General features: G+C 39.3%; 1 protein-coding gene across 1 annotated transcript; it reads left to right on the forward strand.

Moving 5' to 3' along the window:
* Window positions 1-391: 391 nt before the first annotated feature.
* Window positions 392-59,843, forward strand: LOC114135212 (PDZ domain-containing RING finger protein 4). Its single transcript, XM_028002288.1, has 8 exons — window positions 392-858; window positions 35,800-36,053; window positions 38,810-38,912; window positions 45,141-45,239; window positions 49,087-49,149; window positions 51,863-51,964; window positions 52,746-52,874; window positions 53,983-59,843. Exons 1-8 carry the CDS (start codon window positions 790-792, stop codon window positions 55,453-55,455), a joined length of 2,292 nt encoding a protein of 763 aa, XP_027858089.1. The 5' UTR covers window positions 392-789; the 3' UTR covers window positions 55,456-59,843.
* The last annotated feature ends 12,246 nt before the right edge of the window (window positions 59,844-72,089 follow it).

The raw sequence follows: 72,089 nt of genomic DNA on the forward strand, positions 1-72,089 counted from the left end.
AAGGACAAAAAAAGAAAATCAGATATTGGATTTGGTATAAAAAATATGGGAATTTATTTTTAAGCCATGTCGCCCAGTCGAAAGTTAAATATTTAAACATAGAAAACGTAAACATTGGAAAATCTACATGTTGAACAAGATAACCTTTTTTTCAACATAATTTTTTTTTTTTTACAAACTTTAATAAGGAGTAGGAGCTTTTCTGCCAGTGCATGCTGCCTCAGTAGTATCTGTGCTTCTCACACAAAGGAGCTTATTGTGCCTCGGTATTAATGAAGCATCGCTCCTTCAAGCGCCTCCTTCTCTCTCAGACTCCTCCCCTGCGCCCACCTTCCTCATGAATATCCCAGCGGTCTCCTTCAATATTCATCACCTTGTATCAGCGTGGTAATGTGCGCCGAGACTGAGAGGGGAATAAGAAAGAGGGGCGAGGGGGGGAGTGTCTGCGTGAACGGGAGTCACAACTCTGGTGTGCGATCGTCTGAGTCTGAGGGTAAAACAAGGAGAACGAGCAGACGCGGCTGCTGCTACTTGTGTCGTCCGCTGAAGCCGCGGTGACGCTCGCCACGTCTGAGCCCCTCTCCTGTTGGACTCAGCCGGAGCTCTCTGCCGCTCTGAGCTGCCGCTGGCTCTTGAGTGTGCGAGTCTGTGAATGGGATGCCGCGAAGATGTGCTCGCTGAGGGGTGACTGATGAGAACCGGAGCTCCGGTGTGGATGGTGACCCCCCTGTGTCCGTGCCACCGCTACTCGGGGAGATTTGGGCGCCTGGCGTTTCCACGACGACTATAATGGGCTGCAATCTGTGCACTTTACAGAAGCGAGAGGAACACTACAAGCTGCTGTATGAGATTGCACAGGTGAGTGAGTGCTGGCACGGCAGACCCTGGCATTAATTCTGCATGTGGGTTTATGTAATTCCTGGTGCATGCTGAGAGGAGAGCACTTCTACTCTGCAGCCCTGGTGTTGGTGTTTCAGGTAAAAAAAAAAAAAAAAAGAAGTGCAGGTAAAGATTGGGAAGAGGGATTAATGTAGAAAATGAAAGTGATGTAGAATAATGGAGAGGTGGTTCTTATTCAACAGCAGAGTATGTTTTGAGTAATGAGTAGTTGCTTAGAGAGCAGCCAGTGTGCAGCCCATTCATCCTGCCAGATGAGCTGTGCTGAGAGCAACTTTTTTATTTTTATTTTTACGGAATAGCGTTGGTACCTGGGTGCTACTATTTTGGGTTTATGGGTTTGTAACCATTTATGTCTTAGAGATTGTTCGTGATAAATTAAAATAACATGTGTTTTCCAAAGATATTTCTCACTCCTGTTTAAGGATCCAAACAGACTTTTGTTTTGATTTCTTTGAAAACCAGTTAAATTGAATTCAATAAGACTTCAAACCAGAATTTGATGTTGTAGTACATTTTGTTCTTAAAGCTTCTTCAAAAACTCATCTTGGATGGTTATGTTTGTGGGCAGTGTCAACAAACACCAAAGGATCCTGACTTTGTCAAGAAGAAGCAGTGCAGTCTGCTCCCTCCCTGTTTGTTTGCTGTTGTTTCTCCAGTCCGTTGTCCATCTATTTATGCTCATCTACCACCTCTACTTCTTTTCCCATGATGGAAATTGTCTTTGATGTGTTCTCTCTTATCCTAAAACCCACAGTCACATAAAGACCACCTGGTCAAACAAAAAACCCTTCAATCTTGACAAACAAAATTGATCTCGTATGAAAACAAATCAATTTTTTCCCCCTTTTTACTTGTTCACTACCCAATACCAAGGATGCAGAGGGTGCCATCTCACTGATAGAAGCAGCGGCAAGTAGCTAAACAAGTACTCATGCCACCATCTCCAGTGTCTCCACAAGCCCTCTTTCTATGACAGGCTAATAACTGTGAGACTGTGGGTCTCTTGCAAGTGGAGTACCACTCGTCCCCTCCCCTCTGGTAGTGACTGCCTTCACGCCGCTGTGATCACAGCCTCATTAGCCGTTTTATGCAACCATCCTGTGCATTAATTAGACGTGAAATGTCTCTCTTTACCCTTGTGAAGTGACAGGGTGAGATGACGCGGGGGAGGCAAACCCGTTAGCTTTAACCGCTGCCCGTACCTTTTAGCTCATGTGCAACTTGAGACGCTATCAAACTCTGTTGATGCACATTGTCAAGTTGATTCTGTCCTGCATTAATGACTGGGGGAAAAAAAGAAAAGGAAATAAAACCTGTCAAGTACGTTGCAGTGAGTCGGTAGTGACTGCAGCTGCTGCCTTCCATCTAAAAACGCATAAAAATAGGGACTTTTTGATGCCTCTTAGGGTTTTTGTCCTTTTCTTTGCTTGACTAGTTAAGAGATAGTCTCGACATGTTTTGCTCATGGTTCAGAGGAGGAAATCCGTATTTGCATAGTGGGGCCGGTCTCTTGGGCACGGTCGACTCTTGACAAGAGCTCTCTGGCTCGTCTGTCCACCCACTATTTTACTGAGCTTGTTCAGGCACGAGCTGCAACATCAGCACCTACTTTTTGATCACCAGTGTGGGAGGCAAGGCAGGAAGGTTATAGAGTGTGGAGGATAAAGACAAGGATGGGAATAGCAGGTCATTAAACATGCAGAGTCTAAGGGAAATTAAGAAAGGCAGAAGGAACAAGTGAAATATCATCTACATGGGGAAGGTATGGAGATTAAAACAGAAGATGTAACACGTTGTATCTTGTGAAATAAACAGCCTTGCACTCGTACATCTGTGCGCATGCCAGTGGATGTTCTCTGAGACGAGAAAACAAGCAGTGCATTCTTGGCAACAACACAACAAGTTCAGAAAAACATTATAAACAATGGGTAAAAAAAGCCAGGGAAAGCTACAGAGATGGATTCAGCGCAGAGACTTCTCTTGTAGCGGCGCGTTCTCCGCAGCTGTGCAAGTGTGTCACCGCATCGGTTTCGTCTGGAAATGTCTGTTTTGACAATTGGAAGCTGTTCTTGCTGCTCACTCCACTGCCAATTTATGCTTCTTTCTTTCAAATCATCTGTCCAGAGTGCTTAGCTTTCTCCCTCACTGTATTTTCTGGTATTGTCCCTCATCTCAACAGATACAGTGACACTCATCCACATGTACACACTTGTACACTTTACTGGCATTATGCAAAGTTGGCGAATGCATGCATGCAAATGAGCTAAAGGCAGTTTGCTGCAGCGACACCCTGACTGACCAGCCTCATGGCAGCTTAGTATGAGTAGTACTTCTTCCGTCCACAAGTAGAAACTATTTTGACACTGTCTTCCTTGGCCTGATCCCAAAAGCCCCAAAGATCCAGCTCTCTCCCTCTGCATCTTTGTGTTTCCTCTGTTCTGCATGAAAATGTGGTCACTGTTTCTAGTCTGGCTTGCAGAGCTATCTCAAGGAGCTGACTTTTTTTTTAACTTATTGACTCTGCTTTCTTCCCTGGTCAAGAAGAAAGAGAAACCTTATGACAGCCCTTCTCTCACTGCCACCTACGACTGATTAACACTCATCCGTCTTTCTGATGGCGCACTCTTCCTTGTTCTGTCTTCGTTTGATTCCTCTGATTGCTCTTCTTGATTGATTGCATTCCATTCAACCTTTGCTCAAGCTGCTCCCAGCTGGATTCCACTCCAGGTAATCTTCTGAAAGTTTCCATCTCATCTATAGCCAGGGAGATGAAAAACTTTTTTCATTCACTTGTTTCAGAGCGCAGCAAGATCCTGTGGTACGAGACCTTGTAGTCACAATGTTTCTGGTCAATCTAAATACCCGTGTTATACTGCACTGTTTTGTTGCAATCTGTGTTTGTCATCATCTGATAAAGTTGGCAAAAAGCATAATTATGGCCTTAGAGTCTTATATGTCCCTTAAGCTTGACACTTGTTGAGTCTTTGCTTGTAACTCTCACTGTAAGAAAACTCTTCTTGACCATCTCCGTGGGGGGATGCCATCCATCCACCTACAAAGAAGGTCAAGAAGAGTTTTTAAAAATGGAAATAAAAAAAGGCAGCTCAACCAAAGTAGAAGTTTACCTCACCACTAAATCAGAATAACTTCACTGAACACACTGCATTTTGGTGGAAAAATGAATTCTGCACATCACCCCAACAACTTTTGACTTTAAGTTATTTAGGTCTGAGAGATTTATCAGAAAATGTAAAAAGACTATTTATGAAACCAAATATTGGAAAAAAAGATGTTTTGAGAGTTGTTTTTTTTTGTCATGAGCATGAAAGAAGTAGATGAGCATAAAAACCAGAATATAGTCAAACCTAGACTGGATTATTCCACATTTATTTAAAACAATCTTTGAAAGACCGTATGTTATTTGTTGAAATGTTACTGTATTCAAGAAAAAATGTGTATTTTGTGTACAATCTTGGCTCTTAAAATGGTACACACATTGTTGCATCGCGCTGCCCTTTCAGTTAACCATACACATGCCTTTTCTGCCGCTCAGGACCCAAAAACCAAACCATAGATGGCTTCCTCTCTGTTCTAATAGGACTCTATAACTTCAATGTCCACGGGCTTTCTCCTGCGAGTCGTCCACATTCTGTGTGCACCACTAAAACTCAGTGAAGTGTGGCTCTTTGGAGCCTAATTAGCAGGATGGCAGATGTTGAGGAGTGGCAGTTTAGCATAGATCAGAGTGAGAGTGAGATTTCTGTTATATGCAAATGCATTAATAGTCTGCATTGTCTTTCTTGCTACAGTTTCCAGTAGAACTAAAGGTCACAGGGGAGCCGCCATGACTGTCAAACCCGACATTTGAACCACCACTGTGTCACATTAGCAAGCAGCAGCACTTTATGTTTGTTGGGTAATGAATTTCCCCACCTCGTTCTTCAGAGGACAGACATGCCTTATTTCATTATCTTGTTTCATACTTTCCCCCATGAATCTTTTCGTTTTTTTTATTAGTGGAAGTTTGTGAAAGCAGCAGGGCCAGTTTGGTAAGTTTTATTAGGCACAAGAAGAATCACTTTCCACTGCATTTGAGAAATAAATGGAAAGCAGCTTCTCGGCTCAATGAGGCACAGCGGTCCCTGATAACTTGCTGATGCATATGAATGAGAATGAGGCACCAACACACATGCACACACACCCCGTCTCACTCCATGCACAAATCTCTCTCCTGGAAAGCAAAACTTATTCTTGGTGAATATTTTAATATAAAACCAGAAAACAGGGTTTAAGAATCTCCAACTGTGACAGTCCTCGGAGTCAACTGAATTGTAATTTAGTGTCGGAGTACATTGACGCCATATTGAGTCGTGTGACAGGTTTGGCAGGACCGGGCAGGTGGACATGAAATAAAGCAAATCTGGCTTCTTTTTTTCTTCCTTGAGGTGAAAAGCAATTCCCCAGAGCGTGGCCTTGGATTGGGGAGGAGACTGTGTTTTGTGCTCTAGCAGCAGATGTGAAATCTGTGGACCGGAGACGTTCTAAGAAGGACACAGCTGACTTGAGGCTGCTGCTGCCTCTGCAACACCACCGACCATGTGTGTAATGGATGTCCACTAAATGAAAGGTTGAAGAACTATCAGAACAACCAGACTCTTGAAGGAAAAAAGCTTGGCAAGCCTTAGCAAGAAGCTTGGTTCGCCGCATACAGAGGCTGCAGCATTTGAGCCGTCAGTCAAAGGAAAATGAATCATTTCTAGAAGAAAACAGAGTCTCAAAGTATAGGAAGCTACAGTGTGTAACTTTCGTATACAATATGTTTTTTTTTTTCAATATTTGTTAAAACCGTCACGATCTATGTCTTGGTACTGTCAATCAACCTTGGGTATGCGCTGCTCAACTTACAGTTACAATAAAACGGTTTATCCATTGTCTTCTGTGGCTATGTTAGTTTGAACATTCACACCATGCTCCAGTTTGGTAGGTAGGTGTAGCCTCGCAGAGAGCAAGAGGGAGGGTGTGAGCACCGTGTACATGAGAATGATTGACCCCAAGATGATCCTCGTGGCTCTGATCGGATGTTTCTGACCGAGTGTAAATCTGCAGATGGAAGTGGGACGACAGGGAGGAGGCAGAGCAGCTTGACTTTTTTTTCACAGATTATCTGTCTCGTGTTATTTTGTCACAACATGGTGACATTCAAGTAACCCTGGTGCAGTTCAGTTATAGTAGGAGTACAACTGGCCTCTCCAGTGAACCAAAGTAAGTTACTGAAACATAGAGAGGAAGTAATTTATGCGTATTATTTATGGTCATCTATGTTAATCTCAAACCTTTGAAATCTTGCTACTGGTTAGCTTCTTGGGAATGCTACACAACCAACCAGTGGTTGTCACTGTAAGTTGTTTGGTTCATTTTTAAAACTGCATTGGGAAAGTAAACTTAGCCAAATAAGAGTATTTTTTTCTTACTTCATTCATTTAAACTGGAGTATCCTGGTATGGAAGCACCTTAAAACTGGCTTTATTACAATTTTTATTATTTATATTTTATATGTATAAAAGAGCAATCGCTGTAAAATGGGATTTCCACATGTTAAATTGTCTTTGGCATGCTGTTAGCTGTTAGGAAGGCTAGCTTTACTGAGAGATTAATTTGTGTGAGGTTTCCAAATGCTGCCAACATTTCCAAATCCAGCCTGCTCAGTGAGAGTTTCAAAGCTCACAGAGACGAAACAGATCTGCTTTGGATTATTCCGTTCCACCTTCCTGTTACAACTTTAAGTTTTCTCTCTCTAAATGAACCAGGAGGAGCATTCACTGATTGGTAAAAAAAAAAAAAGTATTTTTGAGCTTTCCTTGACCGGCTATCGGTCAAGGCCAACCAATCTGAAAATCTGATCATTTACAATCCATTTCTTGCTACATCTCTAGTTGTTTCTATGACCCACTTTCTCTTCTCTTTGAGTACTCGTATGACATTCTCCTTTGATGGCTTCGACGGTAGATTAAGGCTGTTGAACTTTGCACTCATGCGTCCCCTCCATACAACATCTTCAGCAATATCTCCAGACAGTTGGTTGCAAATGTTCTCATCCATCTTCTTGTCCCGTTATTTCTTTCTTTTGAAACCATTAAAATTGATAGCAGCGAAGAGCGAGAAGGGGTTAGAGAGAGAAAGGGAGAAAAGGTGCTGTTTGATTGATCTCCTGTCCACCCCGCAAAGATTAGCCTCAGGTATAATTTCGGCACCACTTTTCCAATTTCAAAACAATGCAAAGGTCCAAGGAGATGGACAGATACAGGCACACTAATCATTTTTATGCCTTGGTAATGGAATACTTAGACTTTTAAGTCACCCATGTTCCCATCATATCCCTGTGCTTATTCTGCTCTTTCTGTGTCGTTGTTTGATTTTAGCACAAATGGTTGTCGGTCGTCGCTGCTACTGTCTGTGTCAGGTTTCCCAGAGGCTAAAATTTATGTCTGAATAAGCTGAGATGTTCTACTTGTGCTTTGGCAGCTCACAATGTAGCGTTATTTACCTCCTAGCAACAAAGCCTTTTTTTTTGTTTTTTTTTCTTAGCATGTAATGCTATTTCCCATGCGCTGTTGCATGCCTATTGCCTCACACTGACTTGGTAATTGGAGATTTTGTAGTCAAATTTTCCACGAATCATCTACTCAGTCACATGGTTGTTTTGCTTGATCAGATTTGTGTGCCTCATTTTATTTATTTATTTTTTCAATGCATTGTACATGCATGGGAGAAGAGAAGGAGGAGATTAAAAAGGTAATTAAAGTCCAGGTCACGTGATTTGGCCCCACAGATGCAGACAATGCCACATGTGCCACAAGCCGTCATAAAGTCAATGGCTTTTATCGCTGACTGGAATATCTCACTATGAAGGAGCAGAAGGGATTTAAGAGGGAGCTGATGTACTGACCTTTCCCTTTTTCGTGCGTTTTTTATCTCAATAAGAACCACGCTGCCCTTTTCAGCCTCATATCAAGCCTCCAGACCTCCTTGTTGTTTTCTTACTGCTCTCCAACCCAGCACAAACGGGGTTTTTGACGATCGGATTTACCCTTCTGTCTCTGCTTTCTTTCCTTTCTTTTTTTTTTACCTCCTTCTTTCAGTTTCCTCAAAGTTGTTCCCTACACAGAGCCACACAAGCAAACCAAAACACAATTTTCTTAAGGGAAGTAAAGCTGTTTATCAGGGAATACGTTACTCTGCCTCACTGTCAGGTGTCAGATTACTGCTTTTGGTTGCTTATTATTCAGTGCCGTGTCCGCAAAAGTGCAATCTACATGCTGCAAAAACAAGAAATGAGGTCCTGATGCACTCTAAAAAACAAAAACAATTTTGGTTATATTGCTCAAACAGGTCTGGGTCAAATACAGACTGATCCAGATTGAAGGAGTTTTGTTGTGGGTTTGACCAGCTTGTCTCAAACCCACATCATGACACAAGATCCATGGATGATTCCATTATTTTCCAGTTTTTGTGCCACATTCCTGTCCTGAGCTGATCAAAGTGGCACCAGGTGTTGTTCACCGTAGCTGTAGCCCATACGCTACCAGGTTTAATGCATTATGTCTTCAGAGATGGTATTCTGTTGCCTTTGACACCAACAATCCTGCCACACTCGATGTCACTTCCATCCAAATTCTGATTCTCACAAATCCACCCAGTTATTAATTACCTGAGCTGCCATTTTGTTAACAAGCAACCTAACAGGTGTAAATGGAGCCTGGCTCAGTTTTAGGTAGATGCAGATGACGTGAGAGTGTCCTCAGTGGGAAATACTCTTCTTTTTAGAGCGATGTTGCTCTTTAATTCTCACCAAGATCAAAGGCTGTCAACTTTAATCAGACTGTGAGAGCATCAGAAAATAAATTTGAATGAAATACATGCCTGAATATCTTAATATGAATCCCTAAAGGACCAAAAAAGTCATTTTAATGAATGACATCCAAAGGAAGAGGACTCTGGATGTAACTTTGGCTCGGAAGAAATCAAATAAATATATTCTTTCCACCTGTTTGTCTTTGTGTGAATATCTCTGAGGGAGAAAGCAAAAGGACAAAAGAGGCATAATTTCCCTCCCCATTATTATTATTATCATCATCCATGACTTGATAACTTGGAACCTGAAATTATGCATTTCAGAGTAGCTTCTTCACAGTGGGGTTAAATATGTGCAAACATGATTGGGTGTGTTTGCGTGCACAGTGTTGGTTTTACATATATGCCCCATTAAGCATGCATGTGTGTGTGTGTTGTATGCAAAGGCATGCATGCGTGTGTGTGTGTGCGCAATTGTTTCTGCTCAAGACTTTGGATTGCTAAATGATGGTCTCAACTTTTGTGTTTGTTTACCATCTGCAAAGTGTGAACAGACCTGACAGTTTCTACTTTTCACTACAAATAGAGGAGAAAACAAAGAGCTGTGGGTTACACACGGGGAGCTCCACATCTGCATCCAGGGTGCCACTTAGCTGATTATCTGTGTTTAAGCAGACAGAAGAGTCCTCATTAATTCTAGCAAATTCACATTTATGCAGTTGCCTGCCTCTTCCCAATTAGGGAGCATTGTGTGGTAGGATGGAAGCAAAGGTCCAATAACGAAGCGCAGTTAAAAAGGAGAAATAAGTCTAAGGTTCCCTTTTGCTAAAGTCACAATTTAGAAGTCTGTTATTATATCAGAACCATTTCACAGTGAAATATTTGCTTGTGTGTGCGCACAAGTCTCTGCGTGTGTTTGTTTCACGACACAAGCCCAACTTTATATCTTTCATTTACAATAATTGGACTTTAAGCCTTTACACAGATGCTCCTGTCGGCATCTGAAATCCTCCCGAGCTGTGCTGGTGACATAGCCCTAACTTGTGTTACTCACTGCTGTGCGTTCACTCCAGTGTGACTGAAGGCTGAATACACATGGGTCTGGAAACTGAGAGCAACAAGCGGCCTGTTGCTACGTAATCGAAAAGTAATGGCATTCTCAGCCGAGATTAAAATCCATCTCGCTTTCTGTTTGGCGTAAAAAGACTTTCCTCTTCAATCTTGAGTTGAACACATACATGTTTGAGTAAATCTCAAGATTGAAATGATGAGGCTGTGACTAACAGAGGTGTATATGCAAAATACCGAAAGGAAAACTTTAGTGTCTATTCATTAATGACTACAACTGAATTATTCTTCTAAAAGTCTAGTAGCCACTTCGATCGTTCAGCCCTGTGTCCAGCGAACAGATGTCAGGATGTAGCAGCTGCTGCAGGCTTGTTTTTATTGTGACAATGAGCTGAACTCTCTGAGGTGCAGGCAGCGGTGACTGAGAAAATAACCTGAAATCGGTCAGTCTGGGCTTATCACAGCTGGTCCTTTGTCAGTCTTACACCCTTTTGTTGTCATCCTGCTGACATTATTTTTTCACCCTGAAAGAAGGGTGAAAATCGTTGTAGAAGTGCAGAAAATGTTTTGATGGACAGACTTTATGTAGGCATCACTAAAACGAGATTTAATTTACTAGTCAATCTGTTATTTTCCAAATCTTGATGAAAACTAGCAGCAACCTTTACTTTCTCCCTAACTCATTCCACACTGATAGATGGATGTTGCCCACTTATTCCAAACTCTCTAACATTTTACTCAAGCTTATTCATAAATTTTGAATCGAGATGCTGCCTCTTTTTAAGGCTGCGGGAACAGCGACATGTTTCAACATTTCAGCTGTCTAATTGTCGATTTGAGACAAAGTTGATTAAATTTCAGGTGATTCTCTTTATTCCACCAGCCTGACAGTAAAACACTCAACATGATGGTACCAAAAAGAAACGCTGTACAGATGCCATTATTTTAATAATCCTTAAAGACTTACACTGATCCTCCAAACAAATGGTTGGAGTTGTCAAGTAGCTCAGTTCTCGTTATGACCATGAAGCTTTAGTGCAGTAGGGTTGTCCATGTGGCAGGCTTTAAAACTCAGTCTTGACCGAGGTGTACCCTACCCTACCCTAACCCTGAATACCTATGGTACAAACTTTTATTTACTGCACTGTTTTTACTTTGGTAGCCTGCATCCTTGACTTCCCCTCTCCCTACGCATACATTTTTATTTTTATACCTCTGCCAGAATACTGAAAGTCAGAAGATGTGGGATGTCTGTGGAAGGCTGGTGTGTATGTCTCCAAACACTTCTGTCGTCGTGTGAGGGGATGGTGTCTGCTGGCACACGTTAGATAATCATTCAGCGCACGCATGTTGGAGCGGATGGGGGGGGTGAAGGGCATCAGGGGTGTCATAGTGACAAAAAGCTCACTTCCCCGCCCGGGGAAGGAGGAGGCAGCCATGCTGGGTGTCACTCCACAGGTCAGCAGGCATTCCCTCGCAGCTCCCATGATGAGTCCAGCCTGACAGCCATTTGATGGGAAGGGCACCCAACTCTCACACCTCCCTGCTCCGCTCCGAGGCTCACATGGCCAGGCTCTGGGGAGGAAAGTGATAAGAAGCTCTTCGAATGCATTTGAAGAACCTGAAACATGAGGATTCAGTTCCAGACAGTATTAACACCTCAGCAGTCAACAATAAAAACCCAACGGTCCACTTCTCTACAATTTCATACATGTAAAGAAAATCTAAAATCTATTTTTCTCTTTTTTTTTATCTTAGGCTTACATGTCCAGACTTAAATTATGTTTGGGGGTCGACAGTGTAAAGCCATCCTGAAGCTTTATTATTGCGTCCACTGACACACTGCCGCAGATAAAAAGCTTATAGTTTTAATGAGCTGCATTTGGAAAGCCTCACAGATGCTTTGTTAAAAAAAAAAAACAAAAAAAAAAAACCTCAAACGAGGCTCTGTTATTTTCCAGCATCAATGTATGGTGAGCTTTAGCTGACACTGTGGTGTAAATGTAGTTTAACTGAGCTGAAATAGATTTCTGAAATTGATTTAAAAATCCAGTCATATTGTAAATGTAAGTAACTATAGGAAAAGATTTTTGAGAGGTTGAAATAAGTAATCGATGGAAAAAGAGCCCTTATTATTGCTAAAAGAAATCCTTATACCATATCGGTCACATCCATAAATATAATAATTTCATAGAGAATAAACTTTTTTTTTCTACCAGCACAACACATTGCTGTGAAACAGCTTCTCACAGAAGATCACAGTCAGAAGAAGATGCAATCTTTGGAATCTTGGAACGGTGACCGTGTTTTCTCCCTCGCAGGGCTGCAGTCAACCCGGCACCTCCTACACAATCCAGATCTTCTCACATGCCGCCTTGCTTCCTCAGAGTCTCAACACCATGAGGCAGACTGGCAGAGGGGGAAAGCTGCCGAGCGCAGTGCCCTATATTTTGTTTCGTTCTTGTGCAGAAACATAATGTTGCACTTGGGGATTGAGTCATTCGATGCTGGAGGTGTTTTCACCTCACCTTTGGAATCCTAAGGTTTCATGGGGGCAACACATGCTCACAGTTTTTAGATGTATTCTAAGAATGGTGCCTTATGTTAGCAATGCTTGCAATGGGCAGGCATTGCAAGGCCTGCCCATTGCATGCCCATTACGAATGTTGTGTACCAACAACATTCGTTACCTGCCAAAATGGTTTCCTTTCAGGTCGTGGTGGCCTTGTGTTTAATACTATTACAAATTACAAGAAATGGTGAGAAAGAAACAAAAGACAGATTTATTAACATTTCAAATGTGAGAAAATATCCTGATGCACAAAGGGAAGACAGTAGTAAAAGGGATGAAGCATTTCAGAGAGTTAAGGAAAAGAAATATTACCTAATGCTTAGAAACTGAGGGGAGACTTCTAATCTGATGCTTTAGCTAACAGGAAGAGACTTGATCTGTTGTTTGAGCATGGTAGTGGTGTGTTGCAGTTATGGTTTCTGATAACTCGATGCAGATTTGTATGGATGATCAGAAAGGAGCAAATCATAAAACCCCTTAAAATAGTTTTCCTTCCAGTGAGTGACGTTTAGTTTGATTTCTCAGTTAGCTTAATTGCTAATCAGGTGATGTTCTGGAGTGTCCAGGTGAAGAAAAGCAGAACTGAAAGACAAATCTCGGATTAATGAACGCATGTTCCGGCATCTGAGCTCTCAGATGAGACCAGCATGATGGGAGATTTTCCCAGACAGGGAGCCTCGTCTTCAAGCGCAGAGAAAGAAAGGCGGATTATGTAGGAATCCGTTTATTTGCACTGAAAGGCACAGCTGACAAATGAAGTATTAAGTTATACTAGGTTTTGACACATTTTCATTAAATACCCTGTCCTTTCCTTAAGTATTATTTCTATATTTTCTGCCTGCAGTTAGGAGCTTTAAAGCTTGAATAGTAGCTGCTTCCTTAGGTTCAACAAATAATGAGATGGCAGAATTAAAAATTGCTTTTTATAGTTTGTTAAAGTAATTTCACTACTTTTGTGGCATGTGGAGTGACCAACTTTCTTTCTTTATTCTCTCTTTCTTTTTTTTGTTCTGAGCATTTGAGATTTCAACAAAATAGAAACATGAGAAAAAAACATAAAAATAATGATGTAAATAATCTGTAACGCAAAACAAAAGGTGTTCAAAGAGAAAACAGGAAGAAGCAGTGGCTTATCCAGTCACATTCCTAAGTTTACATACAAATTATTATTCACAATAGTAACTTATTAAATACATAAATACACGTGCATGTACACATGTATACACACACATGCATCTATATACTTACACATCCCTCAATGAAGCTGCAGATACAAATTTACTCTCATATAAACAATATATCAGTTTAAATAAAATAACAGTTCAGATAACTTTACCATCATTTGATCTCATTTTATATCCATTTATGTTCAATAGGTAAAATGAAGATGAAAGTGTGCAGTTTTAACTTGTATGAAAAACACTTCCTTAATGTGTGCTCAAACCTTTCGCTAGCGATTGAGACTTTTGCTGTACCTGCAGGATTTTGTCTAGATACCATGGTTACAAAAACACAACACAAAAAAAGAATGTCAGGTAAATCATTAAATAAACATTTTGAAAATTTTGAAGTGAAGTTTGTATATATATATATATATATATATATATTTTTTTTTTTTTTACCTAGAAATAGAAACCTGTACGAAAGTGTAGGAAAAGGGACATAATTTTTCTCCTGCAACATGACTGTCTTTGTGAAGAACTGCATCAATATATCTACAAACATATGCTCTATGATTCATCAAAACATGTAGATTTTAAAAATTTTAACATAACTATGGTTTTCCAATTTAACTCGTTCTTTTGGTCGTCCTCCGGGGTTGAGGTTCATGCACTTGTACCAGAGACGCAGTTCAGGACGGTTTGGCTTCAGACAGCATAATGTCAGAGAGGGCACCGAGTGCCAGTCCATTAGTGTCACTGGCACATCACTAACTCAGAGTGTCAGTGGTCCATGTCAGTTTCTCCGTACTGCTTGTCAAATGTAAACTTGGCGTGACTGCTGTCATCGAGCAGACATGCTCAGGTATATGGAAGGCGGCAGTGAAATCCCACAGCTTGATTCGAGAACTGCTTCACCCTCATCGATGTGAAATTGGCTCCATTTGATGGTAAGAGCTGTTTAACGAGATGAATTTGATTTTCATGGTTTTCCTCAAAGGCTGGGCTTAAAGCTGAAGGAGCCCAAGGGAGAATCTTACTTGTAATCAATGGATTGTCTGTTTTTAGACACTGAGATCATTAGAGGCTGTTCGTAAATTAATCAATAGCAGAGTTGAGGATAGACAATTTCTCTTTACCTGAGGAGTGTTGTTCATTTGGGCGTTGTAATGAATTAGGAAGTTACCTACGTGTGTTTTTTTTTCTGGTTAAGTTATGTGATCAGTTTAGTGCCTTTTATTGCTATAACATAGGTTTCTGGCTCAGCACTGAATTCGCCTGCTCTAGGGAGAGAGGAAATCTCAAGACAGAGTCGGAAACTATCTTGACTGCTCAGAAAAAAATCTATGAAAATGAATCTGGCAGCTCCACAGTTGAGGAAGTTTGGTTTCCTTTCTGTGTTATGTTTGACAAGTCTGCACCTTTACTCCCCCCCGTCCTCCCACATATCCTCTCTGATGGCCCCAGGTGGATCTGCGATTTATAGGAACTCCAATTTCAGAAAATGGTTTTCCTAGGAGAAGGCCTGCATTGACCCAAGAACTTTGTGTCAATGTAGCTGAATATTTGTGCCGATTTTTATTCCTTCCTTTTCTCTCATTTCCTTGCGATTAGAATCAGAACAAACCAGTATAATTTATGGAAGTTTGTTGCTCCAATTCCTTGTAAGTTCCTACATTGTAGCCACGTTTGACAGTTCATGTTTATTTGTTAGGGCTTTGGACATTCTTACAAAACCATCCACTGGTATTGTTAGAATTTATGAGCACATGTTAGCATTTTGTTTCACATATGTGATCACAGGGTGAGTAGAGATATCACAAAGTGACTTTGAGTAAAAATATCATGGTTATATAGGACTATGGTGTTAACACAAAGGTGTTAAACTAATTTCTGTGTAGAAACTTAAAACTTTTTTGCTTTGTCAACCAGAGATCATTTTTTTAAAATTACCTAATTACTGGCATAGATTATTTAAACAACTAACACAAAGAAGACTGGGATGCACAACAATATTGTTGTCTGAGTTTAAAAGTAAATTTTGTGTGATAATTACATTAACACTAGTGGCACATTTCTGTGGTGAGAACGACTGTTTTAACACACGCTGCTGTATTTGCTCAGTTTGAGCTGATATTTGTGGGTGTTTGTTTTAATGTGCAAAGCAGATTTAGAATGGAAACCCAACAGTGACAGATGTGGACAGGTTTTTACAGGCTGGCCCCACTGCTGTGTGGGACCAATTAGCATTTTTCATAACCAACTTCCTCTCTGCCAGCAGACTTAATATTCAACACACGTTTTGTGTTTATTTACTTCGAGGTTCAGATTTTGCTGGCATCTTTAAATGTCTGCGTCTTCAGACTTTCACCTTCTCGTCGCCGAATCTTAAAACTTTTTTTAAAAAATCACAGCAGAACAGACGCTTTGCTGTCGAGCAGTTGCTCTTATCTAATTATAAATCGCTAGGTAAATGTTGAGCAGATGCCCTCCACCAATCCCCTCTTGCTTCCTTCTCACAGCTTTCCAATGGAGAGAGCCATTTGGTCTCATTCTAGTGTTACATTGGCTCCACATGGAGCTGTGCTTCTTTGCCAAGCTGCTGCTGCTGTATAAACAAAACTAGTCGCTCGCCTGACACTGCATACTGTTCTAAAAACAGGAACAAAAGGACTTTTGGTACAATTTAACTGGTGCTTAACTCCCTTACCTATAGCTATATGTCTGATGTTGGAGTTACTTTTTAAGGCAAGAAAAATGGACTTAAAGGGGAATGTCAGTGAAAGTCTCATTCCTTCTTAAAAAATAATTTGTGGCAGATTGTTGTGCCCTTGCACTTCGACTTTCCCAAAGTAGTCGCAGGGTTACCTTTGATGGTATAAAGCCACATTTTGAAGAGGGAGAGTTTATGATGGAGACGTTTTGTGGAGAAATGGTCGTTTAATCTTTTTGCCTTTTTGTGTCTTTATCATTTATTGGAGTATTTGTATTTGACTTTTACAGGTTTGAAATGAATCCATCAGCCATGGGACTAGTTTTACCAAGCCCGTATTAATTTGGAGACATCCTTTACCCATTTTGACCACAGATGATTTAAAGTCCTTATTTCATTATCTGCCAATAGTTAGTACCTACCAGCAGGATGTTGCTCAGAATTAATTTTATGAAGGAGTATGATCTGTCACATTTCATAAGATCCAATTATCAAGCATGTGCATTAGAGCTACAATCATTAAAAGCAGGGTTCAAGTAGGGTAATATTTTGAATAAATAATATATAATTAATTTAGATTCCAATATTGTGTGGGGAGAGTTTATGCTGTCATGCTTGTATATTTGTCTCCGTAACTCAGTTAAATTCAATTTATTTGTAGAGCACATTTCAGCAACAAGGCAGTTCAAAGTGCTTTATAACGTAAAAGCATCAGGCCGATTGTGAAACAATGTTTAACTAGGAAATGTAGGAAAGTGAGTATTACTTTGAAGGTGTGACAATAAACTGTTTTGTACTGACTCATGGACAGGAATATATGATCCAAGTAAACCAGATGTAGTTTTTTTTTAATGTAATCTGTAACTGTTGATTTTTTTTTTTTTTCTGATTTAACTTTGCCTCGGGAAATCTGTTCCATGTTCCATGAAAAAGCTACTTTTTTGTGAATTTCTGTCAAACGTTTTATTTCTGCTGCCATTCCTTTAGTGAAGTTGTCCTGTCTGGAAAGAGAACAACAGCGAGTTTGACAAAACAAAAAACAACAAAAAAACATTTTTCCAGTTTAGTTCACCAGGTTTATGTAGATTACCTAATATTTGTGAAGAATATGGAATAGAAATACCCTTCATTGTCCCTCAGTGGAGAATATCCGGTGTAACAGCAGCAAAGTGACGGCGGCTTTATAGTATGATTAAAATACTGTTCACTTCAGTGTCCTTTTAGACTTTAACACATCTTCTCCCCTTTTACTGGGTAATTTTATTCTTTGTTTTGCTTAACTCTCACCAGAATTAACTTGTTTTATTGCTGTAGTTATTATTTTGCCATTTGCCATACATTTTAATTTCCCTATTTTCTACTGTTAACTAAATCAAAGCATACTGACTTGAGGTAAATTAGGATTGAGTGGTGAAGTGAAACATGTTAAATGTATCTGGCTCCTGGATCTTCTGTGGATTGTCTGTACCCACTGTATCCAGTCATTGGGCAAGAGGAAAATGCTGGAGAGCCAGTTTATCATAAGGCTACGCAGGACAAGCATGCATAGACACTCACCCACCTATAGGTAACCAATCAACCCAACAGTAATGTCTTTTTGACTGTAGGAGGAAGCCAGAGTACCCAGAGATAAGCCATGCATGCACAATAGAGAACATGCAAACTACAGGCAAAAAGCTCCTTCCTGTGGGATTTGAACCCAGGACCTTCTTGCCGCAAGGCAACGGTGCTGCCAACTGTACCAGCAGCAGGAAAACAATTGTTTTTATGTTTTTTACGTAATGAACAAAAGATAAAAAAGGATTTTCTAGCATAAGAAAGTTTAGAACAACCCTAACCCCTAATAGTTGGTCTTAATGACCTTTGGCATTTAGAAAAACCAGAGGGTATCAAAACAGTGAGACAATTCTTGTAGTCATTTACCAGAAACCAGTCAGAGGAGAGAACTCCTCAGTTTGAGCTCTGAGATGATGCCGTTCTTGAATGTATTTTCAGATTTCCATTGTTTAGAAATCGTTGTAAAGCTTAGAAAGCACACTTTCCAAATATATTAATAATTCAACATGCACCTTGGGCACACCGGCTTTTTCCATGGGCAAACAAAAATGCACTAAGTAATGCTGATAACAGATGCTGCAACTTTGCTATAATGTATAACGTGAACTGCCTTAAAATTTTCATTGTAGTCCTAATAGGATCTTGGTGAAGTCGTGCGCGGAGAAATGAAAACCCAAGCAGAGAAGCAGAGCAAATTATGCTGCATTAAGCGACTGTTGTGGAAAAGTGGCAATTGTTTATCACTCTTGTTTTGTTTTTTTTTTTATGTTTTTTTTTTTTTGGACCTCATGCTGTCCCTTCTGATATTCCTTCAGTGTTCACTTTATTCTACCTGCTTCATTACCCTTCCTCTACATTACACTCGGGTTCCTGTCTGTGCATCAGGACAGATGACGGCTCTGCAGCTGTCAGCACAGCCCAGATGTGGGTTTTGGGTAAATGCCTTACTGGAACCCCTCCACGTCTGCGATGGCACTTAACAGCAGATAAAACTTTAATTCCGGCCTTTCAATTGCAGTAATAAAGCCTTGTAAAGCAAAATGGAATCTGTGTGCTCCGGCATTCATTACAGTCAGACAATAAATCTACCTCAGATTGAACCGGTGAGCGCATAACACAGCGGGGTGCTGCAGCCGTCTCCTCCTTATCTCTGAAATGAGAGTAAATGAATGATCAGAAGCATGAAGAATCTTCTTTTTTTTACACCCACAGAGCCTCAGAGAGTAGGAGGAACCAAACATACAGCCCAGTCATCACATATGTGCCCTGCTTATGGTTCCCATGACGGTGTGAACCCCCCTCCCCCCAGCCGCCCACCCTCCACACATGCATATTATTTCCACATTCCCCTCTCTGTTCACACAGTCAGTGGATTCACTTCAATTGCTCGCACACTCCTCGTAACGTCACAACATTTCCGAAGTGCCAGCTAATAAGTGCAGTTTTGGAGTACCTGCACCAGTAATGTTCATCAGCACATTTTCATTCTCTCTTCTGGAGAAACTTGGGGCTGTGGCGGGTGTCATTAATCAGAAATCTCGCCGCGTAAATCATCGCGCTCGTCCCTGGGAGCGCTCTTCAAGAAAACAGCAGCACCAGGTGTTCTTAATCAACACTGGTTTGTTGGATTGTTTTTGCATATATTAAAGTTGTCAGGTGGTCTTATTTCTTATTTATTTATTTTTTTTCATTAATGCAGTCTGCAGCTAGAGCAAGGCAATGTTATAGCTCATTTACCGTGCAAAGCTCCAGGTCATATAAACAAGTTTGACAGGTGTTTCATTACATCCACATTCTGGATTTAAGTTAAATTCAGAAAGGACTGGCTGGCAACAGGGTTTTTATTTTGCTTGGTAACATCTGACTATTTCACAAATTCGACAATCATAGCAGTGTGTCAGAGATTGGAAACGACAAGTTTTCCTTAATTAGCTCAGAGCTGTGATCAAACACTCAGATATCAGTTTTTTTTTGTTGTTTTTTTTCATCCAGCCATTGTTTTCCACTTATCTGGCCACAGAGGCAACAGGCCCAGGAGGGAAATCCAGATAACCGTCTTCAAAGCAGCACTAATTCATTCTGTTTTGATCCAAAGTTATTTCCAGGTCCTTGGGCCTAAAAAGTCCTTTGAATGTGTTCTGGGTCTGGTCCAGGGACAAAGACAGGCACTCAGGAAACATCCTGATCAAATGCTTGAGAACATCTCCACAGATTACTCTCGATACAGAACAGCTGTGGCTGTGCTTCAAGCTCCCTCGGAGAATTAATCTCCTAATCTTACACTTAAACCTGACTACAGCCACAATTCAAAAGAAGCATCTTTAGCTGCTTGCATCCAGTCTATATCTACAAATATGATTTATATCTCATGTCTAAAGTTAGAGTCCAAATGTAGAAAGACATGATCAAAACTTTACCTTTTGATTCAATACTCTCTCTACCACAGTAAACAGTTGATAAGATGAAAGTATTTTACATCAGGGTTGCGCAAGGTTATTTATTTTATTTTATTTTTAAAAAGATTTTTACATGTACAAGCCAACAAGAAAGAATAGAACAGAAATAGCCTTTATGTATAACAAAACAAAAACAAGGAAAAACTTCAGTAAGTGAAGTTTGTCATTAAACACTTCAAAGATTTTACTGGTAGATAATTTCAGGTTAATTACCATTATATTCATAAATACGACATAGCAACCTATTATCTTTCAATTACTTTTATCCTGGAATCAATCAACAGCATTCTCCGTGCAGTGTTTGAACTTTGCTTAAATTAATAAGCAATCGTCAGTTACTCATCAGTGTAAGCTCTTTGATAAGTAAATAATGATTAATCAAACTCTGCTGTGAAGATCCCGTCTTTTCAAACCGTACGTCTGTTGTCAAATGTACTGGCACAATATTTACTGAGTAAATTGTACGTTTCCTTGAATATCATTTCCATCTTCTCTCTTTCATCTGTGCAATCAGGACACAGCAACAAACACTGACTTGTATCCAATTTCCTCACACTTTGCTGTTTATTGACTGGAGCTCATGCAGAGGAGTGAGGCCAAAGGAGGCAGAGAGGAAGTTACAGACGCCAACGTCCTTATTCTCCCTTCCTCTCTTGCTGCCACTTTTGCCGTGCTACGAACGGCACAACGGGGAGCTGTGATGTAGATTGATTACACTTGTGATCACTCTTCTCAGATAAAGTCCTTTCTCGTAATCATGCATTGTGCCATTGCACTTTACATGGATGAGATTATTATCAGTGGCTTCATCACCGTCTCATCCGAAATGCCACCTTAATTGGGCAGATTATCGTTTTCTTTTTTTGGGGAGGGAAAGGTTGATCTTTTTTTCACTCCTGTGGGTCCTTGAGCAGTAATGGCTTTGCTTTTGGACACCTTTTTATATTTTTATGCTGTTCTCCCTCTTTATCTCTTCAGTCTTTGACCTAAGCACTTCCTTCAACTTCAACAGGTGATGTCTTTTATTGTCTGACACCTGCATTCAGAAACTTTTGCTGTTGTCATTTGTGAGGTGATTCCAGTCGCTCTACAAAAACCTTTCCGGACTCCTGTTGTTCTTTGTCAAATCACAAAGACAGTAGTGCAGATCAGTTTCTTGTCTTTGGGTACTATTAACACTAAACAAAACTTTACTGCATCAAAATGTTTACATGGCATAAAAAATCTTCATAAGTTTAATGTAAAACATTAAAGATAATAGGTTTAACTATCTACACTAAACTCTTTACAACTAGGGAAAAAATATGTATATATTTTTATGTGTGTGTTGTTGAAAAGATGGAAAAACACAAACCCCTCTAAGTATTACCTCCAGTGTGAAAGACAGCTGCAGATTAGTGATGGTTTTGATGTTTTACTTCAAGCTGGTCAAAATCAGAAGCTAATTCAACTATCGTGGACATAAATTCCTCTTTCGGTTCCACATTCCACCACGAGAAAAGCACATTGAAAGTCCTACGTTTGTCATATTTATTCAAATCATATTGATGGCAGATCAATCAGGAATATGTCTATGCAACCTGTGGGAAAAAACTGTTTATTTATTTGATACATCTCATCTCAAGCTTGCCCAAATGAAGAAGCTTTACTAAAGAGTTCCAATTAAAAGGCCAGCCGATACGCTACTGCTCTAGAAATGTAGTACAGGTAAAACTGCATTTTCTGCTATAGAGATTTTACTAATAGAAAAGCTATGGCCATTTGCATATTGTGAATACACTGTAAATTACAGAGCACCTAAAGGGAAATTGAAGAAAACAAAAAAAGAGAGAAAACTTTCTCCCCTCCACCAGCACAACGGGGCTGGATACTTTCTTGTGCACAAGAGAAAGTTTCTTTTTTTTTTTTTATTGCCTTCATGACCCTTTTGAGGCTCGATAGTAAATTATATTTCTGAAAAACAACTGAAGGTAACACAGTTACTTGATTGTGGTATACAATTGCACTGTGTGCCTGGAAAGTATATAATACCTCTTCGTCTCTGCCTTAAAAAAAGAAAATTATGTTCTACAGAGACATGTAGTTCTAAAAGTCTGAGCTAGACTTTGGCAGCTGCTGCTCATATCTTCTCTTCACCATTTAGTACTTTTCCATTTTTCATTACATGACATTTAGGTAAGGAAAGGAGCCATCTTTCATTGGATGTCAAATTGTGCGTGCCTTATGGAGTTTTTGTTGAATTGACAAGAAGGCGAGTTGACCCAGACGGCCGGCTGAAATCTGATTATACAGAAAAATTGCTGCATTTTATATTTTCAAACTTTCAACCTTTTTGAAATTTATAGATGCATTTAGAAATTTCTGAGTTAAGGGAAGGCTCTCCCTAATGTCAAGCGTACCAAATGTGCCAACTGCTAATATAAACGCTGAAGACATTTTCAGATTTCATCTCTAATCAGTTTGTCTTAGCCAAAAGGAAAATCTATAATCTCTTGGAGATCTAGTAAAGTGAGTCACATAGATAGAAATTATTAGAACTGCTTGCTCTTGTGCTAACAAGCATCCTCATCGTTTGTGGTGATGAGTTTCTGAACAGCCAGAGTAATTTCAGGAACTCGAGAAAAGTTGCTGAAATAAAACAATAACTACACGGACCAAATGACATCTGTCCAGGAAGTTTGCGGTGTAGGAATTAAATTTTTTGGGAGGCTAAGGTTTAGCTCCAGTCCTTCTCACTTTGTTTCCTCTCTTCTGTTCCTGACCCCTCCACCTTAGCTGACCTGCTGTTATTGGCTCAACAGGCAGATCGGTGGACAGCTACAGGGGTCCTGATGGACCTTTCAAAGCTCCGCTGTTAATTGTTTCCACTGTCAGAGCCCTGTGCGTCACCACCTCACCTGCTCCCTGTTTCCCCAAATCTGCCACTATCACACACACACACACACACCCCCCACACACACATCCCCACAGACAAAGATCCTGTTAGAGAGGTGTTTGGGAAACGGATGGGAAGCCTTTGTAGTAATTAAGTGTGTTTGGCATTATGTAAATAGCGCTTATCAAGTGTTAATTGCCTCCGCTGCCAGGATGAGAATATCAGACGTGAAGGAAACAAATTGCCACTTTCCAATGTGTCTCTGTAAGGCACAGAAACTATGATCAGGCTTGGTGCTTCATGCCATCTCTGCTGCTACCTGCTGACAGTGTCAGCTACCTTACATTTTCTTGTGAATTTACAGACAATTCGGCATAAAACATTTGTCTTTGCATATGAACACATTTATCTAGGTTAACAAAACAAAGAAAGTAATTTACTAAAGCCTTGTCCGTAATCAAGCTAATGTGTTGGCTTGTCATAAAATGAAAGAAATATTAATTACAATCCGCAATCATATATTATTAAACTGAATCTGTCTATGAAAGGATTGCTTTACCAATGTGCAATAAATTCTATTATTTAATATCTCTATGTGTGCTGAAAATGTTGAACGGCTTCCTTTTGTTTCTTATTTCCAGCACATAAGAGGCGTTTTATCAAAGCACCCAAGTGATTTGGTTCAGTTAGCAAATGGATGGCAATGTTACTCCAATGTCTTTTCATGCCAGCTTTGCCATTTTGCTGCTCTGCTCTGCATCATCCAAACACCCCCTCCCACCAAAAACCAATTACCAGTTATCACTAAAAAAGCTGCTAATTTATAAGTTACTTCCCCCCACCGAATGCAAATTTTCCTCCTAATTTGATTCCCCGCTTTACACATTAACTACCTCTAAGAACTACCTCTAAGAGATCTTTCAAGTTAAGCACTCAGATTAGCTGTCCATGGTGTAAATCTCTCTCTTTTTTTTTTTTTTTTAAATAAACCCTGCATCTATCATTAACCTTGAACTGGCTAATTAACTTGCCTCCCTCTTTCAGAACTTTGCTGCAGAACCTCATAAAACAGATAAAATAGGACTTTTAACGCAATCATCTCACATCCAGGCATTATCTACGATCAAATAGGAATACTCTGCTGATGTAATTTCACGCAGAAGTGATCATAAGCATAACAGGAGCTAAAGCTGGAGATGGGGGGGAAACGGCTGCAGATGCAGCGTTCTATCAAAAGATTGAATCTTTGGATGGGAGCCCAAAAGAACATAAAAAGTCTCTTCTTCCAACCCTAAGCGAGAAATGAATCGATTTAAGTTGATTATTTACTTGTTTCTAGTGGTTCACACTCCTTGAGTCTCTATATGTTCTCTCTTTACAATCACAAACTTCAGTGTTGTAGTGAATAACTGTGAAGTGGAGGGGAAATCTATTTGTTTTCAGCTTCTTTTCCTCTTAATAAATCCAGTGTATCATCTTGAAATACATCTTTGAGTAACTTAATCTCTAATGCAGCTTGTAGTGGTGTTATTTTTGGAAAAGGAGTAAAACTGGGTTATAAAATCATACTCTAAGCTTTAACCATCTCACAGCGTCATGTTCAGTCCATCATGGAAATGGGACAACTGCAATGTAGCAGATAGTGGCCATGATTCATTGAACAATCCATAAATTGGAAATTTAAAAACCTAACATTGAAAAAAGCCATAAGAAATAATGTTTATCACAAACCATAGGTGGGAAAAAGTATTTGTAAGGTGCTCTAGTCAGATGATGGCAGTGGAACTTGGTGGTGGCAGTATGATACTTTGGGGATAATGTTGTTGAGCATGGATGGCTGCCAGTAAAAAAAGAGGAAAATTACTTACTTGTTAAAATATGGTTTCATGGTAAAGATACCAATTAAATCATATAAAAAGTGAATTAATATTGTAAATCTATCAGTTGAAATTGATGAGGGAAGTATGCATTATTATCAAACAATGTCAAGAAAACAAAACATCTGGATCTTTTCAGACCTGCAACTGTGGACAGTGACACCTAGCAGAGAGCAGTGAGGGATAAAGAAGGGATTTGGTCAAAGCTGATGGGAAGGTAGAGGGAGAAAAATACAGGGTGATCCTGGGAAAAAAAACAATCCAAAAAACCAGAAGCTGCAAACTAATGGAGACTGTATTTCACCTTTCAGCAAGATGATGACCCTGACCAGTCAGAATTACACTTGAATGGCTTAGATCAAAGCACATCCATGTGCTAGGATGGCCCAGTCAAAGTCCATGCCTAAATCCTACTGAGAAAATGTGATACAAACCCAGCTATGGATGTTAACAGACGTCCATTCTGACTGAACTGGAGTTATTCCTTAAAGAAGTACTTGCACAAATCTTTAGTTTCTAGATAAGCAACACTGGATAAGCGAAGACATGAAGCTCTAATTTTAACAACAAACGAGGCTGATTTTGCATAACGCACTTTTCAGATTATTTTTGTGAAAATGTTTTAGGATTAAGTGCCCTTTTTTAACAAGTATAATCCCAATGAAATAGACCGAAGTTCTGGATTCTTTTGTGATAAAACACAAAATGGTGTGAATACTTTCCACTTTAGATCACAGGTCTGTAGTTAATCGACTGGACATTAAGGGGAAATATCTGCCGTCCATCTTGGCAGCCACGGCATTTTCATATAGTCAGTTCTACATGGCAGTTCTATATAGTCCATAGAATGATTTCATAACCATGCTCTTTATCAGGTCATATCCATTAACACGTGTGAGTTTGTTTATAATCTGACCATCACCTTCTGAAAACTCAGCAATTAGATGAGGTGGTAGCTTCCTCCTTGGGTAATTATGAGGACATTAGTAGCTGATTTCTGCTCTCATTGGTGGCCCGCTTTCCGATGAGACGAGGAGCTAGAACAATAAAAACGAGAGGCGTATGCAGAGTGAACCTTTGACCTTTGTGCAAATCAAAATTCTCTGTGTTCCTGTTTGTTGCGAACAGACAGATTGTTCATAACTTTGTCTTTACGGATGAGGACATTTTTAGTACCAGGGTAACAGGTAGTAGAGCAAGCAGATCTACAGTTTGATTATGGCAATAAAATACAAAAAAAATGCTAATCATAAAATATGAGGCAGCAGTGAATCATTAAACGATTCTTTCTTTACCACCTCGGCTGCTCGACGAAACGCAGAGAGGATAGCTGGTGTGTGGGACCTCCTCTGCCTTTGTCCTCCTAAAATAGCCGTCCTTGTGCTGAACGATCACAGCAAGAGATTGGATAATAAACACGCATAAAAAGGCACCCGATGAATTTCAGAGCATGTTGAAAGGGGTGATACACTTTGAGCGAGTTTTGCAATAAAGGGAGTGCTCCACACAAGATTGGTGCTCAGAGAGGAAAATTGGCAGAATTCATCAAATGTTCTGCGGGCATTAAACCTCGGCAGCGGCACGTTGGCCCTTTTAATGTGAACGATAACCCAGGGGGCCTTGTGGGGTGTGTTTTATGTGGTTGGAGGGGTTAAAGGAGGCCTGTGCATTGGTTTATGTAGAGATGTTGAGGTGATTTTCAGATTTCCCTCGTGGCATTCCTGCACTCTCTTTCTGTTTCATGTCACTGGAGCGTTGCCAGAGTCACTGGGACAGTAACAGTGACTGTCGAGGAGTGATTTATGCAGTCATAAGGGCTGTACTGCAGCAGACCTCAGCCTGTATTTTATTCTGACACTTATTATTGAAATGAGACATTTGGGTGTAAAGAGTAACTCAATCCATTCTTTTACTGAGTGTGAGGTACAAGTCGTGTTCACATTGAATCCCATCTCTCTCACATTGGGAGACTCCCTGGGGAGTGTTTAATTCCATTTCTCGTGTAAATAACTTTATTCTTGCCTGTATGTAGCTTTCGTAGATGAAAATGCTAATTCATTTTCACACGTGGAGAGCAAAACTGCAGCAGGCGGACGCTGTTCTTCATTCAGACTCCAGTTAGGTGTCGGTAAACAGAACTGCTGTAGGCAGATCATTAGTTCTCTTCTATTGTTGCAAAGATTCAGCTGAGAAAACCAAATCTAAAACGGACCAACTGTTTTTGTTGCTGTAGTTGAAGTCTGTACCAAAATAAGATGCGTTTTCTGTGTTACGGTAATTTAAGCATCAGAATGCTTAAATTACTGATCAACAGCCCTGAAACTAAACACAAGTGTCGTTGGTCCTGCTGCGCTCAAATACAGCTGAGCTCAAAATTATTAATACTCCTGGCAGATTTAGACTGAAAACGATTTTCATTCTAAAAGGAAATAAGATTAAATTGAAGGCTAATTAGTATAAACAACAAAAAAAATGATTTTGAGAAAAATAGTTTGGCAGTTTTTAGATGGTGAAAAACTACCATGTTTCAAATTGTGTATATGTTTTGCAATAATCAGTGGAAAATGTTTATTGCCATTAGAGCTGTCAAACCCTTCATGGCCAACCTTTGAACAACTTTTGTTTCCTTCAGTGTTTTAAGGATTTATCCTCCTTTCCATTCATTACATCCCTCCACATCAGTCCTTTACATCCAGAGTCCAGACTTAAGTCTGGCTGGCCCGCTCCTGAATGTTAATATAATTTATAGACAGAAGAAACATGTTGGTAAAACGGAGATTACTCTAATCCTAAATCTACCTGGGGGGCGAATAAAATGTATAACTTCTGCTTCACTCACATTGTTGTTGTTCTATCACAGATAATCCCCATAAAATAAATTAAACTTTGTGGCAGAAATGTTTTATGAGTCACTGCATGCTGCTTACCTATATTCTGTTTGTTTATTTGAACATTGTGTCTGTTGTTGTTGTGCAAAATTAACTGAATGTCCCTGAATTTGTCAAATGACTGTGGCCTCTTTGTGTAATTTTAATTAAAAAGGATGTACATTAAAATAGAGTAAAGCTGTAGGGGGTCAGGGGGCATTTTTGTGTTATATAAAATAGAAGAAGAAGAAGAAATCCAGCTCAAAGACAAAAAATGCTCATGCTTTTTATCCCATTTTCATGGTATTATTCATTATCATGAAAAATAACAAACATTTTTCATTAACAATTACATTTCTAATATCACTTCACAAAAACTGCCATCTCTTGGCAATTCAATTGAAAGCGTCCTATAACAACAATCCCTGTCATTTCCTGATCGTGTAATCAGATCATAATACCAAAGTGTAACAAATGACAGTCAAATTAAGACGATCATGTGTGCTGGGTTTGCACGAGGCAGCAACAGAGAGGAAGTGTTCTCTTTCAACTGGAGGGGACCTCCAGCGGACCCAGACCATCTGCTGGGACCAGCTGGACAGAATACAGACACATAGAAACATGGAAACTCCAGCACATGCAGGCGTTCTACAAATTGAAAACAAACGGACAAGAGTAAACGGTGACGATCAGAGCAAATGCTGCATAAATAGAGAGTGGCAGGAGAGAAAATAACAGACTGTGTGTCTTGCAGGACAAGCCGCGTTAGAATCGAGGTAGCTCAGTTTTACTCTAATTACAGGTTTTTAAATATAAGAAGCTAAGACTAGCCTTAAAGCACAAAAATCTGATAGCAGCCTACCATTCTACTTTTATGAACTCTAGGAACTATGCTGGCAAACCTGAAGTCTGCAAGTTGAAGTGCTCTTTTGGGAACTTATGGAACAGTCTGATATTTTATGTTAGATGGAGTTTAACTTTTAAAAGAAATTCTACTTTCGATTTAACAGAGAACCAATACAAATTGGAGATCTCCTTTACAATTCATGCATGTTGTTTTCTTTATAGTTTTTTATTTTTTATTTTTTTGTTGTTTTTGTTATGTGAAGCACCTTGCTGCTGAAATGTGCTATACAAATAAACTTGATTGGTTGATTTTATCAGAGCTCCTTCTCTGCAGAATCTTAGATTAACTGAAAGTCAAGGTCCTCCACACTACTGTCTGCACTGTGGTTTGCATAAAAGTTCCCCTCACAAAAATCCAGTGTAGCCTCTGCTAAAGCGCTCCTCTTTTCAACAAAAGTATTATGTTTGTGTGCATTAGCTCTCAGCATCACCCCAAGCATCCCCAAGCACACACCTTGGCAGCAATTTCTACTTTGTTTTTGTTTGTTTGTTTTTACTAGGACATAGTGCAGATTGTAGTTATTGTATTTAATAGCACATGGTTCCATTTTAAGAGTGGATTTTGAAACTCTACTCTGGTTATTTTATTTATTTATTTATTTATTTATAGGTACTTTATCAACATGGATGGAAGCTTATTCAAGACGAGAGATGAGAAATCAAAATCCTCTCTTAGACAGCATGCATCAAAAGATTTTGTTGAGAGAAAGATTTCGAGCAACGACCAACAGCGATGAATTTCAGGAAGAACAAAGAGGTAATGGGAAGGACAGAAGGGGTAAAAAGTACAACAGACTACAACATATGGTGTGTTCAATGATCAGAAAAAGATCACATTTTTGTGTTCCGGACCTGCTGGTCACGTTGGCGCTTGTCAAGCTAAATATCTTCTATTCTAGACATAATTTTTACCTTTTTGTGTGTGTGTGTGTCTAAAGGTAAATCAGATTCAAACCCACACAATCATAGAGGAAGTTCAGCAGAAAAGAGCTAATCAAGCAAGCGAAAGAAAGAAACGCTGGTGGGATGGAAGTGAAGGGGGGAAAAATGCAACCCTAACACTCTGACATCATCTCTCAACGAGTCCATCTGAGGTGCTCTGCACAGCTGAGAAGACCCCGAAAGTGAGGGGTCATGTTGTCTTTTCCCAAAAGATGAGGCCCTGGATCAGAACCGCCAACTGGCAGCTGTAAGCGCAGCACTCCCGGCGCTGGATGACCTACATATTTAACTTTCTCCATCTGCTTGTACACACTTGCATCTCTGCAGGCTGCCACTCAAACCAGCAGGTGACGGCGCTCAGCAGATCCAGTAGGGCTGTCTGTAACAGAGGTTTACCACCTTTACACGGCACTAAAGGCTAAACAAAAGTTAGCCTTGAGTCATAAACTTTAAATTCAAAAGACAAAAGCAAATTCATTAAGACTCAAAGGGCTACATGTAAACCAGAAGGTGCAGCATGCAGTTATTTTGGAGGCATGGCGCTAAATGGACTATTACTGTCTACTGCCTGAGGCTGGCTTGCTCTCCTCGCAGAAGAAGTAAATGAATCACTTCTATCTGTGATCCCGCAGATGCTGTCGGCGGTGTCTGTCCCCTCTGCCACGTAGAAGCAGCTCTGGCCACGTCGAATGTGGCTGAAGTTGTCATGTTAACAGATAAACGAACTGTACTTTCCAGCCGCCATCACTACATTCTTCCCCCTCCGGGGTCGCTGGCGATATTGATAGGACGGCAGCGGTTGATGAGACAGCAGCAGTGATAAAGAAGGCACCTGAAGAAAAGCACAAAGCTGCTTCTTGTTTGTTCCACTCTGCCTGTCTTCCTACCTGCAGGATAAATGATGAGACGAAACGGAGGCGAGGAGCATCACCGGCACCGCGTTGAGCTGCAGGCAACAGCAGCCTGGAAGTATGGGCGCATTGATTGGAAACGAAAGCGACTTTTGCCAAACTGGGGTTTGTTGTTCAGAGAAAAAAGCCCATCTCTAACTTTTGCTAGACATTTACAAGAACCAAGACTCGTTTCTCTCATCTGTCCCAACAACATGGTTCTAAATATTTTTTGGCAGCTGAGGAAAATAACTGACTGAGGAAAAGTGGCTTGATTCTTCTGTTACACTCCGCTAAGCTGGTTTTTTGTGTTTGTTGTTGGGAAGCTGGTGTTCGTCCCGGGGGGCTTTCAATGAAAACACATTTCTCTCCTGGCAACAGCTGCTGCATATTCCCATACAAGCAGCCAGCAGATGTGTCTTGATCCAGGATCCCCATCCCGGCGTCCCATTTCCCTCCCAAATTCACATTTACCTGATCGACTCCCATCCTGATTGTTGAACAAATGATCTCTCCTGAGTGTCTGTCATTGTTGGCTTGCAAACCGCTAAGATAATTCACATTGACTCTGTGCATATGGAGCAGTTAGGGACATGAAGCAGCTGCGTTGGACCTGCTGACGGCTGCAGCTGCTCAATAATTTGTTGCGAATGATTCTGTTCGCCAAATTGTTTCCATGAATACAGCATGTATTTTGGTATTTGCAACGCTATTTCGCCGTTTTAGAGGGATGATTAGGATATGACAAGCCAGGGTCTGTTCTATGCTGATGATGACCTACTTTATTGCTTCCCTTCTTCACTCTAATACAGAAAGAACAATTAATGACATTTTCTTAAATGCGTGAATTACTATGTTAATTACATCGACCCATGAAAATCTGATAAAGTCTGTCTGGTTGTATCTGGGTCTTATGCTGGATGAAGATGTTTGTTTGAACGTACCTTGCTGATTTGGTCCATAGATGAAGGGTGAATCTTCCTCTGAATCAAATCCTCCTGCTGTTGCAGGGTCTGTAAACCCTCTGTATCAACTACTTTTTTCTTTTTTTTTTTTACCATGACTTAATTATGGTGATGTTCTGTGAATACCTCCACCAAATCAGTCTATCGGCGTGCTTTAATGCTTTTTACAGGCTGTACCTTAACTTATCACTGGAATTTGTTCCCTCTATGGCTGAGCGGTTTTCACAGCGTGGCCCTGATTTCTGACGATTCAGTTTTGCTGCCCATCGTTTCTTGGAATACTTTGCAGACTTAATTCAAAGTATCTGAACTCCTGGAGACGGTTTGTTCCATCTTTAATATCAGACAAAAACATTTCATCGAACAGTGCCTGTGTTTTCCACTTTTGTTCTCAGCATCTAAATTCTCAGGGGTTCTTAAATTATGTAGTACTTACTGAGTAATTTACTATTTGTTTTAAGATTTTGTTTTATAATTTTCCGTCTTGTATATTTGCTACTATGTAATAATGGCTGTGGCGTTTCAGGGACTGAAGTGTTTGCTTGATCCCTCCCCGATTGCCCCGTAGCGTCAGCTTCCAGGACCAGTTTATCTGAAACTACGCAAAATTCAAATGCCAATAAGATCAGAACTGAGGTAAGACTTAAAAGAGCTTAAAATGTTTTAGTCTGAACTGCCCCTTTAACCGATGAGATGTTGGTAATGGGAAAGACAGAAACTTGGATGAAAAGATTGAAAGATGAAAGATTGCTATGAACCTGACTTCAAATTTGAAGCCATCGTGTCTGTATATCCTAACATCTTGCCAAGGTTTATTTCAATTTACGGGGCAAAACGAGGATGGCAAAGACATTCATACAGTACATAAAACTACTTAATATTTCTGTTATTATTTGGGATTAACTATTCCATCTGGATTAATTGAAAATCAGTAAAAAAAATAAAAAAACCCCCAAAAGAACCAAAACAAACTGTCACTCCTTCTCCCCGCTGTTCTCCTTTACGCTTGCTGGTTTTCTTGCGGTTGTCGGTTTCCATGATTCCTGAGCGGTGAGGCTTGGAGAAGCAGGAGGAGGAGGCTGGACCGGACAGTCAGGACCAGAGGGAGAGCTGGGAAATGTGATCATTTTTCTTGGGGTCTGTCATAAGCCATAGGCTGGCTCATTTGTCTGCTCTGACTCCTTTGTTTCCAGCAAGCCAGGCGCCGTAGGATTAGGCTGCGGAGCAGGAGAAACGCAAAAAAAAAAGAGAAAAAGAGGGACAGTCAAAGCTAATTATTATAGTGCTCCATGTTTCTTTAATGCACTACTTAAATCTAAAATAGATGCAGCAGTTTTTAATACCTGCTGAGTTGCCAGAAAATAAGGTAGAATGAAAGCGAATGAGGGAGGAGGAGAGAGGGCATGCAACTGCACTTTTTTTTTTCCTCTAAATTGCCCCGCAGTTCCACTGGAGTGCTGTTGACCCAGTTTATCTCCCACACAGGTGATTAATGCAACTTCACCGCGAGCAAAGGTCACCTCGGGAGGCACGGACGCAGGTCAGAGCACAACTAGATCTAAAGGAGGTCTACACGAGCGCGGTTACAGCTCAGAAAATAAAATGTTCCGAGCAGATCATCACCGAGTCTCTGGGGGACGCGAGAGAGGGCACTGAAAGAAAAGCCGAAAAAACACGCACTGTGTAGCAGGAATGAGAATACCCAACTCAAACAAAACTACTGACAATTAACCAATTTCTATAATGATTTTTTTTGTTTGTTTTGCTAAATAGTAAATTGACTAACTTCATAAATATCTTTGTTTTCATAAAGTACTTCACTGATACATGGGGTGACAGGCATTCACATGTGACAGGAGGAAGCTGGATTTGAACCCAAAACCTTTGGATTTCCCAGCAGTTTGAGTCCTGTAGACACCGCTAGTGTCTCCAACTAGCCTCCCTGTCTCCTGCCTCTCCTGTTCGTTTTAGGCTGCATGCCGACTGGGTCACTGTCTCCAGTCCTACATGTGAGTCGCAGCTCCGCCATCCAGGAGTGAAAAATGTACATTACAGGCTTTTGTCAGTGTGATGTAATGGCTCATAAATCAGTCCCGCACCTGTTTCCGCTTCTGGTTGTAGCTGCCCTCCAACTGGTTCACTCATTTCTATCAGAGATTTGCTCAAGGACCACAGTGGCCAGCTGTAGCGCAATACAGTGACAGTCAGGCTTGAAGAGCAGTGGGTCACTGGAGATTCAGCTTTAGGAAGTTGGAAAAATATAATAAACGTGATAAAATGCTACAGCTAATGTAACTTGTCTAGTATGTTATCATATTTAAGGACAACTTTAGTCTTTATTTTCTTTTATTCCTCGCTGGTCAGACTCACTTTATACTGCTGAAGTCAAACATTGCCAGAGTCCCATTACTTGTGGTCCCCAAGGATCTGGGGCCTCTTATGTTTATCATACTGTATCTCATTTCAAGGAAGTCCATTTTTTTTTAACTACATTTTTTGTTCAGATACCTAGTCTTTGTATTTTTAGAGTGTTTACTCTCCACTGAACGCCCATTTTTGATCTGTAATTTTTCTTTAACTCGTCATTCGGGTTTTATAGTAAGGTGATCTCTTTTTTAATAAAAAGGTGAATATAGATAACCCTTATATTATTGTAAGTGTGAAAAAAATTTTTTTTATAACTATTAAATTTGTAGTTCTCATTTACAGTTTAATAAATGAAAGACTATTGGTGTAATGTTTCGGAAAGCCAAATTTTGTCAGTGATTTAAGTATTTTCACTCGAGATAAAAAAATATAGGTAGTCCAAGTCATTGTAGACAAATTGCACACACAAATCTATACCAAACAACAAGCTACAAAGATTGTGAATATAATACAACTTAACTTTCTTTTAATAATGAAAATGATTTAAACTGAAACAGGAGTATTTAGGCTCACAAACTGGGAAAAAAAAGTGTTTTCTGGCAAATGTTTGGATTTTCAAAATAAGATCTTTTAGTCTGAAGCTCTTTGTCTAAAATACAGACGAGGAAATCTGGCAGTCTGCATCTCATGTTTGAAATTTTTATCTATCAAAACATAATAACTTGTTGGCACTAATAGACATGAAGACAGTTTAACTAATCAATACTGATTGATTAGTGGCTCCAGAGCTGGTCATGGTTGAAAATGACCTGCATTGACTGGATTTGATGTGGAAACGGCTCCTGTTGAGCTGGGATCTAGAGATCATTTATGCTGGGATGTTTTAAAACATACTGAGCCATTTCTCACCTGGTTTAAATCACTCAGATGTGTTTATTTTTTTGTGACAGCCACGAACGGAGGATTAATGGTGGGATTTCTCAACTCTAAGATACACAAAGCTCCTCTGTAAGAGTTCCCCTCTGGTTTCTCTGTCTGCTGACTGCGTCTGAATTTAGGTCATTTTGTTTTAGTAAGAGTGAGGCGATGTGCTTTTATTTCTGCTAAGATGATCTGTCTTAAAGAGTTTTTAGATCCTTGCCTTGCGGCACTGCTGATTTTGAGTTTTCCGCAGCTGTGCCCCTCTGTTTCTTCACTTGATGAATGCGAATATAAACGTTTTCTTTAGCTGTTTTTTTTTTTTTTTTAAGATTCTTCACCTTGCCATGTGATGAAAATGCTCTGCTCCAAAGGCGCATTTAAATCGAGCACTATCTATAATTACGCTGCCTATGACTTACTTTTTTTGGTTATCTAAATTATAATCTCTGCTTTCAGCAATTCTTCTAAGGCGAACTCTCCCGAGGTATTCCACATTCGTGGTTTCGCCTTCAGAGAAATTACTGGGCTAAATGAAGCTATGATTTTTTTTTATGTGAGCCAGCTGCAGCGCAAATGGTTTTCAATCTGACTGAAAAGCCCCGTTCGTTTTTGTGGAGACGAGGTGGAATGAGTGAACAGACGCCGTTTGGGTCTTCAATTTAATCCTCTGATAACGTTGCATTCAACTCTGTTTTGTAAGTGTATTGAGCAGGTGAAGATTTCCCTTTGGTTGTCCGTTGATGATACTTTACAGAGACTAATTATACAACTGTAAAGTTCTAGTGGAGAAAACGATGCAAAATGATGCTTCGATCACACTTGGCGAAGAGTTTGATTCCAACCTCTCGTGTGGCATCTGAGTCAAAATAAAAGCTTCTTTTTTTTTTTTGTCTCTTTCTACTCCGCCTTCAGGTGAATGGGAAGGAGTTGTCCAAATCCAGCCACGATGAGACTGTGGAGGCCTTCCGAGCTGCGAGGGACCCCGTCGTGGTGCAGGTCATCAGGCGTACCCCGAGCGGCCGCCCCCACGGCCCCCCTCAGGAAATCCATGTGGTGGATGTGTGCACTCAGACCGACATCACCTTTGAACACATCATGGCGCTGGCAAAGCTCCGGCCTTCAACCCCTCCTGTGCCTGACGTCTGTCCCTTCCTGCTCTCTGACAGGTATGTACTATCCATGGACATGTGGGTGCTTATTTTTATTTCGCAGCGTCTTTGCAAAAAAATAAATAAATACTTCCACGTATTTACAGCAACATATTTCTATTGAATTAGTTTAGAATTTTTTGTGGTTTGCTGATATAATTTAGGACAAACCTGCACAATAGAAGGGAAAGAAATTATCGTTTTTGGAAAATGTGACTGTTAGCGTAATTTTGTAAAGTTGTCCGGTGCAACTAGTTCCTTTAAACATAACCCATTTAGTAATTTATGTCTCAGTGTGGGTGATGTGTTCTCAGTATGAATCCAGCTTTCTTTTTCTTTTTTTTTTGCAAAGGCCTCTGAGGTTTGTTAGAGAATATTGGTGAACATTCAGCTTCATAAAGACCAAGGAGAAAAACAGACAGGTCAGGGAGAAAGCTGAAAACATGATTAGCTTATAAAACAAAAATTCTGCCATTTGAAATGTTATGGAGTACTGTTAGGATCGTGATCTGAAGATCTGAAAATATAAAGCAAAATCTACAATTGAGCCTGAGCTTATTTGTAAAGAACAATGCACAATAATCCCACTTTGTATGTGAGCAAAGCTATCAGAGATATACTGTATCTTATAAGACTTGCAGTGAGAGATGGTACATGCTACATCAAGCCAATAAAAAACACATGGAATATTCTTTTGATTTTTATCAGTTAAAAAATCAATCGAAACCATTTATCTTTCTTCTTCTTCTTCAACTTCACAGTTATCCACTGTTTTGACCAAATAAGAGCTCAATAAAACACTGATGTTTTCAGGTTTGACATGAGAAAATGTGAGGAGGTTTTAGAGTGAATACTTTTGCAACACACTGCAACTTTTTTTTGCTTGTTTGTTTTGTTCCTTAACATTTATGCAACGACTAAAGAAAAGCTCCTTTTTTCTCACATCTACAGATCTTCACCGATTTCTTACTATAACTTTGACTTACGGTTCATTTCATTTTTATTTAATTGAAAAAAAAAAAATTGGTTGACTGCCAGACTGAGGAGAAAAAAACAAATTGTTGTTGTGTCCTTGTTTTGACTTTGGCTGTGACTGCCTATAATTAAGAATGGAAAACAGTAGGAAAAGGCATCAGCAAGCCATGAAGGAGAAACACCAGTGTTTGCGTGACTAGAGTTACAGATGGGAAGAAATTCAGATATATGTAATAACGACTTTACCGGATACAGATCTACGTGATGAATGAGTCTGTTAACATCCTTCACGTCTTCCTTCACCAACAAAACACAAGAAGTAACAAGAAATGTGTTTAATTAGCTAAGAAAAGACAGTTGGTCAGCAGACTGCGTTGTCATGTTTCTAACATACAATAAACCTTTAGGTATAAAATAAGTTGGGTCCGTCTACTCAAAGTTTTGTCCTTTTGTATTTGTTAACCAGCAGCTGAATATTGTGAAGGCATCTTCAAGTATCAACAGGAGATTTTTTCTCATAAACAACAAAGAAACTGGTTCAATGTTCAGGCTTTGTAATTTAAAAAAAAGAAGCTTATTTTTGGTTCACCTCACAGGAGCAGAACGCTCTGAAAAAGCAACACTGAGAATAAAGGAATATCTAGGTTTCACCTCCAGGGAACACAACAATACGATAGCAGAGGAAGTCTGGAAAATTACAGTTCAATTTGCATCAGGCTTAGGAGATAATTAATTCCGAGCATAGTAAAGTTTTTGACATCATTTGTAATCTGGGACTTTGTTAAATATCTAGAGATAAAAGCCCAGATGGATTCTCCATCTGTGTGAAAAGATCAATAAAATTCAGCAATATGATCAGTGCTGCGCGCTATAAAGCTAGTATACATGAGCTGCTCAAAAACATTATGGATTTATGTACATATCGTAAAGCCGGAATTCCCCAGAGGGGCATCCGGCCATAATCGGTTCTGCTTAGAGGTTCAATTTGAACCTAGGTAAGGTTTACAGGGTGATTAAAGTAAATGGCCAATTAAAAAAAAAATAGGCAACTAAAAGCAACAGCCGCCGGCCGAGTCCAAACTTAATCAATGTTTCCCATAAAGCTGACATTTCCTTCCTCGGCTCCTGAGCTCAGGTGCATCATCCAATAAACAGCTGATTTTATAGATTTTATAGATGCATATAAATAGTTGGCATCATGTGTTGAGGCTACATTGTAAAATTGTAATTGTACTTTTTTTTTTTTTGACGCTTTCTCCCACTGCCGCAGGAAGAATTCAGACTTTTATAGGTTTCAACTTAATAAACAGGCTGGCGTCTTAACAGGACACATCACTTGCCGTATTTCAAAGATTCGTCTTTTTTTTTTAGGTTATTATTTGTCTGCAGTCGTTATGCTGTGTGGCGGCCACACATTCTGTTAGAACCCCTACAATAGAGTTTTGTAAATTGACTGAAGGAGGGATAATAGAATTACACCATACAGTCTGGAGGGGGTTTGTCTGTCAAGAGCATGAAGCAAATTACAGAGTGCGGATATGCTGTTATTAACAAGAGGCTGCGCTTTTGTCACGTCCAGGAAAAGCCTTCCACAGATCTTTTATTCTGCCTTCTCTGGCTGAGACAAAAGCGACAAAATGTTGTCACTTTAAGGCTTTGAGCTTGAGTAATGTCTTGAAAGAAAATCAAGGAAAATTATCCCACCAGTGTTAAAATCTTAACCTACCGCTGTCTTTTTTGTCTCTTCCTGCCTTTCTGTCTTGCCACCTCTTTCTCTCCGTCTCCTTTTCCTCTGACAGCTGTCATTCCCTTCATACAATGGACCAAGATTACTACGAAGGTACCGACTACCTCTCCCCCGTCCCAGCTGACGGAGACAGAATGGAGGAGTTTGAGTACGAGGTAAGAGCTGAAATCTGACGTGACTGCTAAAGAGTGTTGTGTTTTTACTAAGAAACAATTGCAAAAGCAATTGTAACCTTGTTACGCTTTACAGTGACCCCAAAGTTCAGTGGGTTTTTTGTTTTTGTTGGAATCATAGTGACAGACCGTCACAAAGTAGCTCCAAATACTGATGCGAAAGGAAAAGGAAACATGTTTAGAGAGCTACATATTAGCTCTATGCTTTCAGCAACTTTAGCACAACTAGAGATCAAAGTTGTTCCAAGTTGTGTCTTTGCAAAATAGACCAATCTCAGTCAGATTGGACAGAGAGCGTTTATAAGCATCAGTTTCCAAGGCTTGCCGCAGGAACTCAATTGTATTTAGGTCTGGACTTTGACTGGGTCATTGTAACAATGAACATATTTTCATCTAAATCTTGTTAGTTTTTGCTGAAGTGTTTGGTGGAAGGCAACTGAGGTCAACCTTGCTTTACTTACTAACAGCAAAAATGATAAAGACTAAAAGAGTTGATATAATAACCCTGGGAATTTTGAACCTTACATAGTTTAATGTTAATGGACACAACATAATCATGGACAATTCTGTCTTTTATTGAACTCGTATTTGTGATTTCATACATAAGAAGCTGAAGCCACACTTTTGACATCACATGTTAAAAGTTTTAGTTTAAGATTTAAAGATCTAATTTTGCAACGAGTCCTACTGTATAACTTTGAGTAATATGTAAACTGGGCACATATTTAGGAATTATTTCAAAACAATAAGTAAAAACATACATCTTAAAGCATCAATTGAAATCAATCCTCAACTTTTAACTAAGATTTTAACATCTTGGGAAAAAGTGTTGTTTTTTTTTGTTTTTTTTTTTTAGAAATAATCAATATGTTTGTTAAACCCATTGAAATAGCCCTTAACATTAGTGAAGTGTCAGATTCAAATCAGATACTAACTTCGTTATTATCAGGCAGCGTACACCAATACTCTCTTACAGTTTTTACAAATCATGTTTTTTTTTTCGTGTCTTCTTCCTTATGTATGAGTATTGTCCACCACCCCAAGCAGCAACCTCTGTGATTATCTTCTGTGCTAGAATTATCACCAAACTTCAGTAAGCATCTAGCAGTATTTTTTTCATACAGTCTAAATGACAAAAACAGCTCAGAAGTTTGAGAATGTGACACAATTTTTCTCTGGCTGTAATTCATATAGGTATTCACAAATATGAATGGGCTTACCACTAAATGCTTGTGTTGTATCTCATGGAAATGTCAACTTGCTGCAAAAGGTCAGGAAATCGTTACCTACTTGCTAAAACTATGTTAGCAGCAGGTCTTGCGTTGCTTGTGGTGTGTGAATAAAGATGTGTGTATTCTGACCTAAACACATTTGTATACTTACAAATAGCTTCATGATTTGCCTGTGACTTTGATCAGTCCTTGGTAGTTATAACTGAATGTTACAGGTATATTTGCTGCTGTTTATCGAACAAATCCAAGGTTTACATGACTTATGGTCTCTGACTCCTATTTTCCATCCATATCTTCCATATGACAGGAAGAGATCAACACACTGTCTCAGCTTACCGCTGCAGTCCAATACTCTTTATTCCCGAGTTACTGACGTGCGAGCAGACACAGCGCCATGCCGCCGACTGCTCTGATGTATGATGATTGCTCAGCTGTCCCTCCCTCTAAGCGTTTAATTTGAATTTGTTCAGAATGCTTCAAGCCTTTGAGCTTGAGCCGTCTCTTCAAATCCTAAACAGATTTGTGCACCCGCTTGGATCGCTGAGGCCCCAATGTCAAATCCAAAATATATAACATTAAAGCATCTGTTTATGCCTCATTGCTATTAAAAAAAATCCATTTTACAATGTGCATGCTTAGCAGGCTTCACAGTTTCATGCATGATCTGGGGGGGGTTATAGCACCCTAATGCAGCCCCACTTGCTGTATGACAGCCAAAAATGCTATGAGGGGGATGGAGGCGAAGCTGAAAAGCCTCTTTCTGAATGGAACGGATTTCTGCTGAAGGAGAGATGCAAGAAAAATTGCCTTTGCTGGGCGTAAATGCTGCTGGAGAGAGCACTTTGCCGACATATAAGAGAGAAAATATCTAAATCTGATTCACTTCTCTAATGGAATCGGAAGTTAATAGTGTTGAGATATTCCTGTGATTACTTTATGTAACAGTGTAACATACAATGCTCTCTGGGGATGCTGTGCACACATTCAGGAGAAGAGAATATGTCTGCTTGTGTTTGGACTGCAGAGACTGCACCGTGTATGCAAATGTCAGATGGATGAGTTGCATGGATGTTCTGTTTACGCACATTTACAGCTACCGCAGTCGATACTTTTCTTTTAAAAGTCTATCAAGTGGCTACAAATCATGCGAACGGTGTTGCACTCAGTAATGAGCCCATTTAGAAAACATCCCTGCATTAAGGCACTGTAAAAAGCAGCGTTAATGTGAGCCAGTTGGATGAAATACGAGGGCGACGTGAAACGAGAGCCAAGACGGCTGGTTGACTGAAGGGATTATCGCGCACTAAAAAGCTGGCGTGCTGTTTTATGACACTTCAAGGGTGGATTATACAGTTTGGGGAAATTAAACATGGCTGCAGATGCTCGAATTCTTGTTGTGACTGACATGAGCTGAACATTGGTATAACTGACTTATTTTTCGTGAGGATTCGATTTCCGACCTCATTCGTTTCTTTGGTGAGCAGCTAAATTTGGCCAGAACACAACTCTATCATGTGCCTTTGCAACTACCTGTTTCATATTAGATGAAAGCCCTTCCACTGCGAAAACACAAAATCTAAACAAGTATTTTTTTATTGGCCAGTTTCTAGCCAAAATAATCTACACTTTAAATAAGACAAAATTGACTTACAAGTAATTTTTCAACGAGATATAAGAGCTTATTTGAAGCTAATAATTTCTTAATATTAATCTTAAAAGAAGAACTAGTCCCACTGTCAGAATTTTCACATGTAGTTTGGGAAAAATGTCTTGTTACAAGTGAAATAATATGCCTGTGGAACTACTAGCGTGAATTGACTAGATCTTTGTTGAATTAGGTCAGTCAGTTTTAAAGGGGTGAATAGTAATGCAGTCATTTATGAAATTATTAGATGTTAAATATTTTTGTTTGATGCTCATTATTTTGTAGAAATCATTTTTTAGTTTTTTCGGTTTTCAATGTATTTGTAATTGTTTTTTTCTTTGTCAAAAAAGCCAAATCTTGTTGATCGTGACTGTTTGGCAAAAGCAACAATAAGGGCAAAACATCCAAGGGGCTGAACACTTTTTAGAGACACTGTCGCTCTAATTTAATTTTCTTGTTGGATCTCCCAACAGGAGTATATAAACTCTTTGCTCTCCCTTCAGATTCGCGGAAGTTCGTCGGCCGCCTCTTATTGCTACAATTTCACAGCCTAACATCATACATTTCCAAGAAAGCTCCTCGATGCGTGTCGGCGCTGAACCATGTTAGTAACCGTCCCTTTGATTAGTTTTGGTGAGTTCAGAGGAAGCGAAGCACGCTGAGCTAGGAAACAGCCATCCCTGTCTCTCTCTCTCTCTCTCTGCCAGTGGTAGCCATCAACGCATTTGGCAACTGCTTTTTCAATTACCAGTAATCAAAGGCACGATTATCATGACAGCATCAGATGTGCTTTGATGGTGGCCAGCAATCTTCCTCTTAATCACACCATCACAGCCATTAATCTCCTGTCGGCCCTCGTCCCGCAATCTCCCGTCTGGGAGGCAGAAAGCTCGACTAGGAAACAGACGAAGGAGGGGAGAAAAAAAATCAAAGCGGCAACAGATCGGAGGAGGTGATTTTGATGGTTCAGGAGGCAGACACCTTTTACAGAAGCATCTGAGTGAGTGGGTGGTTTTCTTTTTTTTTCCACACAAAATGTCCTTAAAGTAAAAAATAAAAAAGAGCTCAGAAGCATCTGATGGAGAAGAATGGATCACATTGTTAAATACACACAGACTACGTGGGAATAGGAGGAGTCTTTTTCCCGCGATCCTCTTGCCACAGGTCTCCTACACCACATCCAGTCATTAAGTAGTCATAAGTAACTTTGGTCTTGTTTTGCAGACAGAAATCACGCAGCACCTGCTCGCACCTCCTAGTTGCCTTACAGCAAACAGGCACTTTGCGTGAGTTTATTTTTTAGAGACCTCTCTGAGAGATTGCAAGTGATTTCAGTATCTCCCTCTTATTTCCCTCAACTTCACACATCATGTTGATATGCACAATGTGCCAAGCACATACCTCCAGTTACATCCGCGACCGCCTTAGTGCTTCTGGAGCATTCATTAATAATCTCCCTACCAACCCCATCAATTTGAAACCTCTTTGATGAAATTAATGACATTTTTTTTAAGGCCTAATCTGCTCAGCCAGAATGCATCGCATGTAGTTGTCCTTATCCGTCTCTCATTCATTTGAAGTTCTGACCATGTCTATCAAAGTTGCCCTTCGTTTAGAGACACTTCAGAAATTATGAAATGACAAACAACAGCCAGATGACATCTTTTGTTTCCAAATGTGCGATGCTTTTTGGAGCACACCTAAACCAAGGGTTTGTGTTTGCGCTCAGATTTAGTTTTGAGGTTAAGTATCTGCAGTGGAGTGTGCAGCTGCTGGAACCTAATTCCAAAAACACCTGAGAGATCTAGTTGGGCGCCTGTGTGAAAATATACAGGTGGATCTAAACTATTTAGAAATATAATCAAAAAGTTAAGAGTTTTTGTTTCAGATTTACAAGGCATTGAGTGTGATGGGTGAGAGCGTTTTAAGAGCCATAACGGATACATAACAAGGATATTGGCCACAACTGCTGGGTTCCTTATGTTAAGATGCATTGATGAAGTAATTCATGGAAAGTACAATGCAAGTGCTGAATTTGATTTAATTTACATACTTTTTTTGTGAGGTCATTTTTCTGTGGTGAAATTATTTTTATTTTTGGTTTTATGCAATGGTAAAATTTTCTGAGAAACAGAATTTTTGGTATTGCATCAATGAAATAAATCACTGTTTACCTAATCCACTTACAGTAAAACTCATAAGTTACAACATTGCAAAGTTCATTTGTTGATTTAAATCAAATCAGTTCACTTAGTGAAACACATTCTATAGATTAATATTTATATATTCAAGCCTTTATTTATGTCATTAAGATGATGTTTTTTGCCTGATGTAACCAAAATTTTGAATATTACACCAGATCAATAACAAATATTTGTACAAAGGAGCTTTATGAACATTATGTTTACTACCTGATTAAAGATTTCAAGAAGTACTTTTAATCTAACGAGCAACTCTTGGTACACACATTCTAATTGATTGAACATGATTTATTTATTTTTTTTATTGAGTTGCTGAAATTGTTATTCTATTTCCTGAGATTGACCTATTAAGCACATTTATGTTGGACAGACATAAAAGCAGATACAAAAAATGATATTCCGGCCTAAAATGTTGTTTCTCAGAAGCCAACGGTCTTAAAGCACAAAAAAAGCAAAGTCCAAAACAGCGTTGGCCTTTTCCTCTTTCTGTCCTTCGTCTCATCCCTTCCCCCTTCGCATACCTAAAGCCACGCCATATCTACCACACATAACCAGCCAACCTGCACTTGTCACAGACAAAATGGATCTCTTTCTTTTTATACGAGACCCCTGTGATTCCTGCCAGAGTCCTCACAGCCACCTCATTTCTCTCTGCCCCGCTCCATCCTGCGCTCCACTCAACCACTTCGCTCCTGCTGCTGAGAGATGTTGTGTTTCTGCTCTAATGAAGACCTTGGGAGGGAAGGCCATTTCACACTTGATTCCCTCAAACACCCTTGATATGTTTCAGGGGTTAGGAATTGGGACAGGGGCTAGTGCTGTTTGGTGTTTGGCTTCATCTCCTGTTGTGGTCGAAGTGAAAGTGCAGAGTTGGACTAAAGTAGCTTAATGACGGAGAACCTTTTCGTGAGGAAGAAGGAAAGGATAAAGATTAACATCCGTAAATAATCAAGTTTTATAACTTTCCCGAGGCAGGTAGTATAAAACTAAAGCTGTATGTTTGTGCTTTTGCTTGTCGCTATTATTGCTGTGCCTCAAGATTATTCTGAAGTTTTGTTTAAGGTTTCAACCACTCACCCCAGCAGTTTTTTTGTCGTTTTAAAATACTGTATTCTTCTCTTTCCCTTTATAGGAAGTCGAACTTTGTCGTCTCAGCTGTCATGAAAAACTAGGCCTCACTCTGTGCTATCGAACGGATGAAGAAGAGGATGTGGCCATCTATGTCAGTGAGGTTAGTACGTGATTTACAGACATTTAAAGGCGATCATTAGTGCAAGTGTAAATGACATCTATTTAATAGCTCCATTTGAATTATTGTGAAATAGCTGAAAACATTGTGCATGAATTAAGTCAATAAATGTCAGAGACACAAGAAGGCTTTGATAAATGTACCAGAAGAGCGAAACCCCAGCTGTTGGTTAACAAAACAATCGCCTGAGACTGCAAAACCAGAAAAACAAATCCGTGCCCTGCCTGGATTGATTATAAGAAAACTTACAACTCAATGCCACACACATGGATCCTGAAATGAATGAAACTGTTCAAGGTTAATAGCATTCTGAGAGCTTTTGTTACGAAATCCATGAGACTGTGGAAATCATCCTCGATGCCAACTTCAAGCCAATTGTGCAACTCTCAATCAAATGTGACTTATACCAAAGAGCTGCTCTGTGCCCCTCTGCTGTTTGGCATAAACCTGATTGAACCCCCATCCTCCAAGTAATCAGCAAGACCAGCTATGGATACCAACTCAGAAATGGGGTCACCGTCACTCACCTCCACTACATGGACAACTTCAAGGTAATCTACAGCAGGGACATTGAAATTTCATTCGGATTGGACAAATGTAGCTGGATGTTGTCAAAGAGATGGAAGGTAATCCACACAGAGGGAATTGCTCTCTGAGATGTTGAGGAGCGACATAAGTACCTTGGAATATCACAAGCAAAGAAGTCACAAGGAAAGCAGCAACAGCTGAATACCTGCAATGAGGAAGTCATGTTCTGAGGAGTCACCTCACAGCTCAGATACCATGCTGTGGCAATAAGTTGGCCAAAGGAGGAAAGTCAAACCACAGATATTAAAATACCAAACTCACCATCTATGGTGGATTCCACCCAAAATCTACTTAATCACAGGCTTTTCATTAAAGAAGGCAGAGGACCAGTGAGCATCAGACTCGCTATTCAAGATAAAACTTCCACGCACAAAGAATAAGTCAGGAAGATGGCCCAACAGTTGAAATACCTTGTGAATGTCACTGGCAATGAAAACTGGAAAAGAAGAAATTGGAGTAATCTTTACAGGTAGAAAACCCCTCCATAGTTCAGGTGTCAAACTCCAGTCCATGAAGGCTGGTGTCCTGAAACCTTGAAATGTACATCTGTGTCAGCACAGCAGAAGGACATAATTATTAGCGAGACTTTCTAAAACTTGAGTGCACAAGGAGATAATTGAGTCCTTTGATTGAAGGGTATTGTATTTGGGAAGCACCCAAAAGGCTGCAGGACACCGGCCCTCAAAAGCTGGAGATTGGCCGTTTTTGATGCCTGGCTCTGAAGGAAGTACCACAGAGAAATAGCTGAAGTGGCTGAAATGACATGCACATGTCTGAAAGACAGTACGGAAACACTAATCCTAGCAGCGCAGGTGCAGACCTTGAGAACCTTAGCATTGCGGTATCAAGATATCTGGTGCAGGCTGTGTAAAGAGATTCCAGATACAATTTAGCATCTCACAGCAGGACGTTAGATACCGTCAGGAAAGCAATGCATATGGAATATGAACTGGGGACCTCTGAGTCAAAGTGGGAATCGCCTCCCAAGGTGGTAGAAAATGATAGAGCTAAGCAACCGAATCCATCCATCCATTGTAATTCCTGCAGAGATGTGAAGGATTAGTGCCTATCTTCAGGGGTAAACAGGTGAGAAGTGATGGTATACTACAGACATGTTGTCTTCCCCAAAGTAGGTTTTCTTCACATAAAAACATGGTAGACACATAAACCCTCTGACTCCCTTTTGCTGGTTTTCTCCCAAATGCTAAAGTTTTGATTGCTAGCTGTTTGAAAAATGAAACTTTTAAACCTCTCAGGGCAAAAGCTCTATGCATATTCCGGGAATATCTAATTTCTTTGAAGTTTCTCATTTACATATTAAACTCTGTTGTAGAAACCAACAATCATCTATCCACATCAGAGGACCCCGGTGCAATGTTGTGCTTCTCAGCCTGAATCAGATGTGACATTTCATATTCATCCACCAATTTATGATTTACTTTAGTATTCATGTGAGCAAAGCGGGTCTCTTTATTGCTTGCGGTTCTTCAAAATTGAACTCTCATCAGACAGAAATTACATTACCCAAACAGATGATCTAACTTGCGTGATTCTGCTGTCAGCTGCCAAGATGAGATGACCACCAAGCAAAGAAAGGCATAAAAAGACCAACATAAAAAAATCAACCAAGGGTATTTTTTGTAGTGGAGTATGTTATTCGGCTAACCTCAGAGAAGCCAAGAACAAGACGGCTCTGACGCACAAAAAAAATTGGCTTGTTTTCTGTTTTTGTACAATTTTTTTTTTTTTCAGATACTGTTCACAATTGTCCTCAACTTTCTCCCCGGCTTCATTTGAAGATTTCTACAACCATGCAAGGTGTTGGCTTTGAGAGCTGAGCTGAATATAAATCTCAACCCGCTTTGGTTTTTGACAGCGATATATGTGTTTATTTTGTTAAAAAAAATTAAAAGTAAGATGAGGACAGTGCTGCATTCAGATGAGCTGACTGAATGTGTACAGGATGGTGGAGAATATTACACAGTCTCATCTTTTATAAGTAAAAGGTTTTTCCTTAATAACAGAACTTACAACTTTGTTTTTTTTTATTGATCAATTACTAAGTAATAGCATCAATTATTTTATTGTATTTCTTTTTTCCAAAGGTGGTAACTCTTTGGGAAAAAAGCCTCTTAACTCCCGTCTTCTAGTTACAGTGCCTTGCTTAAATATTCATAACCCTTGCACATTTCTTTTTTTATATACCAACCAGAAAATGTATTGAATATACTTTTCATTAAGTCCATATTTCTGCACTAAATCTTGTTTATCGATCTAATGTGATATTCTTATTTCAAATGTTTTGTTTTCATTAACTGTAATCAGGAAATTGCCATATTTAATAGAAACAAAGGCTTGGAAACAACAGTCTCATCTATATACTGTGTTTCACTTAGTGAATTAAGTTCACTAAGTTAAAGGTTAATAAATTAACCCTTCAATTATTGACGCATGATGCTGTTTGTTCACTAATGTTCTGTAACAACCCTAAGGGGTCTTGACAGAACAGCTGAATTTAAACTGGGATTAAAATGTGGATGCTACTAGTTGGTCTTATCAATAGCGCCGAATTTCCTCTGCTAGCTACCGACATCCGCTAATAACAAATGCATGCCAGACCTTTTCAGATTTTTAGATATTTTCTTTCCCCAAAACATCCAATAATATCTGAAGAAGCCAAAGTCTTATGAAAACCGTTGCAAGGCACCGTACCTCCTTTCGGTTCCAGTCTTTCAGTGATTCCTTTCTCAGAACGTTGCTTCTGGTTTAATGAGTGTTTCTCCGTGTGGGAGGGAACTATCATGAAGATGGAGTATCTTGCTTCCACAGCCGCCTCAGAGTTGCAGTCTGATTGGAGGAAGTGAAACAAATTGCCTCAAATAGCTGTTTATAGGGCGAGAGAAGAGTTTCCTGTCCCCTTGTTGGCAACCATTATTTCCAAGAAGAGCAAGCACATTTTGTGCTGCAGTGAGCCTCAACACCAGAGACGCCCTTTGAAGATGCTTCTAGGGAGAGAGAGAGAAAAAAAAGAGCGAAACAGTCACTACAACTCCAGTGGTAAATATTGTGTGTTTTCAAAAGATTTTTTAAAAAATCAGAAATCTGATCCAAGACCAGTGGTTAGGTCTGACGCCTCCCCTAAACGTTATGAAACAAATCTACAAACTAGAATATTACAAAAATTATCCTCCCTGTTTCTCCCGAGCATTCTGTCTAAAGTAATTTTTTGTTTGATGTGCAGGTCAGTCCGAACGGCATTGCCGCCAGAGACGGACGGATCCGAGAAGGGGACCGAATCTTACAGGTGCAGCATTCGGTTCCGTCACCAGCCTCCTCCACACCAGTCCATCTTTGGCTTAACAAAAAGATTCCTGTGTTGTCTTGTTTTACTGAACCATTGTCTTCCCTCAAGAGAGCACATTTATTTTTTATGGCAGCACATTATAGTGGGAACTTGCCCCCGCTGTGACTGTTAAGGGGGAAGAAATGCCCCCCTGGCTGTTTTAGTTACCGACTCAGCAGCAACAGGGGCATTTTTTTTTTTAAGGGTTCTGCTTCAGGACGGCGCTGTGTTGCAGCTCGTTGCCTCCTGTGTGATGGCTCAGAGGCTGTGACTGCCATTAGCCTCTAACTTCATCTTCAGTGCTGAGAGCAGAGAGCATCACCAGCAGCATTTGTTAGGCCTTATGGTGAAATGGTGCTCTCTGCGACGATTACAGTAGGAAGGGACTGGCTGCATCCTGTTTCATTGTTAGGGGTTCATTAAGGATTTTAGTTTTACTTTTCTCACTTCTGTCATAAGAGGAACTCAAAAACAATTAGAACATTTTTGGTGCTCTGATAATTGCATGTTTGTGTTTTGAACAGATACGGTTACATTGTGCTTTAATTACTGTTTTTCACCTCGCATCCGACTACTCAAATATTCGTCTGCCTTAATTAAGGCTCTCTGACTGCCCACATTACTTGCTAAACACAACATTTAGTTTATGGCAGCACTTTAAATCTATTCAGGCTTTGTGCTCTGCTGCGTCTTCAGGGTGACTTGTGGTTCAGTTCTGTTGATGCATTCAGTGTTGTCACAAAATGACTTCGCTTTCAACCTCTGTGTGTTCAGTGGAAATAATTTGAAGGGGGGGGAAACACACCTCTATTTCCCACTACGATGCAAACTCTCTTTAAAATTGCTTAAATAATTCAGGCTACACAGGATTAATCAATAGCAAAATATACAAGCCATATATTCTGGTGGAATGTAAAGTTTTAAAGCAGTGGTTAAGTAGCAGTAAGGACTTATCTGAATAATTGATGAACAGGAACTTGCCAACATAAAGTCAAATTCAAACACCATTAAGATTAATGCATTTGAATCCTTTTATCAGATCAGGTGTAAAGAATTATGAAAACAACACACAACACAATATACAGCTCTTGAAAAAATGAAGAGCCAACTGCACTGAACCCCATTGAAAACCTCCTGGTTATTCCACCAGATATTGATTTCTGAACTTCCTGAGTTAAAACATTAGCATTGTTGTTTCTAAATGAACATGAACTTGTTTTCTTTGCATTATTTTAGATCTAAAAGCACTGCATGTTTTTCTTATTTTGACCATTTCTCATTTTCTGTGAATAAATACAAACTTTTTGTTTGGAATGTCAGAGACGTCAGTAGTCCATAGAATAAAAGAACAATGTTCATTTTACTCAATCATGGACCTATGAAGAGTAAAATCAGAGAACTGATAATTCTGCAGAGGTCTCTTATTTTTTTCCAGAGGTGTATATTAGTACTGTGGTTTTATTCCACTTCAGGGGACAATTCAGATTTTTGGAAGAAACATTATGTGATATTATCAGCAATTTGTTTTTAAGGGTATCTCAAAAGTGACTCGTACATTCATTGTTTTCAACAGACCCAAGTTTCTTTCTGGTTGACAATGCTTTCATCCAGAACCATTTGGTAAAATAATAGGCAATTTTAGCATCCTTACAATTTCCTTGACAATACATTGATCATTAAACTTAATGAAACTAGAATTGGAAGCAATTCTTCAAATATTTTACACATATTGTTTCATACTATGTACAACTCTGCTCCACACAACACCTCTCCAAGGGTAGATCACATGACACTGGCTGTAGCAGCAAATACAGTCTCTCTTTAAACCTGATTAAAATAAAATAAGTTTGATAAAGAATACACATGTGGCTGGATTAACACAAAAAATAGACCTTCATTAAAAAATATTGACAACACAACCTACAAAACAGTTTACAGTCTGTTTCAACTTGCATAAAATCTCACAGCAGCACATCGATAACAGGTATCAGGAGTTGAACTTAAGCTTGGACTCTGATGGCTGTTATTCAAAATGACTCGATCAATGGCATCCCTAACATGGGTAGTAGTAGTTCCATGTAGGGAACTGCTCAACTAAATACTTGTATTTAGTTCACCAGCAGTGAAAAATGATATATATTATGCAAATGCACCTCAGTGTTTTGAAAAACCTTGATGACAAATGGACAGAGAACCGAATTGCACAAAGCATGCGAGAGCTGAATGCATAACCATTACTGAGGCAATTGCCCAGTTGAATCTAGTAAGAGTTGTGCAGCTGATTTTAGCCAGGATGAGGCATGTGCACATGTTTGTGAACGGACCAGTACTCCTGCCCCATTATCCGCTGCTGACAGGACCATTATTCTCAGGGCAAGAAAAAAAAATGGAATCCACATGTCAGTGGTCGGCTAATTGTACGGCTGGATTTGTGTACGCTGCGGAAACTCTGGTGAACGCCACAACTCTGCCATCTAATTCATGATAACAGCTTGCTTCCTGGTTTGTATTTTCGAGAAACAGCCAGCATTCCTCTCTCTCTCTCCTCAAGAAGATACCGTCCTTTTTGGGCAGTTTATTTTTATTGGTTTGTGTGTTTGTGGATGTGCATTCTTGCTTGTCTGTTAACCTTGCTCTTGTGGTAATCTTTTTTTTTTTGTTCTTCCATCTGCAGATAAACGGCAATGATGTGCAAGACAGAGAAGAAGCAATGGCTGCTCTCTCCAGTGATGACTTCAAGAACATCGTACTACTGGTCGCCCGACCTGAGATGCAGGTTAGAATCACTACGCTTTTATACCCAAGTGACAGCTGACTTAAAGGCAAACGTTTTATGAAATACAACTAGGAGGGTTTTCCATTAGCATTATTTGCTCAGAGCAAGCTTTACCGTTCCCGGATGGCCAACCAGCCCCCCCTTCCCACCAAGCACACAACTTCTCCTGGTGGAAGCCACCGCTGGGACACCTCATCATGTTTTATTTTTATGTAGCGCCACTGTAATTGACTTCCAATGGTAAGCCATAAAAGCTAATGGCATGCTAATGTGGAGTGAGTTCAGGCCCAAGGCCAGGGACGAGTAAGTAGAAGGACTCTGCCGCAGTGCAGATGAGCAGGAAAAGCACTAGTAGGCTCTTTGTAATTAAGTGGCTCCTCCAGTAGTAAATGTGGAGTAATCAGATATGGATACCGTTCGGCTCAGATCAAACAGCCTGATGGATGACGCAAAGGTAAAAGGTCAAAAACGGTGGTTTTACGCCCGTCAGACTGGATTGGTGAAGTTGAAACATCAGCAGTTTTTTTGTTAGAAACAGAAGCTAAATATCAAACACAGCTGCGGTTTCCGATTTTAAACCCAAGCAGGGGCATTTTTCAGAAAATCCCATTTGTGCACCCATTTGGAAAATCCAGGTATTTGTTTTAAGGCACTGTATTGTCACAGGCTTTGGGCCGTGAAAAATCATGCTTTTCCCTTTTTTTTTCTCTCTCTGATCCCCATCACCCACCCCCCACCGATGTTTCTCCACTATGTGCTTTCCTTATGATGTCACCCCCAGCTGGAAGAGGCTTGGCTGGATGATGAGCATAGTGAGTTCCTGGAGCAGCTGAAGATGGAAATGTTGGAGGAGCAGCGGAGAGAGGAGATGGAATTAGCTGCATTACAAGAAGAACAGGAAAAGCAGCAGGTCAGAGGCAATACATGTGTTGGTCCAACAATTTTTTCAAAATTTCCTGAAATTAATTTGATACACAAGGGGCTTTACATGGTTCAATGGAATAAACCACCTCATGAAGAAGACATTGATGCATAGTTAGTTTAAAATGATAATGAATTCTACCTTGACTTTTTTTTTTGCAAGGATGGATGAAAACAGGCTTTGTCCCTTGAATGGAGAAAAAAAAGCTAATTTAAATGAATATTTATGAAGTGGGACTACTGAACCATTTAAATTCCAAACATTAATAATCATAATCTAAAATTCTCTTTTTGTGGGACGAGAGCATTGGTTGAAAATCCATACAAATGAAACTTCAAAGACGTAGCAGAAACAAGACAATCCCCAAAGCATGAGCTGTAAAAACATGAGCTCTCTTTCTCACACACACACACACACACACACACACACAAAAACCCTGTGTCGGTTGGGAAGGTGTAGAATAAGTTTAGACTGACTACAAGAGTAAAGAAAGCGATGCGAGTTTATACTGCCCGATTATCTCCCTCCTTTAATAAATCTTTGAAAACAAACATCCTGCATGTTTGAAAAATTTAAATACTTTTCACATATAAAACAGTAAAAAAAAAAAGAGATATTGGTCATTGTCTTAGTAGATTCATTTTTTTTAATACATATACATAAACTGATGCTAGCTAGAAGAAAACTGGAATAAAGGAAAGAATGGTAAAATCATTCATAATTTATATGGAATATATTAAACAGAGTCTTCCATCAGCAGATTAACTGGTGGCTTCTGATCTCACCAGAACATATTAAGATATCTCATTTCAGATGGACTGAACCAGTGCATATGAACTATGGGTTCATTTTTGAGCTAAGAAAAAGTCCATATTATATGAGAGAAACCCAGATTTGATCCACAAAATGGTGTGCATGAACAATAATGCAGCTTTTCATATCAAGCTAACTAATTCATGTTTCTATGACCTGAAAGTCATCATTTTTATTTACAGGTAAGTTTGCAGCTAACATAATCAGAGACAGTGCAAAAGTAACCGATATCTAGACCTAAGATTGTATTTACTAAAGGTATTTTTTCTTTATCCTCTTTCAGAGATCCGAAGATGACAAGCCTTCCTGTTCAACATTTTCTTACTCAAGAGACAGCCTGCAAAGTCTGAAAGAGACAAAGGAAAACTCAGACCACAACGTCTTAGCCCAAATCCAGAGACGCCTGTCCCGGTGCCTACGGGACAGTCAGGACTCCCATTGTACCAGTGGTAGCAAGCGACTGGAGGACAAAGACGATGAGGACAATGATGAGTCAGAGGGAGATCGTTTCCAGCAACTTTTGGAGCTAAAATGTCAGATACGCAACAGTGGCGAGTACGACCTTTTCTACAGCCGCCGCAGTACTATTGAGTGCAGCATGGCAGAACAGAGCGATGTGCAACATGAGCTGCGTATGCTAAATGAGGAGCTACGCAGTATTGAACTTGAGTGTCAGAACATTATGCAGGCCCATAAGCTGCGCAAGAGTCAGCAATCTCCCTTAATGGGACGTTCTGCACCCTCCATCAAAAGTCAACGCCCCAAACATGGAGAGTCTGTTAAGGGGAAGCTGGGGGACATTAATGAGAGGATGGAAAAGTCTGACAAGGACAGCTCCAGTGCCTACAACACTGCCGAGAGTTCTCGGAGCACACCCTTGGCAATGGACCGCTCCCCAGAGCACTCTCTCCAGAGAATGGTCAGTCTCACCAACCAGAGGAACCTCTATGGCGGCTTTGCTGCCGGTCACTCACCGAGCCCAAGCCCCTTACCGACCTGCAGAACCCCCGTTCTGGGCAAAAGCAGCAGCCCCGACCACAGTAACCCTTCAGAGTCAGATCAGACACCTCAGGCTGAGGAGGAGGGTAAAAGAAAGTTAAAACAATGCACTTCCCGGATTCCTTACTTCTCTCCTTCCCACACATCCCAGCAGAGGCAGGCCAACATTCCAGCCCATGCCCGTCACTACCAGAGCTACATGCAGCTGATCCAGCAGCGTTCAGCTGTTGAGTACGCTCAGAGCCAGCTCAGCCTGCTTAGTGTCTGCAAAGAGCCTCAGAGACCCATTAATGAACCCAAGATGGAGTGGAAAGTTAAGATCCGCAGCGATGGCACCCGCTACATCACCAAGAGGCCTGTGAGAGACAAGATCCTGAGGGAGCGGGCCTTGAAGATTAAAGAGGAACGCAGTGGGGGGATGACGACGGATGACGATGCAATGAGTGAGATGAAGATGGGGAGGTACTGGAGTAAAGAGGAAAGGAAACAGCACCTGGTCAGGGCAAAAGAACAGAGGAGAAGACGAGAATTCATGCAGCGTAGTCGGCTGGAAAGCTTGAAGGAGAACCCTCAGAGCAGCAGCGAAGGTCGAAAGGAAGTCAGTATTATAGAGCTCAGCCACAAGAAGATGCTGAAGAAACGCAATAAGAAGATTTTGGACAATTGGATGACCATCCAGGAGCTGATGACACACGGCACTAAGGCCCCCGAGGGAGCAAAGGTGCATAATGCCTTCCTCTCAGTCACTACTGTATAGGACAGAGACAGCCTACATTCTACCCCATGTGGTAAAACATACTTGCCTCGTTCAATGCGGCATTTTTAAGTGGTAGGTCGGAGGAACACTTTTCACTCTTTGTATCCCAAAAAGCATTTTTAAAGAGTTTATTTGTGGCGTCATGACATTTTTGTGATGTTTTTTCAAAACAGTTTCTCACATAATCTGGGAAACATGGCATTTTCTAAGAAACTCTGACAATTATTTTAATACTTCACTCTGAACATGTCTATCTTTTCAATTCTATTTTCATATTTATGTTGAACTTTATATCTCACGGTGGTTGTTTGACAGTAGGTAATTTTTCCTTTACCTATGTTTTCAATGCTGTCTTGTAGTCCATAGATTTTATATGCCTAAATTCTGGAGCTGAAGCCGATCAGATTCCTCTGTGCTGCTGGCAGGTTTCTGAAAAGATGTTCCTCACCAAGTATAAAAAAGTGCAGTTGGTCAAAGGTTTAACTGAGCTACATTAACAGTTTGATTACTAAAGTGCTTTTAAATTATGGTAATGGCTGGAAGTGAGCAAGTAACAATCACTTAATTAAAGAGATTCATAAAAATGGTCTTCTGATGCTGTTTCACGGTAAATTTTAGTATTTTTTCAATTTTGCCCATTAAATTCCAACTAAAATTTATGTTGTAAATTGTAATTATTAATATATGTATAGCTACAAATGTTTTTCATATGCACAGTGCTCTCCACAATTATCAGCACCCCTAGTAAAGCTATACTGAACAATGGATGTTTATAATAAATTTGGGTCTAGAGGTTTTAATGATCTTAAGCTAACAGTCTTTACCGTAGTTCTGTAACTGTGACTTATTTTAAAAATGTTTTACTTTGATGACATCCTAAGATAATGAAGTTTTGTTTGTCTCAATTTAAGCTTTAAACTTCTTAAATTGTTGTTCTAAAGCTACTGTAGTTAAGCTAAGGCTAGAAGCCATTTTTTATTTCCTGGTTTCTATAAATCCACACACACCCTGCCTTTCTTGAATGGACATGCTCTCCTATCCTCCCTGTTTTGAGGAGTGGTTAATGGAAACTGACCACATGTTATGAATAGACGTTTTGGAAGCTCTTATAAATTAACCAACACCAAAGTTTAAATTAAAAGAATGAGTCAGTTGTGTTTATTTTACAGGAGTTCAGATGGTGCCAATAATTTCTCAACATAGGGTAGGCTTTTGCTACTGAATGAATATACTTAAATCTAATATTGGGGTTTTTTGTGTGTGTGTACCAGGTTTTTATATCCTTATGGGAACCTATTCCTGTCCACAATGTGGGGTTATTGGGACCATTGCTCCCTGTGGGGACATTTTCTTGGTCCCCATGAGGGAAATTGTTGTTTTTGGGTTAGTGGTTAGGTCTGTGATGGTTAGGTTTAGGGTAAAGGTTAAGGTAAGGGTTAGGTATGTGATGGTTAAGTGGTTAGGCTGTAGAAATGTATGAAAGTCAATGTGAAGTCCCCACAAGTGATGAAAACACGACTGTGTGTGTATAATTATTTTTCTGCAACCTTAATAAATTCGGTTTAAAGATTTTGGTAAGTCTTTACGTGGGGTGCCAGTAATTGTGAGAAGCAACAAATCTTTTCAAACAAACTAGATTTGCACTCAGCTTTAAACTGGCGAAATTTCAGTTTAATCAGCCATCATTTTTGCAATGTTAGGAATGCTCTTTGATCATTTGAGATCCAATGTTTACAAAAAGAATGTTATTCCTTATTTTACAGACAAACTATTTTGATGTCCAATCTGTACCCCCTTTATTAGAAGGCCATCACATCCCAAAGGACGACGTACAAAAATATTAGGCAGACTCTTCCACTTATTCAGAAATTCTTATTCAGACATTTTTGTCGTTAAACTATTGGAGAAAACCAAAGCAGCCTGAGAAAAATCCAGCTAAGCACTTCTATGCTTTTGACATAGCTTTTTAGGTTTGCAGTAGGTGCAGTAGTTTAAAAAAATGAACACACAAATATGTTCTAAAATTTGACTTCTTATTTTCCTTTTCAAAGTTTTTACGAAATAATAGGAATAAAAATCAATCAAAAGGCTTCAAAGCCGCTATTTCTAGTCTCATACTAATTCAGCTCATTTAAATTCCTCAGAGCGCTAGTTTACATACCTCAACTGAGAAAGTGCATCAGAAAGCACTGAGGTGATTGAAACTCTATTTCACAAAAGCATGCAGCAGTTACCAAGAGATGAAACACTCTTCATCATGCATATTACATATCAATCTGTAGGGATTGTTTAGTCTCTGGATCCATCTTTTTTTTTTGTTTACTTTGCCAAACAGATGGGTTCTTGCAAAAATATCAGGAAAAAAAACCCATCCGCTTTGATCAGAAAAGCACATCAAACAGCACCTGAGCAGAACAGCAGAGGAGTTTTCAAAACGGCATTAAGTCGTTCTTCGGACTAGACTCGGTTTTCAGTGTGGTTTCTTGTTTATCTTTTAGAAGCTCATTAAAATTCTGAAACTGTGATCAACTAGTTGTTAAAGTACATTTGTTATTTTTTTATGTTTAAAATTTCAAAATGAAACTGAAATTTTTACCTTTAAAAATCTGTTTTTAAGCGGTCATATTTTTGTTTTATTTTGTTTTATATATATATATATATAAACATATTCAAGAACAGATGAACATGACTGTTCCTTTTACATGCTGGGATTTTTTATACATCAATTTAAATCTCTTTTACTCATAGCCTTAAAAACTCTAACCTCAATGATGCATTGGTTGGTTGATCTTATTTTCCATGCAAACAAGAATCATTTGTTCATCTCTGTATCTGAGAGTTTTTTTTCCCTGCCTTATTTACAATATATCATGTACATTTGGAGTATTTGGTTACTGGATATGTTGAAAGACTTTCTAACGGTGTTTCTGAATTATGTTTGCAGTTAGGTTTAAGGGGCACATATCATTTTTTTTTCCAACTTTAAATTTTCAAACATACTCAGGTTTATAGCTCATGAAATATGTACAGTAAATGGTTGCTAGGTCCAAACTGGAGAAAGAAAATAGAAAAATAGTGAAAGAGAGACACCAAAAAGAAGGCTGCCAGGAACGTAGCCAAAATTTGCTTAAGAGTGATGATGTTATGTCTGGAACACTGAATTGGGCATTAATGCATTACACGATGATCCCCAAAGAAAATAAAATCAGTGGTAGAATAAGTTAGGAAGAGATGGTCGGAAGGAATTTTGCCTTAGCATTGGTACTTTGGAGACGTCACAAACTGGCACCCTACCAAAGGATTTAAAAGGTTTATTTGCCAAATCTCATCTGCCTGTACTTGGCCACAGTGGTGAATTACCCCTTTTAACAAAAACTAAAAAAAAAGATTTTGGCAGTCTAGCAATCCTGACAAACAATGAAATTGTGATCTGTACGAGCATCAGCACTGTGACCATGCAGTGGACGTCAGAAACATGGTGTCAGTGGATGAAATAGATAATGTCTTGCTATTCTATAAATCATCTGACATCCATTTCAAAGACATTTGACATCACTTTTAAGACGTCACCTAAATGCTGCAAGTTAATTTTCTCACGCCAGCACATCCCTAAAAATTAAATCAGGCTAACTCGTAAGATGGATGGGAAAGAAAGTAAAATACTGATTCATTTTCAGTATGTCGTTGCTAAAGTGGGCTGCTTGAGGAGAAGATCCTCCCCTACCTTTTTTTTTGAAGAAAATTAAGTGTGCTTAATCTGTTTTATTTGTCAGATTTCATCAGTTTCTCTTTAAAACAGTCTTGCTCTGTTATTCCAGACGATGCATGATCATCCATATTTGGAAGTGCCTTTCTATTTTACAGACGAATTCTAGCAAAGGCTCTTTTTGCCTCAAGAAAACTGTGTCTTTGAATAATAATTGTTTGGAAAAACAATGGAAAGGCTGATTGGGAGTTGTATTTGTTCCACACTTTAAAGATGTTTAGCTTTTCTGGCTCTAAAATGTTATGATATTTGCCCTTTAAACTGGTGTTTGGATGATTGCCACTGAGCAGGACTCAGAACACTTTAGAACCGTGGAAGAGACATTTCTTTTTTTTTTTTTTTTTTTTTTTTACCGAACGTCTTTATAGTTCAGTATTAAGTGCAGTGCTCATTGAAATGCCTCATTTTGAACTGACGTATTGTAAATTTTAAATTTAAAACTGTACGTTTTGGATTAGTGTCTGATGGAGTAATGCATACGTGACACATTTGTAGCAAGGTGAAATGTGCGATGATGGTGATCTTTGCAAAAGAAATGACAATAAATTATTGTTTTTTGGTATGACATTGGACTAAAATGTATGCTTTTGTGTATTTAGGCACAAGTAAAGGATTAAAAGTGCATCGCTTGCTTTTCAGTTAATGTGCAAGTTGTCGAGCTGCTGCTGCAGCAGCAAAAAAGAAACAATGCAGTTATAAAACAAAGAACTTGGCAAGAACATCACTGTTGCAAAAGAAGTTATTTTTATTTCACATATTTTCTTGGCTCTTGACTCCTGTGAAATGTTTGCCGTTAAGTGGGTGAAAGTGAGCAACCGCAGTTTTCTATTCTCATCGACGTCTGTGACAAGACTGGAGGAGGGCGAATACAGAAGAGAGAGGTGGGATTTTCGCTCAGAAAACAGTGTCGCTGCACCTGAGGTAAACGGTGCAAAGAACAGTGGGCAAGCCTCGGAGGAGTTGAAGACCAGTGTGGATAAATGGAACACAGTTCCCTTTTTATTGCTGAAAACACATTCACCTCAGATATCTCCTGAAGAGTGTCTCACTCAGAATATGTTAAGTTATTAAACAGAAGGAGATTTCAATTAAAATGTCCTTCCACTTGGATGGCTTTGTGTTCATTAAATTACACCAGCCACTTAATCATCAGTATGGCCTTGTTATGTGCAGGGAGGAGAGCTATTGGGACTCAGGTCTCTGTATTATCTTTAGTCGTCAGGGTGCTAAACTGAAATTGAACTGACATGAATACCACATAGCCCGGAGATTGTTTTGCAGACTTTTTTTTTTCCTAATTAAGTGAGAACTTCTTGCACTTAAGGACATTGGTAAAATATTAACAAAATCACATATGAAAGTTTTTCTTAGAAGAAGATACCATGAGGGCAAAAACCCAACTTACTTTACTTGGAGAAAACAGTCTTTTCATTGCGAATGCAAATTCCAGTAACGTATTCAGATTTATGTACAATCTCAGATCAGGATGTGTTGATCCAAAACTCGGCACTTTGCTGTTTCATAATAAAGGGTTATCGTTTCTGTGCTTGGTTTTCCATACGGACAAACTCCACAGGCCTTCAAGGAGTTTGAAAAGGGCCGCAAACATTTATTTTTTTTATCTGATGAAGAGAGTCACAACTTAGAAAATATAGTGAGTATAATGATTCAACCTGTCCTAAATGCAGTCCTTAGAAAACAATCGGAAGCAGATGAAAACATATTTCATTAATGTAATAATGGTGCTTTTACTCTACACTACTTTTACATAAGCCACATCAATCGATTCATATACCCCCTTTTATCTCTTGCATGGGCATTTAAGGTTTTACGTGGAAGAAATATCCAACTTTTTACTGCCGATATGAAAAAGAATATCCAGAACAAATCCAGACAATTCAGAACCACTCTCTTTTTTCCTGTGGGTTTTCTTGACACACTAGGACTTTCCTCAGAAAGTCCAACTGTGATGAAAATGGTCCTTTATAAACCCATGAATAAATTGTCAGTACGCTTCCCTTTTTGCTGTGTCTCTGCTGGGAATGTCACATTACCGAGAAAAGTCCTGTCACGGCTGTAAACAATGTGCATCCCTTTAAATCCTGCCTGACTTGTGTAGTGCATGTTTATTTGGATGAAAGGTATAACAGATTAAGGTACTTTTGTCAGGATATTTTCACCATTTTTTTTTTACTATATTTGAGAACCTACTCAGAGTGTAAGTTCAATGTTCTATGAGTACTCCCAAATAAATTTGAGATGAGTTAAATCAGAAAGTAGGTCGGGCTGCCATCAGTTGGAGTCACTCAAATTATTTAGCATGTGTTGAGTAAACCGAGTGTTTCCATAGAACAGCATGAGTGAAAGTAACATTATCAGGTCTTTTCTGTCATGTTTGAATTCTGTGGTGAATGTGTGGATTATATACTGTATATGATGTCACTAGGAGGATTCTCACACAAGAACAGTCCAGAGGGCTTCCATATGTTGGAATTGGATCCATTTTCTTTCACACTGCACTTTTGAAATCAGACCGAATCAGGTGAATAATGTCATGCAGTCACAATGGCCACTTATTTTGTTGGCGCCGTCACAAGAAGATGTCCTAAATGAGACAAAGGGAGACAGTGTGCTATGCAACATGTTGTAAATTAGACAAAATGCGGATACAGAAATAGACAGCGCAGAAGGACAGACGTTGACATGCTGCTGAGGCCACAGAGATCCAGAGTTTTCTGCATTTAAAGGTTTTCTGATCACGTCCACCCCTGCAAATCATACGCATGCGAGATGACACTTCCTCTCTTTGATTTTTTCTGTTTTTTATTTTTGCTATAAGCTAACCATACCAGAATTCACCTGGCCAAGTGGAGTCTGCAGGAAAACAAACTCTGACCTGTTTGAAGCAGCTGTGGAGTGAAATCACACCACATTGCAAAACCCTTGGCAGGGAATTTTTAAGAAGCCCCCCCCAAAAAACATGTTTCATCTTGGCTAAGCACTGCAGGTATCAGATGTGGAGGAAAGTGAAGCAGCAGCGTTATTTCCCATATCTCCCTCTGTCATTCAAATGCAAAATAGATATGCAGTGGTGTGATTAGGGTGTTATTTTCTCTTCAGACTAAACTTAAATTAGATGCATCACTGTTTTATAATGCCAAAGCAACATATACAGTGATTTTCTGAACACAATTGCCAATATGTTTCACTCCGTAACACTGTGTGGCATTTAAAAGCAATGTTGTTCATGCGCCACTGCATTTTACATTGGAGAGTACACTTCTTGTGTTCTTCATGTCCATTTTCTTTCCTCCATCCATCCATTTTCCGTGCACCCTTGTCCCTAATGGGGTCGGGAGGGGTGCTGGTGCCTCTCCAGCTACGTTCCAGGCGGGAGGCGGGGTACACCCTGGACAGGTCGCCAGTCTGTCGCAGGGCAACACAAAGACATACAGGACAAACAACCATTCACACACAAACACACACCTAGGGAGAATTTAGATAGACCAATTAACCTAACAGTCATGTTTTTGGACTGTGGGAGGAAGCCGGAGTACCCGGAGAGAACCCACGCATGCACAGGGAGAACATGCAAACTCCATGCAGAAAGACCCCGGCCGGGAATCGAACCCAGGACCTTCTTGCTGCAAGGCAACAGTGCTACCAACTGCGCCACTGTGCAGCCCCATTTTCTTTCCTCGTCTTTGTTAATTCTTGCAGTTAAAAGACCAACCAATTTTTAAAAAAGGCACAAAAGAAGCTGCATACGTGGTACCAGCTCACACCAGAACTACCCTAAGTGCTTGTGAGCTAATTAAGTTCATCCATGAGCTCCTGAAAGACCTGGTCAGGTGTAATTAAAATCGAGCCTGTGACAGCCATGGTATTTATCAAAGCTACCCAGCAGTTCAAATACCGATGCTGACAGAAATGTCAAGCAGATAGCAGCGGCTTGCCTCTTCTTCAGTGCTCCACTAGTCCGAAAAACACACATGCACACGCCTTTACACACAGTTATTATGAATGTTTACTTATAACCTTTAGGATTCCCAGAACAGCAAAAAAAAATTACAAATTCTCTCTTGTTGTTCATGCAGGGTGGGCAGAATTTGTTGACATTTAGATCCACTTGACACATGATGGAGCATGTACTTTTCCATACTCCTCTTTGCAAATCTCAAAGGCAACCAAACTGGTAATTTGCATCGTGCAGTATGTCTCTCGACGTCTCTTTAGAAATTGACTTAAACTTTGATCTCTGATATCATGAGAGCCTTGTTGTGGTAATTGGCCTTATCAAGCTAGATGTAGCAGCACGTAATGAATGCAGACCCTATGGACAAACTGTTATTGATGAGTCAGCTGGTTTACCAGGCAGAGAGGAATGGTCAGCATTACTGTGGATGGAACCTATTTAATCTCTAAAATACTTTGCTTTAGAGAAGAAAAAAAATCATGAACTTGATTGCATAATTATAAAAACTGTCCCAGTGGATCTATGAACCCTTACAATTTACTTGTCATATAATACTAAAACCAGACCAGAAAAATGTGTATAATGATGCAAAGAAGAAACAAGATGAGAAGATGCTTAGTAGCATTCTAAATTTGATCATAAGAATGTATTTACAATAAGTCTGATGACTGTAGTTTTGTTAGATAATATTCTAGAAATCTGAATATTGCAATAAGCCCTTAAAAAAAGTTTTGAATGTCAAGTTTTCTGACATTTGACAGAAAAAAGCACAGTATTGAAGAAAATATGAATGCCCTTTAAAAGCTTGTCTGTTCTTAATATTTTTGGCTTTACAAATGTCCATTTGATCAGTAATGAAAAATTCAAGAAATATAACCAATGTGAACAGAAAGACAGACACTTAAAATTCTTTTGTAAAATGCACCCAAAGAAAACAAATACACTGTACCTCCTTGTGAGAAATAAATTTAGGACAACCCTTTGTTTAAAGTGGATAAAATCAGACAGACATATTACATTAGCTGCACAACGAAAAGAATCTAATTACTCAACATTTTGAAGGATGTTTTTCTAGTTTATTCCTGGCACGTTAAGTGTGTTGCACCCCTGACTGTTGAAATAAGAATGAATATCATGGTGAAATTAAAAATCTGCTTGAAATTTTTCAACCAATTGTTGATTTTTTTTTTTATTATTCTTTTAAGAAGCAGCTGTAACATAGCCCAGACTGCAGCAAAACACTCATATCATGTGTTGTTAATATTCTAAACACAAGCAGTGTATCAACAGGAGACGAGCCAGTTTAATACATCCAAACTCCTCCATCAGAGGAGTATGTAAAGCTTACAGTCTGAATATGAGTACATGAGTGACGATGAATAGCAATTTATCATACTTACCCCAGAACAAATGGGAGGAAAAACTGCTGCACTATTCAATAAATGTTCATTTATTTTCTCCTGCAACTCTTGTATTACAGTCAGCTGTATACTGAGACTAATGCAATTTATCCAAATCAGAGGCTGGCTGAGTTTGATGGAAACTGGGTTGGACAGTAGTTAGTCATCTATTTTAGCTTGCTAAACAGTGTTAGTGTTTTCATCCACACTGCTGAATGTACAGGTGGTGGATTTATTGGGCTGTGACTGCTGGTGAAGGTGCAGTTATATAGTGCTATGCAATATTTGAAGAGGGACTCAGTTACAAGTCAAATGCCTATAATTGCTGATTTTGCTGCACCTTTTTCAAACAGCTTTATTATTATTTTTTTCCATAACTTGGTCTTACAAAGAAAGCTGAAATTGCTACATATAACCTTCCCAAGAAGGACAGGACGTTAACATAGTTAATATTTAAAGTGGAAATAACATTTTCCAGTACCTTTTTGAAACAGTACCTGTAAAATAAATAAAATCGTGTTCTGAGGAGTTACCAAAGTGAATTCCATATAGGTTATTCAAGGTGACATGGATGGTACACACAGTATCAGCAAATCCTTTCAAAACATCTTTTTTTGCAAAAAAAAGAAGACATACGTTACCATTTTGCATCACACGTTAATTCATCTAGTAGATGAATGAATGTGAGACATTGTGAAACAGGAATTAAAATTACAACGCGGCTCAGGGGATTTGTCAAAATTCAGCTGATTGGTCAGAAAAGACAGACATATCTGGAAAACATTAAGATGATTGGTCAGACTTACGGTAAAGTTGAAAGGTAAAAAAATTTAATCCCGACAGTTCATTTCAAAGTCGGGGCAAAATTTGCAGATGATGAGTGAATTTGCCTTAATAGTTACAACTAATGATATAATTGTGTGTGTATGTAATTTCTAGATATACATAACACCCAATTTTCAAAAGCATAAACCTAATCAAAGGGAAAAGGGTCAGCCAGCATCCTCATGAAGGCTTTTTTCCAACTCCAGCAATGTTATGAGCACTATTATGAGCTACACTTTTTTTTTTTTACAGTCATATATTTAAAAAGATTTTTGTTTATGAAAAGCACCAATAAAATATGCAATATGACAGTTTCACAAACTTCTTTGACACCTTTTTGGCTCAGAGCCAGTGGCATCAGCTCCATGATGCCACAGCCTCTTAGGCAGAAAATATACTTGCTTTTAATTACACGGTTGCATGGATATTATGGCTGCCTCTCTTATCCTGCATTGGTTTCAGTGTCGGTCGTGCACATCCTGACATTGATGAAACTTAGAGGTGCCCAGCAGAGGCAGTGTAGGGATACATTACCAAATCTCAAACACCCAAAAACAAAGCAAGGAACTATTTGATCACGTGCATGCTTTTTAAAAAAATTATAAAGCTTTCACAGTTGATTTCAAAGTTGAGTTCAAGTGATGATTCTACCATTTTAGTAGCATCACGCTACTATTTAAAAAAAAAAGTTAAACTATCAAACCATCCAGCCACTCAATTACTCAATTTCTCAATTAGACTTGAAGCCTCGACATAAAGTTGGTAAGTTAATTATTTTGTTGTTTTATGTCGCACAGATTAAAAATATTCACAGATGCAAACAGTCGTCGATATGGCAGAAAACCCATGAGCCTCAGAGGGAAGAACACAATAAAAAAAATAATTACAAAAATCCACTAAAGGCATTTCATATTTAATTCATTTAGTACTAAAACATCATGCAGAAATTTGGTTTACAGCCAGCTGTGAATATATTATTCATGCATTCGAAGGGATTGGTTGAGAAGTTTAATCCTCTGTTGTCTCACTCTGGGTTTCATCAGGGCTCTGTGTATTCAAACTCTCTGCAGAGTGTGTTTGTGTGTCATAATTGGCTGAAATCTCTTATTGTTTCTAAGAAACATTTGGCACATTTTCTCCCTGCACCAAGTGTTTAGTGTGTTTTGTTTCCACCTCAGCCAAGAGCACTGGGGGAATGCATGTCAATATTTTAGAACATAATTAGAAATAAAAATACAAAAAAAAACTGTAAAACTGCAATTTTTAAGGGGAAAAACTGTATTTGGGGCTTTAATACATGCAGAAAATGAATGTACACCTTCTTTATATTATGAGGTTTTCCACCTTTTGAACACATATGGAGATTTCTGGATGAATATCAAATTTTTGTAAAACTTTTCCATTTTGATTTTACTATTCCTTAATATGGTGGTGACGGATGTTAAAAAATATATGTTAATACTGAAATTAGTGATTAATGACTAATCCTGGGTTCTTAGTAAGGACCCAAATTGGTACTTGTACATTAAAATATTAGAAGTACATCCTTACTCTTGCTGCAGTCCTGGTAGCCCTATATCAGAAATAATTTCTCATGCAAATATTGGAAATGTTCATAGTTGAGTAGCTGCTGGTTTTATGTTTCATTCAGTCACACTTTGCTTAAAAGTGTAAATAATAGCAATCATCAGATCTTGGATTAAGATGCTTATATTCTCCAATCATTTTTGAACCAAAAACTACAGCAGACTAATGCCTCTGGCAAACAATTGAAGCTCCCTTATATGCAAATGTCTTCCTTTTGTAACCTTTGTGCATTTTACTCTCTCTTTGAATCCTATTAAAATTCTTGGTAAGTTTTGCTTTTCCTTCTTCACAAGTCACGGGTCAGAGTCTGCGTCTGAAATAACTTGTTATTATTATTCAGAGTCTGTTTCCACTTTCAGATTCGGAATTAATAAGTACTTGACAGTCGGTGCATTGACTGGTGTTTACCACTTGTTGCCAAATGTCAGAAATATATGAGTGCTTCTTTCACATTATCTTCATGTCCACATAAATCCATGGGGAGGTCTTGAAATTAGAAATCACACTTCACTTAGATTTAGATCTTTCCCTCTGCCCCTGCTTCTTAATTTTTACTAAAAAAAGAAAGGGCAGAGGGAGGGATGGAATATTGCATTTAAATGTATATTTTATTCTTGGAATGGTCAGTATGGCAAAGGATCAAGAGCATCCTCTCCAGCTTTATTCTGGGTTACAGACAACGGGACACTTGTGGCAAGTATTGAGAATCCTGCCACCAGGCCTTGCGGTTCAGAGTTCAGCTCTTCACTGCCCCCAGGTTTTGCTACAGGTGACTGATGATGGAACTGTAGCTCAGTGCAGCTGCTGGGAGCACATCACAGAGTAATGACCTCACCATTATGCTGACACTGCTGCTTTCCACGGCACACGGAGTCAGAATAATCCTCTCTACTGCAATGGGGCTGTAGACATATCTTTGTCTACTTCAAAAATGTTTCTTTTACGTCTCTTTTTTTTGTCATACTTGAACGTTTCAGATCATCTGACGAAGTTTAACATTGGGTCAGTAATCATGATTCTCATACTTCATCTATGGGAAAGTTCCAAGGCAAAAGCCGCTGTTGACCAAATGGTGGACAAAGACGCATCTCGCATTTACTAAATGACAACTTGAAACTGTTGGCAAAATATTCTCGTGACAAGACAAAAGTGTAACGATTAGGAAGGTGTACATACTGTTGCATTGGATATAAAGTTAACATTGAATTTCTAAATAGATAAAACATTTTGTAGTGGTGGTTTGTGCTTGTTTTGCTCCTTCAGGACCTGGAAAATTTGACCAGATTGATGGAACCATGAATGATGTTCTCCAGCTGAAAATTCCAAGTGAAAAGGTAAGTTTGTGACTTTGAGTTATTTAGCAGCACAATGAGAAACACCATTGAGTCTATCAATCAATGACTAAAAGGAAAAGAGGGTTTTGTGTCTGAGTTAAAACAATTATTTAAAGAAGTGTGGGCCAAACCTCCACAGCAATGTAGGATAAACCTTATGGCGAACAAGGTTGTCACATGCAGTTATAGGGTTTAGAGGACAATTACTTTTCATATAGGGCATCCCTGACCCTATGTGATCTGTTTTTCTTAACTGATCATTTCATATTTTTCAAAACCAATTTTTATATTTACTCAGGTTGTCTATTTTTGATACTATCGGGTTCTTAATGAACATTATGAACATTTGGGCAGGGGCAGTAAAGCAGGAGAAACCTATAAAGGGGGAAATCTATTTTTAAGGAATTGCTCAAAGAAGTTTGAGGTTTTGTTGAGACAAAAAAAAGGTTCAAAGGGTATTTATGACCTATTTTACCTTGTTTCATCCTCCTGAAATGCAGTTATCGTGCAACTATCTCTCTTGTACCTTTAGATTTTGTGAACGCTCCCAATTTCTTTCTGGTGTGAATACAGTAAGTATGTTGCGCTGTGCTTGAAAACCGATGGAAAAGAGCACACATCAAAGCTTAACAACGCATCGCTTCAATCAGCTCTTCTCCTTATGTAACATGGCCTCCCTTTTAGCTATTAATGCATTTATCTTTTGCTACCATTATGGTGTGCATTTGGTTTTATAACTCTAGCTCTTTTAAAGTTTCATTAGTGGCATTACAAAAGGATGGGGATTTCATCCCCTAAAAATGGCATTCTGTTTTCAAGAAAACAAGAGACGGTGTGCTTGGCGAACAAATTATGCACAGAGGGAATATAAGAGCATAGTTGAAAATGCTCCCGTCTGCACAGTGCAGTTTTTTTTATATTGCGACTGACCTTGAAGATGAACCTCAACCTTGTAGTTTATGACAGTAGGTTAGAATAATCTGTGCAGGCTTTCTGATTTCATAGAGCTCTGTAGACCGTTTGACAACCCTGATCCTCATGATGAAAACCTACAGCAAAAAAGTGGCTGTAGGCTCTCAGAGCAACTGCTTTGGTTTCAGACGGTCTTTCATCGAAAGTAAAACTGATGTGACTCAAGATATTGACTGCTAGTGACTCAATAAGGCCATGCCCAGAGACTTTTTTAAAAACATCTCAGCCCAACAACTTGTGCAACAATCAACAATGAAGTGGTTGAAAAGGTTTGAAGTTGCTTTCAGGAAGTAATTCTGCGAGTTACAAGAAATTCTCCAAAGTGACCACGATTGACATTTTTTAAAGCTTTCTCAAGGCTTTTCTTTGGACTTTGAATGGTTGTGTGTTTTTGATTGAGCTACTGACCCATTTCAGAGGAATATTTTTGCATTTCTGTTTAGTCACTGCAAAAATAGGCCCAGAGCCCAATGACTAAGTCAGTATAATCTAACAACTTAGCAACAACAGAATTTAAAATATGCCCATTGCTCTGAGTAGCCAATCAGATTAAACTATTTGACCACCTTTTGTTACTTTTATATTTAAAAATGCAGTTGGAAGAAAATACTCTTTATTTTGTAACAATAAAGAGCTAGATTGCCACATAATCCATGTTTGGACCTTGCCGGCATTAACAACCATATTTATGCGGTTGCGCACATATTACATGTTTGCTTACTTACACCATAGTGCGCCATTGGGCTAGTACTACAGCCTTGTTAAGGTTTGGAAATGATTTGTTAACTGCCTGCACAGCAAGGGGAAGAAGAAAGTAACAAAACAGAAAGACTTAAAGGGGGTTACAAACAACGGTTATAAACGGAACAATTAGAAACATCAATGGACGACATAAAGAAGCATTGTTGTGATGATGAGCTGAAGGGGGAGTGTCAAAAAGCGTGCAATCTTCTTAAAGGGACAGAGGCCAATTTCAAGGCGCAAGACATGGCTATGATGCAAAGTCAAATTGTATAATAACTGAAGTTTACAGAGTTACTTGCTTGTGATTTAAAATGGCACTATGTGGCTGGAAAATATATAATACCCTGCAAATCTAAGAAACTGCGAATCTAAATGGTATGCCATAATCCACATATGGTACTCTTGTCCCATTTTAAGGAAAGACAGCACCAAAGGCGCTTCTCTGACATTAAAATTTATTGTAGTTACATATTAGCAATAAAAACAATTGGAAGACTGAAAAGTATGTGTTTATAAGTTTTATAGCTATATATAAAATATCTACTTTATGCCCTGTAAAAGATCTTCATAAACCTGCAGATATATTTTTTAAAAGGCATTTTAAAAAATAATGAGGAAGTCTGTGATTTTGGAGGCAAAATGTAACAAAATGAGGTGCTTTTCTGTCTTCAACACAGTGCTGTGGTCGGAGTGTTGAAAAATGATCAGCTACTAACCTGATAACCCAAAACAAATTGTCCTTGGGCGTTGTCGTCATCCACACGGAGACATAAAAATGGGTCAGATTACTACAACACAGCATGATGTGCAACTCCCTCCACCTTTGCACTGACTACTTTTTTTCCCCAAAGGGTGACAATGCCGTGGCCCGGAAAGTGTCACTTTGACTAAATGTGAAGCCACGTACGTGCCACAGAGGGGCTGCTGCTAAATACTGCTATTAGTTTTAATTTCTATCCTGTAGTCTTGTTGATTGTAAAAAAACAAATAAATAAAATAAAATAATACAAAAATCAGGAAATAAAATAATAAAAAAATCAGGAAATGGCCCAGTGGGGAAAAGACATACAGCGGAAAAATGCACAGATTTCCCTGATATCCCTGCCATGCATCACTGTCATCCTGATCGTTAGTTTTGAATATCCTATCTGTATTCTGCAGCAGACTGGCAGCAGAAATGTCTCTCCTGTGGATTGGTTCGTGATCTTTATGCAGCGGCAGCTTGCACAGAAATTCATATTTAAGTTACTCGTTAGGATGGTGATGATGTGTAACTCAGTGTAAACTATTGAAACACAGCACGTTTTGAAAGGATTTTTGGTGGAATTCTTACCATACATAATTAGCGTCATGTGCTCGTTTTGATTCGAGAAGAGGGCTATGTTTTCATAAAGGGTAGAGCTTCTTAAGTGTATGTAGTCTTTGCTGCACAAGCACCTGGAGAGTAAAGCTCTCAAACCGCAAATACGTCTAATGAAGTAAAAATGTATGAGCATCTGCTGCTGTAATCAATTAAAATTTATTCTGTGTCCATTATGTTTTGGGGGATTTGTGAAGAAGCGATTACAGAAGAGATTTAGTTTAATTGAGCTAAAACCGTGCAATTTCTGTGCAGGTGAGCACTTTTAGGAGAAGGAAAACAACAATTAGCCTTGATGACTATCCTAAAGCATGTGTCATGTCAGAGCCAAACGTATATGGATGGCATGAATAGTATGTTAAAAATCAGACTTTACAAACTCAACCAGCAGTCAAGGTAACACTCTGTACTCCCCCCCCATGTTATTTACAAAGCCGGATATTTTGGCGCTATTTCATCATTGTTACATAACTGAGATCCGCATCGACTACAGCTGACTTCTGGAGACAACTGAGATTGCCGAACATTACAGACTCTCAACAAGACACACGCTGCGCGAGTGTTTTAAAATAAAGATGTTGTGTTGTATCGACAGCTTACAGCGTCTTTATTTATGAGTGTGGATCAAGGTTGTACGTCTGTTGCAAGCACCCTCTGAGAGAATATTTTA

Source organism: Xiphophorus couchianus, chromosome 2 (genome assembly GCF_001444195.1).
Source record: "Xiphophorus couchianus chromosome 2, X_couchianus-1.0, whole genome shotgun sequence".
Lineage (NCBI taxonomy): Eukaryota > Metazoa > Chordata > Actinopteri > Cyprinodontiformes > Poeciliidae > Xiphophorus > Xiphophorus couchianus.

What these genes read in the sequence shown, in the direction of transcription:
- LOC114135212 (XM_028002288.1), top strand. Translation starts at nt 790, where the DNA reads ATGGGCTGCAATCTGTGCACTTTACAGAAGCGAGAGGAACACTACAAG. An exon ending in AAGGGGACCGAATCTTACAG is followed by an intron (nt 49,150 to 51,862) that starts GTGCAGCATTCG and finishes TTCCATCTGCAG; the next exon opens with ATAAACGGCAATGATGTGCA. An exon ending in AAGAACAGGAAAAGCAGCAG is followed by an intron (nt 52,875 to 53,982) that starts GTCAGAGGCAAT and finishes ATCCTCTTTCAG; the next exon opens with AGATCCGAAGATGACAAGCC.